General features: G+C 57.0%; 2 protein-coding genes across 5 annotated transcripts; one reads left to right on the forward strand and one right to left on the reverse strand.

The window, feature by feature from the left end:
* Window positions 1–6,371: 6,371 nt before the first annotated feature.
* Window positions 6,372–32,359, reverse strand: TMCC2 (transmembrane and coiled-coil domain family 2). 4 transcript variants are annotated; one of them, XM_080569500.1, is made up of 5 exons: window positions 32,090–32,359; window positions 25,101–25,607; window positions 8,526–9,460; window positions 8,221–8,356; window positions 6,372–7,657 (listed from the first exon to the last, which is right to left on the reverse strand). In XM_080569500.1, the coding sequence occupies exons 1-5, from the start codon at window positions 32,249–32,251 to the stop codon at window positions 7,346–7,348; spliced, it is 2,052 nt and encodes a 683-aa protein (XP_080425626.1). In that variant the 5' UTR covers window positions 32,252–32,359; the 3' UTR covers window positions 6,372–7,345. The 4 variants fall into 4 exon arrangements, with proteins under 4 accessions (XP_080425626.1, XP_080425628.1, XP_080425627.1 ...); XM_080569502.1 differs by lacking the exons at window positions 25,101–25,607; window positions 32,090–32,359 and adding exons at window positions 16,893–16,995; window positions 17,681–17,819; XM_080569501.1 differs by lacking the exons at window positions 25,101–25,607; window positions 32,090–32,359 and adding an exon at window positions 17,681–17,832.
* A 2,055-nt stretch (window positions 32,360–34,414) lies between these two features.
* Window positions 34,415–60,479, forward strand: DSTYK (dual serine/threonine and tyrosine protein kinase). Its single transcript, XM_080568810.1, has 13 exons — window positions 34,415–35,391; window positions 41,646–42,031; window positions 47,780–48,443; window positions 50,933–51,207; window positions 51,616–51,699; window positions 52,958–53,134; window positions 53,400–53,529; window positions 53,799–53,955; window positions 54,688–54,820; window positions 55,490–55,603; window positions 56,084–56,198; window positions 57,299–57,433; window positions 58,337–60,479. The coding sequence occupies exons 1-13, from the start codon at window positions 34,641–34,643 to the stop codon at window positions 58,522–58,524; spliced, it is 3,309 nt and encodes a 1,102-aa protein (XP_080424936.1). The 5' UTR covers window positions 34,415–34,640; the 3' UTR covers window positions 58,525–60,479.
* The last annotated feature ends 325 nt before the right edge of the window (window positions 60,480–60,804 follow it).

Genomic DNA, 60,804 nt, shown 5'->3' on the forward strand with positions numbered 1-60,804 from the left:
TGCTGCGGGGCGGTGAGCGCCGGGGCTCGGCGGGGCCGTGTCCCACCCCGGTGCTGTCTCGCTGCCAGGCTGCCACCCGAGCCGGCTGAGCCGCTTTTTCAGGGCGCAGCTCCGGCTCCTTGCAAAAGCGGGTGAGGTGAGGATGGAGCCCGTTTTTCCGGAGGCAGCGGCTGGGGGTTCGGGCTCAGCGCCGCTCACACGCAGGGCAGCGTTCCCAGCCGGGAGGGAAACCTGCTCCGGGTAACCTCTAACGTGGCAGGGGCGTCCCAACCCATGCAAAACGGCGTTCCAGCCTATGCAAAGAGCGTGAGCAAGAATCAGGGCTCCTGGCAGCTCCGCGGTGGGTCCTGCAGATGGGTATCAGCGGCCCCGTTTCACACCCGGAGAAATCGGAGTCCCACGGTTACTTGGGTGCCTGAAGATGCAAAGCGGTGCCTAGCTGGATCCGCCGAGCTGCCTTGCTTGGCTGGGCACCAACCTCCCAGATTTGGGACCCAGAGCTCCAGCCCTTCCCCAAAAACCTGTCTGGGTGCTTCTTTGCATGGGTAGGCAACCAGACGGGCTGGGAACCCCCCTCCCCTGCAGTTCCCGCAGCCCCGCTCTCCTTCCCCTCTGAGACAAGGGCTGAGCATGGCTCGGAGCAGGGGACAGAAGAGGCCACCGGGGGCTGGTGGCAGCTGATGGCCGATGGCCAGGACGTGCACCCCGTGGTGCTGGGGGGCAGCCTGGTCGTGATCTGCCTTCCCCCTGCACACTGGGGCCGTGCCCAGCCAGAGGGATGCTTGCCCGGGCTGCCCCAATGCTGCGGGGATGCCATCGCGGTGATGCGGCGGTGACAGAAGGTGTTGCACACCTCCGTGTCCCCAGGGCCACCTGAGTCACTGCTGTGTCACGGCTTCGCCCCAGATGTGCCCCGCGCTGTGCGAGATGCTCTGCGAGCAGCCGAGGGGCCGGAGGAGGGTGGCTGTGCTGGGGCAGGGTGCCCAGGGACATGGGCATGGGGATGGGGACGGCAGAGCTGCCGGCCACCGGAGAGCCTCCAGGGAGAAACGTGACCCTGAGCCTTCTGCCGTGCTGCAACAGCAAGGTGCAGAACCGCTCCTTGTAGTAATTGTGGCCTGTGAGAGCCACTTCTCCCACTTCTCTGTGTCCCACAGGCATCACGTCGGGCAGAGCTGCGATGAGGGGGGCACACCAGCTCTGCTTCCATCTGCAGAGCTCCTGCCTGGAGGATTTGCCAACCCCGAAGCCTGGGAAAGCTGTAGGCTTTGCATCGCAAACGAGAAGCGGAGCAGGCAGAGCTGGGCGCAGCGGTGCCGGTGAGGGCACGATGGCGGTGGGACGGCACCGGCGGCCCCAGTCCTCAGCTCCTTGCCCCTGTTCCTCCCCTCACCGGGCACGGGGCAGCACGGAGCCCCCTCTCCCACCTCCTAGGGATCAGCTCCAGCATGCCCCGGCCGACCTGTGGGTCCTGGTGGCCCCTGGGGATCTGCAGCATCAATTATTTTTCTAATCTTATCTAGCTGTCTCTCTTTTGCTTTCTCTTGTGTGCCTTTCTCTCCCTGCCTTCCCCTCCCTCCGCTGTACTTTGTACCCTCCCGACAGCACTGCTTCCCCCCCCTCCAGCCCTCTCTTTGATCCTAGGAAGAAGCAATTGATCCTTCTTATCTTTATTGTGGTAGAGACATTCCCAGCACTGCCCTTAATTAAATTCCTTTTCATTTTCTTCCCTAAGCCTTTCTTTCCCCCAACCCCAGAAATGTATTTATTATTAAACGCGCAATTAAATCGTTAGCTTGGCCATGAGCATAAGAGGGGCCGGATCCTGCGGGGCTCTGTTCTGTGCTGTGCCCAGCACCACGGCGCTCGCTGGGGCGCAGTCCCGGTGCTTTCCCCGTGCTCTCCATCCTCAGGCACGAGCTGCTGGGTCTACACGAGCTCCAGAGCCCAGCGTCACCAGGAGCTGCCCCGTGGCGAGGCCGACGGGTGCTGATGTGACTTTTGGGCAGCCCGCAGGTGATGTGCAGCCGGGCCCCAGCCTCCAGCCGAGGGCAGCAGCTCCGGGAGGGCGAAAAGTCGCAGCCGGCAGGGTGACGGCAGCGCCCGGAGGGGATTTGCTCACCCCTCTGAGGAGCAGAGCCGCCTGCCTTGCCCGAGAGCCCGAGGACAGATTGCAACAGCCTGGAAACCAGCCGGTTCCCGGCACCGCACCAGGGTTACGGCGTGGGCAGGCGGCTCCGGAGCTCGCCCGCGCCCTGCTGCCTGCCCCCGGCTCTGGCTCCCACTGGGGCCAGCGGCTGCATGAGCTCATGGTGAGATTTGGGGCTCACGGGTCGAGGTTTCAGCTGCGGTGACTCAGAGGAAATGGGGCTTTGCCGAGTGCTTTTGGCTCCCGGCGCCAGCAGCGGCTCCCTCCCCGCCGCTGCCCCATTCCCCTCGCTCCCTGCCCCAAAGCACAGCCCCACACAGGACGGGCACCCCGATGCACTGGGGACGCTTGAAAGAGAAAGCCCCGAGTGGGCGGCAGGGGAGGAATGCGGGCTCAGCGGCGAGCCCCCCGCAGCCCCCGGCCTTTGTGGCTTTTTTGATGTTTTGTCCCCTCGCAGCCTGCGCAGGTGTGAGCGATACATCAGGGCGGCGGAGAAGAAAGGGAGAGGAAGCCCGCACACTTCACAGGCTGGGAATTCAAAGCTTTTATGGTTATCGTCCCGTCTCCCCGGCTGCGGGAAAGCCGAGAGGGGCTGCAGGTGGGAGAAGGCAGAAATCCCCCAGCGAGGGCAGCAGGATGGGGGCGAGGGCGGCAGGACAGAGTCACAGGCAGCTGCGATCACCCATTCCTGGAGCCTTGGTGGGTGCTGGCCATGGTGGCGTTGTCACCAGCACGGTGGCATTGTCACCAGCCGTGGCTGCGCAGCCACCAGCCACCAACGCTCGCGCCAGGGTGAGACCCGCGCGCCCCAGACTGCCGGCGGTGGCTCCCCTCCGCCCTGCTTTAAGCCTTTCCGCTCGGAAATTTTTCCTCCAGACACTTTGACCTCGGGGGGAGCGAGTATTTTTCATGTAGATCAGGCGAAATTCCCCCGGAGACAGCGCAGGAATGCAAAGCATGTTATCCTTGGTACCAGCTCTTTCTTTTTACAGCCTAAGCTTGGCCAAGCCAGCGGGCAGGGGGAGGGGACGTCTGGGGTCCCGCCGTCTTTCCCACTGCTGATTGCCAGCTGCCCCCGCACCTCCTCCTCCTCCCCCTCGGGAGGAAGGCTGCTGAGCCAGGCAGAGCCACCGAGTCCCCCTGTGCCGGGGCTTTTGCAGCAGGGTGGCACAGATCGGGGCGAGGCAATGCCAGCGGCATCCCGAAACACAAGGCGAGCGCCTCGGGTGCTCGGCAGGTCCCAGCACGAGGGAGCAGCCTCCGGTGCGGTTTCGGGCACTCCTTGGGCACGCAGAGAGGCACCCGGATCAATGGGGATGCTGTGGGGACGTCTGGGAGCTCCACCAGCAAATACTTTATTTTATTGACCAAGCTTGTGCAGCTGGAAACCTGCTGGCATAACGCTGGCGAGATGAATCACCGCCTCATTCGTCTCCGTTAAGTGCAATTACCCCTTCGATCCCAAACAATTTATCGTTATTGCTTCTCGCCAGCTCGCCGTGCTGACCGGCGATCACACACGAGGCAGAGCACGGCAGAGGAGGGCACCCTGGCTCTGGTGCGGCGCTCGCCCCATGGGGGTCCCCATTTTTGGCGGCTCGGGCCCGGCTGGGCCCCCGCTGCCCCCTCACCCTGCCTCCTCCCACCCTCAGCGGCGGCCTGGGAGCCCAGCTGCAGCTATTACATAAAACGCAATTAGCGAGGCGGGCGAGGGAGGCCTGAATGGCATTAAGGAATTCCTCCCGGGCTGACGTCAAAGCTTCACCTCTCCTCCCGGCCGGCACAAAGGGGGCCGTTATGAGCCCGCCCGGCCCCGCTGCGCCGGTGCCCGCTCGGAGAATGCGAGTCCTCAGGGAGCTGCGGGCTGCACAACGCCATGCGGGAATTGTCCCTGTGACCGGCACCGATGTCACCGGCAGCGCCTGGCTCCCGGCGCAGCATTTCCTGGCTCCTGCCCCCCCCTTGCTGGGCAGGGGAAGGTGCCAGCAGGCCCCGGGTGCCGGCACGGCGGGGATTTGGCCAGCGCGCAGGGCTGGAGGACGGGGGGATGCTGCAGGGGCAGCGGGGATGTCACAGCCCATGGGTCCTGCCGCTCCCTGAATGGCACGGTGTGAAAGTGGGGAGCCCAGGCAGCTGGGACTGGGATGTCTCAGAGGTCCTCAAATACCCCCTGAGACAGTGGGGGCAGAAAACAGCAGGGAGGACCCCAGGGCTGGAGTTTGGGGACTGGGAGATGGTGGCCCTGAAGGGCATGTGGCTTTGCTCTGCGGCACTTTGGCAGGGCACATGGCCGGTGCCAGGCGGTGAGAGGCGATGGGAATGATGCTGGCTCTGCCCCGGTTCCCTGCTGGCCCCAGCAAGTCCCTGGAGATGGTTCCTAGAAGCCTCCAGCGCACCCCAAACCACACAGCAGCTTGCCGGGGGGGGGCTTTTCTCCAGGCCAGCGGCTGCACCCTCGGTGGTAGCACCCAGCGAGCGGGTGCCTTGCCCTCGGAGCTGTGGGCACACCCAGCTCGGACCCCGCTTCGCAGGCTGCAGAGCGTGGTTCAGCTGCTGCCGAGCTCTCAGGGGCTGGCCGCAGCCAGGACACAGCACCGCGATGCCCCAAGGTGTCTCAGGCTGCGCCGGTGCCAGCCGAGGCGAGGGTGACGGGGCTCCTACCCCTAAAACCGCATCCACTTGGCCCTGCTGCGGGCAGGAAGGGGTTAACGGGCTAATTGGGGTGAGGGGCCCCCACCCTGCCCCAGCACCCTTGGGTGGGTCCCCTCCCTATGCGCCGCCCCCCCCCGCCCCAGAGCCTCCGGTCGCTCGGCGGCTGCCGGGGGCCCCCTGTGGCCGCAGCCCCCAGAGCCTCCCCAGGGCCCTGAGCGGAGCCCCCGGGGGGGAGCGGGGAGGGCAGGGGGCAGCGAGCATCCTGCACCCCCTACAGGGGGCTGCGTCCCCCCGGGGGGCTGGGGCAGAGCCACGCAGCCCAGGGAGCTGGGTTTGGAGACCTCCGACCTGAAAAGTTTCAATTATTCACTTTTTTTGCCTTTTTTTTTTTTTTTTTTTTCTCCAGGTAATTAATTAGTGGCGCACTGGTGCCGATGCAAGCCCGTGCCTTGCTGGGATGCAGCCGGGCTGGGTGCTGGGTGTCGCTGCCCGTGTGTGACGGGATGTGCAGCCACGGGGCAGGAGGCAGGAAAACGCACCAGGTGAGCACGAGGCACCGGGAGAAACACGGTGCGGGAATGGGGAACGGGGGGCAAAAGTCTGGGGGCTGCTAAAATACCTGCAGATCACAAAGGGGGAGTGAACGGGGACAGCCTGAGCTGGTGGCAGATCAGGGATGTGATGCCCTTTTGCAGCGGGGTGCTTTTGGGAAGATAAATCCTTCTCCCCATCTCCAGCTCTCATTCACGCTGCTCCTCCCCCTGCCCTGGTCCCTGGTTGTATCACCAAGCCCGGGGCTGCAGGGACACTGAGGCACGGGTGGTGGCCTCCTGGGCTCCCTTCCAGCATTTACCCCGAGCGGACGGCTCGGCTGGACGTGGGGAAAGGGCAGGCTGCCCAGCTGGGTACCCTGAAAGAGCTCTGGCCAAGCCCAGGCTGCTCACACGAAGCCCGCGGCGATGTGACCGCTCCCTCCAGCGAGGATGTGCCCAGGGTGTCCCCCGCGGGAGGTGCCTGTGTGCTCTCTGGGTGTCCCCTGCCCGTGTGGGCTCCGCACCAAGCCCGTGTCACCCCCTGGGAGCCTTTCCAGCAGGCGCAGGGGATGCTGGCAGCGGGGTCTATCCACCGGCCACGGGCACCGTGGGACCCCCGGAGCCCCACCGCTGCCTCCTCCCTGCCGTGTTTGCTCAGCTGCAGCTCGGCTCCATTCGCCGTCTTCCCAGGTCAACAAAAGCAGCTGAAAGCCGACGCGCTGCTGGGTTCAGAAACAGAGCAGGCTTACCTCCCAGCACAGCTCTCCTCCGGCCGCGGTCCCCTCCACTTCTCTCCTTGCGGCCGCGCTGAGCCGGTGCCCACCTGGTGGCCCAAACGCTCCCAGGTGTGCCAGCGCGAGAGGGGATGCAGCCACCCCTGCCCCTTTTGGGGTGCCCCCCCAGCCCCCCGCACAGCAGGACAGAAATGCTAAAGGCCAAATTCTCAGCTGAGGCAAACCGGGTCAGTGCCTCCGGCGTCGGCGGAGTTGCGCCCATTTGCACCAGAGGAGGATCTGACTGTGCATGTATCTTATATATATATATATATATATATATTTATATACGTGTGTGTGTGGAGATATATTACATAAATATATATGTAGGAAATAATTTAAGAAACATCCGAGACAGCATGCTGTGCTCTTGTGTAGGGCTGGGAAGGCAGCTGCCCGCCTCCCCTGGCACTACCAGCTTTGATTCACAAATGGAAACAGAGTCTTGAATTAAATTAAAAACTGCACGCGCACGCACACGCACACACACACGACACGTTGCAGAGGCTGGAGGACTCAGAGGCGTGATGCTGGCAAGTCCAGGTGTCCCTGAAGAGATCAGATCGACTAAAGGCAAAGGGTGGGTGTAGGGGGGAAATAAATAAATGAAGGGAAACCAGCAGAGGGGGGGTCTCACTCGTGCCAGTGCTGGTGCTGTCTCTGGCGCTGGGGACAGCTGGTGGCGGGGTCGGCAGGAGCTGCTCAGCCGCGCACGTCCCGCTGCGAGCTCACCGGGCTCAGCGACACTTGCCTTGGACCCATTTTCTCCGTCACCACGTGCTTCGCTTTTGTTCCATCCCCGGACTTTTTACCACCTTGGTCTTTAAGGACGAAAGGAAAAACCCAGCCCTGAGTAACCCCCGGAGCCAGGTTTGGTCCAGCTCGATCCTTCCCGACAGCCCCGAAGCGGGCTCTGCAGACCTTCCCATGGACTTTCAGAACCGAGTGACCTTAAAAAACAGCCTAAAACCCCTAGAAAAACCCGCTGCCACGTAAACGACCAGTTTCTTCCCAAACTCCTCCTCGTTCTCCATTCCGCCCTCCCTGAGCATCCCGCGGGACCGACTCCGCCACGCTCCAAGCAACGGCAGCCAGGCGCAGCAGGGGCCGGCAAAGCGACCGAACCGCGTGCGAAGAAACGACCCGAAGGCTCCAGACTGCTGCGTCCCCCCCTCCCATCCCATCCCCTCCTCCATGGGATACGGAAAGCCCCCAGGCTGCAGCAGCGGGGCCGCGGATCAGCTGGGGAGCAGGACGTGCTCCAGAAAGTAGGTGATGGAGTCCCAGTGCTTCCAGAGGAAGAAGAGGAAGAGGACGAGCAGGGCGGTGCTGAGGATGCGCATGCGGGTCTTCATGAGCGGGGTGATGAAGTTGGCGATGGTGGAGACGAAGACGAGCAGCACGGCCATCAGGGCCAGGATGACGTTGATGAACTTGCCCAGCAGCGCCCGGGCGTTGGCGTTCTCCACCCCTTCCAGCTGCACCACCTGCTGCTGCTGCTGCTGCAGCTCCAGCTTGGTCACCCGCGTCAGGCAGGACTCCACCGCTTCCTGCGGGACGCAGCCGCGTTAGACCCGACCGGGGGCGACGAGGGATTTGGGGATTTGGGGATTTACCCCCACGCTCTGAGACTGCGAAGTTTTGCTTGCGCAGCTCCGACCTGGGCCCAACCTCACCGTGATGGTGGTGGTGGAAAGGGGTTTCCCTCTGCAAGTCCTCGCCCTGTCTGTGCTGCGTCTTTGTGCCACAGAGACCTGTTTGCGGTCTCTGTGCCACACGTTCCGACTGCAGCAGGGGACGTGACCCAGTCCGGGACAGCAGGGGCAATGCCTTGGCTCCTGCGTGGCTCCTAACTGCCCAGCCACCCACCCCGAGCCTCGCGCTGCTGTGAGCACCTCTGGATTTCAGCACAGCAGGGACATGCTGGGACACAGACAGGTGTTTTGGGGACATGGCTTAGGTACCCGCTTTTTGCTGTGATGCTGTCACAGCAAGGACCTCATCTGGAAGGTGCTGACACTGAAAAAGGGCTGCCCCTTGCCTGCGCCCTGTCCCTCCCTGGTGCTGCGGGTGGAGGGCGCAGCGTGGTGCTGAGCCCTGGCGCTCCCTTTACCTGGATGTCCCGCGCCCTCTCGTAGGACTGGTAGGCCACCTTCTCCTCCATGCTCGCCAGCTCCTGCTTCAGGTTGGTCATTTCGTTCTGGTGCAGCTCGGTGAGGTCGTTCAGCTGCTCCTCCAGGCGCTCGTACCTGGGCATGGGGACAGAGGGGCACTGGGGCAGGCAGGACCCCAAAAAGCCCCCACCCTCCTTCCCCCTAATGCTGGGAAAACCATCTGGTTTTCCAGGATGGGGTCTCGTGGTCCCCAAAGAGTCACCCCGGGTGATGCACATCGCCAGCCCGGCCCCCCTGGTCCTACCTGTACCGCTCCTCCTGCAGGCACTGCGTCATGTAGGTGTAATCCCGCTGCAGCTGCGCCTTGAGGTCCTCCATGGAGTCCTCCAGGTGCGACTGGCTGTCCTTGATCTCCCGGAGCTCCTCCAGGATGGTGTCGAAGTTGTTGTGGTGGCTGTCCAGCGTGTTGGACTTGGGGCTCCCCAAACCCCCGGGCCCTGCCCCGGAGTTGCTGCCGCCGGCCGAGCCCGAGGTGGCGCTGGAGCACTCGTCGTCGCTGCCGTACTTGGGGCTGGACACCAGCGTGGCGCTGCCGCTCAGCGCCCGCGACGCCTCCTCGGGGTGCCCGTCGTCCAGCGTGTCCTTCAGGTGGGCGATGTTGTCGGCGCTGCCGAATTTGTTCCGGATCAGGCTGGCGAACTCCCGGGGCTTGGAGACCACGGCGGTGTGGGTGGCCTGGGACAGCCCCGAGAGGCCTCCCTTGACGCCCTCCACCACGCCGCCGCCGAAGCCGCTGATGCTGGAGCGGACGTTGGCGCCCACGTCCTTGAGGCCTTGGTGCATGTCCCGGAAAACATCCTTGGGCTGCCGGGACGGGCCGTTCTGCTCGATCTCCTTCAGCTTCTTGTGGTAGTGCTCGAGCTTCTTGTGCAGCTGCGCGATCGTCTGCGCCGACTTCTGGTTCTTCTTCTCGAAAACCTGCTTGATGCGGGAGGCCTGCTGCTTGTCCGCGTTGTTGGCCAGCTTCAGGTACTCGGCCACGTTGTCGTCCCGCGCCTCCTGCTCGATCTTGATCTGCTCGGTGATCTTGAGGATCTTCTGGTGCAGGTGCTCGATGGCAGCTTTCGTCCGGTGGGGGTCGGGGGTGCCGTCGGGGACATCCAGGCAGATGGGGCCGTCGGCATCGCCGTGGCCGGCGGCGGCGGGCAGGCTGAGCGCGGTCACGTCCCCCTTGTCCAGCTGCGAGCAGAGACACGAGGGCAGAGCTCAGCAGGGGCTAAGCCTGAGCAGCCCTGGGGAGGGGGAGCCCCCAGCGCCACGGGGGTGCAGGGGGGGAACGGGAGCGGCGGGGTGGGGAGGAAAGAGCGGAAGAATGGTTAGCAGGGAATAGGTTTGGAGAAACTGGATTATTTTTTTTTTCTGGCTGCTCAAGCATTTTCCAGCCGTGCCGCTACTGCAGACATCCCAGGAATAAGCCAGCTGGAGGCTGCAGCACCAAATTAATTATCCTTAAAGGCTGGTTTGGGCTTTCAGCAAGGAAAATGCACCGCTGGGAGCTCAGCTCTGACTTTCTGTCCTCGCTCAAAGCAGAGACACCAGCAGCTGCCTCTGGGCTGCCTGCAGCGCCGGGCACCAGCGCCATGGGAGGGGCCGAAATGGAAACCCATCGTCCGATCTGCCATCAGAACGGCGGTGAGCAGGGACTGAGCCACCTGCAGGTAATTCAGTCGTGCCCTCGGTCCTTGGCTCTTAGCCTAGACACAGAGCGGAGTCTTCCAGGGAAGGAGCAGCTTTGCCCTAGCCCCGGTTTGGAAGCGACCCCGAACCCTCGGCAGCAGCAGGCGGGATGCTCAGAGCCACGAGCTGCTTTCTTTCCCTGGGGTTTCTCACCTGGCATCGCTGGACCCCTCTGCAAGCACATGCTGCCACCTACCAGCGCGTTTAGGGATGGAAAACTTTAACTGGGAGAGAAATCCACCTGCCCGAGGCCACTCTTCAAATCCCAAATCCTCCACGCCAACCTCCGGCCCCGCGCTCTCCAGCCCTCGCCGCCCGAAAATCGCAAATCTTCCCCGTCACTGGGTTTTACATGCGGATTCCTATGCAAATCTCCGCGGTTGTATAAATGGCTCCTGGCTTCTAATTAAGAGCTGCTTGAAAGTTAAATACTGTTGGCAGCCCTGAATAATTTCTCATTTCCATCACACTTTCCCCGAATGACCCTTTAATAGGGATAATGCTGCGAGATCATTACTTAGGGGTGTGTTATCACCAGGAAATGCTTTGTGCAGGAGGGAGGAATGTTCTCAAGGCGCTGCGTATCAACGGTCCCATCTGTGGCGAGTCCCAGGCAGGGCTCGGAGAAGCACTAAAAATGCTTCCCTCCCGTTGCTGCTGCGTTTCCTCCTCCCTCGCTGCTCAGCGGGTCTGCGAGGCGGCTCTGCCTGCCTTCGTGGCCCTGGGGTGTTTGTAGGGTGGAAATAAGGCAGGGCTTGTGCTCGCTGGGGACCACCGGGACGTTGGTGTTTCATGCAGGGGACATCTTGCGATGGTTTGAGACTCGCAGCTGGGCAGGGAGGGAGCTCAGGCACCCCCCAGCCCCTCTGCAAGGCTCCTCCTGTCTCTCCATTACTGCCCCGTAACCCGTGGCGGGGCTGCAGGATGTGAGCAAAGGGGAAGAACAAGCAGCCCCCAGCCTGCACAGAGCAACGGGGACAGAGCTGCAGGTGGCTTCATCCCTGATGGACCAGCATTTTTCAAAAAAACCCTCAAACCACCCACCCACCAAAGCCACAGGCTTTGCAGACTGCTCCAGGCTGTCCTCAGTCACCCCGCTCCAGCCCGCGGCCCACGGAAGGGTTTCGCTTTTGTTTCTTATCGAAGGGCAGAACTTGGAAGCGGCAGGAAATTGCTTTTCTCCCAGATGCACAAAGACCAAAACCGCCCTTAGAAAAGGAAGGCGGCCCTGGAGAAGCTGAAACGGGAAACCCAAAGTGGGCCAACGAAGCGAAGAAGACTTCGTCTCTACGAAACGCGGGGTTATCGCGGCGGAGCCTCCCGTTCCACTTATCCTGAAGCTGAATTCGTTACTTCCATGCAATTACGTGGCCGAGGCACGTCAGGTACAACCCCGCAGCACAAGCCCTGCTGGGGACCAGGTGCTGGAAGGAGCCGGGCGAGCAGAGCTTTCGGGAGATACCTGCGGGGATCCGAGCTGTGCATCAAAGCAGCGGTGACGGCAGGGAGGTGAAGGAGCCCTCGTTTGTGGGGAGCTCCTGGGGGATGCAAGGACCTTCAGAGCACTGCTGCCAGGCTCCCAGGGCTTCCTGCAAATCGCTTAATTAGGAAAATTGCTTAAAAGGCATGGCCGGAGAGAGGTGGGGAGACCCAGACGTTTCCCAGGGGCTTCAGAGAAACCGGGAAAGGTTTGGGAAGCACTGAGCCCCGTCTTCACAACTGCCCCGGCTGGGCCCGACCTCATGCAGCGCTGAGCTCCTGCAAATCCAATCTTTGGGATTTATTTGTGGGAGTTTATTTGGGAGCACGGGGGGAAGGGAGGGCAGGATGGCAGCGAGCGGCACGGCCCCGATGCCGCTCATCTGCGCTGACGTGGCCGGGGTGAAATCCCTTCCCCAGGCACCACAGAAAGCTCTGCCCTGTGTGAGGGCAAATCATCCGATAACCCCGGCAGGTTATTGCTTTGAAAGCAACAAAAACAAACAAAAAAAAGCCAATACAGACCTCTGCAGTGTTACCAGGCAGTGCCTGCTAAACCCCAGCAAGCCTAAATGACTGTGCAGCAGATTTACCAGGGGGATTAGCAAAAGCCACACTTTCCCTACATGCAGAAAACATTCTGGAGCCATTCAGCTCCCCCCGCTTGTTCTCCAGGCACGCTCGGAGGGGAGAGCAGGGGCTGATGTGGGATGCAGGAGGAATGCAGGACGCGGGAAGAAAAACGATTCTTATCACCAGAGTTCAGCCCAGGAGAGCTGAGATACGCAAAAGGCTCAAGCTAATAAGCTGAGCAAACAGGACTTGGAGGGCCACGGGCGGGCACAATTATGCAACGCTGCTTTATTTGCTGCTGCAGGTTTGGTGGAAGAGAGCCCAGGTGGCAGGTGAGGAGCTCGGGGCCAGGAGCTGCCCCGTGGGCTGGGGGGGGGCCGGGCTGCAGCCGCGTCCCCGCCGCAGGGCTTTGGGTCAGCCGGCACACCCGTGGGCTGGAAGGGATCGAAACCCGTTGTGAGAAATTGCACAATTATTCCAAAGTTGAGCACAGAGCTCTCGAGACGCTTACTCAAGCTCCCAACTATTCTGCTTTCCGTACGCTGCAGCCCCGCTGCGAAGCGCCGGGGATGAGCTAACGCCACGTGGCCGTGGGGAGGTCAGCCCTGGGGCACTCAGCAATGCGCCTGCCCCCGCGGCCCCTCTTCCTCGGGGCGCTCGAAGCGCTTTACCAGCACAATTCGGCATCCTCGCCGTGAGTCAGGCGCTGCACCCAGCCCAGCACTGCGCAGGGATGCTCGGGACGTCCCCAGCCTGTCCCATCCCCGTGTGCATCCCCAGCCCTGTGCCTCCCGGAGCGGAGCCGCTATTCCCACCACGCTACCCACCCCAGGAGCTGAAAATAGAAGCAGGAGCCCTGACTCACACTTCCCACTCTCCTTTCAAGCCCGCAGCACAGACCGAAGCGGGCAGCCCCGTACCCCCTGCGCCCTGCCCTGCCCTGCCCGGTGGCCAGCACCAACCCCGGTCGGACAAAGGGGAGGGCAGCAGCAGCCCCCGCTCATTTCCCTGCCTGAAAATATTTTTTTTTTCTTACAGGTAAGCAGCACGTTAAGGGTTTCGGCTGACAGCAGAGCTCCCCACCCTGCCCTCGCTGCTCCGGCACAGATCACGCCTTGGGCTCCATTCACCGAGGACGCGTCTCCGGGTCCTGCGGGCAGCACCGGCAAGGAGCTACCGAGAGCACCCGCATTTCTCTCTGCCCCCCTCCCCGCGATGCTATTCCAACCCCGAGGACCGCGGGACCTACCTCCATCGCGGGCAGGGTCGGGTCCCCCAGGACTACTTGGCGTGGGCTCTCCGGCCGCGTCCCCGCCGTGGCGCAGCGCCCGGCCGCGATGCGCGGGCTGCCATGGCAGGGAGCCTGGCCGGGAGCAGCAGCAGCCGCGGGGTTTAGGGGCAGCAGCGGGGACGAGGGGGCTGCAGCCCCCGTCGGAGCCCCCAACCCGATTTCAGGGCTGCAGCCCCCCCGGCAGAGCCATCCCCGCGGCCCCGCGAGCTTTCCAAGCGCGCGGGCAGCGAGCGCAGCATCGGGGCTGAGCTGACTGTGTGCCGCGGGCTTGCCGACTCAGTAAATCCGCCCGAGCTGTTTACAGCTCTCGCCGACTGTAGCTCTCAGGGCTGTAACGCAAGAAACACCCCTCATCCCCCCCCCCCCAGCGGGAGCTTCACACCGCCTCCAGCCCCGACACGCTGCCTGTGCCCTGCCACGGGGTGCTGTGCCGCTCCGCCACCGTCTGCGCCGTCACAGCCCGGGACACGAAGGCTGGGAAGAGCCCGGCTGAGGCGCACACAAAGCCAAATTCCGGGTGGGAGCCACGCGTGGAAGAAATACGGCAGCGAAGACAGGGAGCAGCCGCCGGCCGCATCCTGCAGCCCAGCACCGGCTGCGATCGAGGCCAAGCTGGTTGGATCCTCACCTCTCCGGGGTGAGCCCCGCTGCGGGGGGGTCCCCAGGGGGAACGGGGGCAGCGAAACCTCCGCGCTCTCTGCCTGCATGTTTAACGCCCACGGCTGCCTGCGAGCGCGGGGTTTGCTCTCCGCTCCCTTCCCGCTCTCCCGGGGGGCCCCGTCCCCAGCTGAGCGTGGGCACCCACCGCGCTCGGGGCTTGCCCTGCGCGGTGATGCAGGCTCGGGGCTGGGGGCTTACGCTGGCAAATATTTTGGAATGAAACCCACCACGGTTTGGAATCGCTGTAAACTTCCAGAGCCCCAGTTTTAGCGCGGCAGGAAAAAAAAAAACAAAAAACCAGCACTGCACATGGGGGAGCTCAGCCCCCCGCAGTCACTCCGGGGTTGTGGTGCTGGGGGCCCTGCGTCTGGGCCCCCCATTTTGGAGGTTTTTGCGGGAGCGAAGCAATGTCGCTGCCTGCCCACGCCAGCACGTGCTGGGGGTGCAGCGAAACAGGCGCCGTGCAGACACGGCGCAACCACAGCCCCCGGCACAGCGCCACCTCGCACTGTCCTAAAAGCCAGACAGCAGCCTGAGACGGTTCCTGTAGCCCTACCCAAAAAAACCACGGCCACCAAATGGGTTTGGGAGACAGAAGCCAGGAACCAGCCGCTCGTGGCAGCCTGCTCGGAGCGACGGGGAAGCTTGCACCGGCTGTGGGAGCCGCTGCCACGGGAGGGGGCAACGCCGAGAGCAGCCATTCTGCCCACTCGCCAGCTCCAGGTGCTTGATACTCGGCTTTCTCTTAGCCGTGATTCCCCCACGTGCAATTAAGGCGGTATTAAATGGCACATCTGAGAGGCAAGCAGGGCTGTGGCAGGCTCTGGTACTGCAGCAGCCCACAGCCACCCGTCAGTCACCGCTTTATGCCGGGGCCAGCGGAGCTTGTGATGGCCAAAGCCAAAGCCCTGGGCGAAGAAGGAGACCTGGAGCTGTGCATTTGTCTGCTCCCAGCTCCCAGGACCGAATACGAGCGGCTGAGCGAAGCAGAATTCGAGCCCAGAGCCTTACCCTGCGCCAGACCAAAGCCCCGAGGGCACCGCGGCGATGCTGGGGCTGTCTGAAACCTCAAACCACCTGCGACCACAAGCGGAGCATCTGCACGGCCGCAGCGCTAAGCGACGAGGATTCATCTGCGGTTCTCCGGCCAGGCTCTTTTTCAAAAAAGGCATAACGACAACAAGAGCTCGGGAAGTATTTTGAGCCACACATTTAATTGTACGGGCCAGAGCGATGAGCTGATCGTGACCCAGATCCATGTTTAATGGGGAAGGCCGTGCTGTTCCCGCAGCTGAGGCGAAGCAGACAGCCCGCAGCACGGCTCAGCCTCGCCTCCCGTCACCTCTCGGGCTGTCCCCGCGTCTGTCCCTGCCCTGGAAGCGCACGCTGCCGCCTCCGAGGCGCTCTGGGTGCAGACGTGGGCTCTGGCAGGCCTGGGACGAGGGCGGCTGCGGGCTGCCAGTGCTCCCGGGCTGCAGGACCGCGTGTGGCTGCAGATAAGGGAGCAGCACGACAGGAGGAAACGGGCACAGGGGCAGGGACACGTTTCCTGGAGCCGCCCTCAGCCTCCAGCCGGCACGGCTGGACCCGGCGCATCCTCCTGCACCAGCACCGTGCCTGTGCCCACAGCTCTCCGTGCTGTGAGGCTGCCAAAGCACAGTTCGACACCCCACTAAAACCCTTGGTCCCCCCGAGCGAGGGACCCGCTGCGACAGCGACGCGGTGCATGGCACCCAGGAACAGCCCCGGCAGGGCTGGCAGGCGATTTCGGGAACCAGTGCTCAAGGGTGAGGAACAGACGGGCTGAATCCAGCCCCCAGCAGCGCGGCTCGCCCGCCCTGTCTGCCCAAGCAGGTCGGGGCTGCTGGCCCGAGGTTGGGAAGTGGCCCTGGAGGGGACCGCTCGGTCCCCACGCCCCAGCCCCGGGACACGCAGCCCCATGCCAGCCTCAGCGCCTGGGGACACGGGGACCCTGCAGGCCACAAAACCCCTACGGGTGCTTCCTACACGCCGCACCCGCAGCAGCCCCCGTGTTTCTCAGGTCTGTCCCCTCGGATTTTGCAGGCAAAACCTTCCTCCCTGCGTCTCGCCGAGTCGGCACGAGCAAGCTGCGTGCCTGCCAGCGCCGTGCCCGAGGGGCAGCGGGCTCCGATGCAGCCCTACAAAGGGCACGGACCCCTCTGAGAAGCGCCGATTCCCCCCTACATTAAACCCCCCGGGAACAAAAACCAGCCGTGCCTACCACAGGGTGCTGAGCCCTCCTTCTGAGGAAGAATGTGCCCTCGCCAGGGCGGGTCCTGCAGCCCGGCCAAGCCCCGGGCAGCGGATGCCTACGGACGTGACACATCTCCTATTAGCGGGGGACGGTCATCTTCGGCTCTAACACCTCCTAACGCCGCTTCTCGTTTTAGCACAGCAGCCAGAGGTCACTTCCCATTACTCTTCCGCGGCCTCAGCAGGGCAGGAAAAATCCCCGGGCGCACGAGGAACTCTGGAAACCCCCTCGCTGCTCTGTGCTATTCCTTTACCTTTCCCTGGGTTAAAGCGCTCAGCAGCCCCCAAGCACGGAGCAGCCGCGCTGCGGTCGGGGAGGAGGGGGCTCCTCGGGGCTGTGCCCCCCCGGGGGCAGAGGAACCCACCCGTGTGCAGCTCCTCAGCGCATGGGGAAGGCCAGCAAATGATGGAAGCAGTGGCAATGCTGCCTGTTAGTGCCCCGCAAAGCGAGGGAGGGCTGCAGCACCTCCGTCCCCAAGGCACAGCTCCCTCCCGCACGGGTGAGAAGCCCACGGCACCCTCCAGCCCCGGGACGGCTCGGGCAGCCTGGCTGTCACCCACGGGGGTCTCGGCACAGCCGTGGCCCCAGCAGCCCGGCACAGCCCCGGCTCCCTCTGTGCCAGAAGGAAAAAGGGGGGGGATTTGCAAGGAAATTACCCGAGACGCCGGCGGCGGACTCCCCTTCATCCTTAGCACCGGTTCTGCTTAGGAGATTTGAGTCCGCTGCTTAGAAAGTGGGAGCTATGTTTTTCAGGCCTGCCTGTAAGAGGCAAATTTAGAAATCAATCAATCCCAGCTCCCGTGCGAAGGAAATCCCTGGATTGCCACAAAATCGCAGCACGTTCGGTGCGTGCTGGGGCTGAGCGGTGCAGGATCCAGCCCTGACTGCCTGCGACATCCCTGTCCGAGCACGTAAACCCACAGACAGGTCAGCCAGCAGTGCAGCACCAACACACGGCGAATCTGGGGCTCGGGCTCTGCCTTCGCTGGCTGTGCCGTGCCCCTGCCAGTGCCTGTAACCGGCTGACCCAGCCGGGCTTAGCAGGAGCACGCGGAGCCTCAGCTTAGCCGAGAAGCGTGGACAAAAGAAAAGGGGAAGGAGCAGCCAAGCTGTGCTGCGGGGTGTCCACGACGGGGCTGGGAAAGCTGCAGGCAGATTATCGGGAGCTGGGATGCTGATGGAGGCGAAGACCTGCGAACCGAACCGTTCCTAACCCCCGCTTCCCCCGATGCATTTGGAGTCCAAAGCGGGAGACCTGCTCCAAAGGAGACCTGAAACCTCGCGACCAGCGGCTGCACCGACCCTAAGAACCAGCCAGCCCCGCGCGCATCCTGACCCAGCACCCAGGCACCACCCCGCTCCTCGCCCCGTGCCCCTGCGCACCCCGAGGTCCTCGCCTCGCCAGCGCCTGGAGGCTGGAAGGAGAGCAGGGGGGGATACTTACAAAGACACCCAGCAGGGAATTTAAGAGCAGTATCCTCTTCCCAGGGCAGGAGTCGGGAGGGTGCGGTTCGGGCATGAGGGTGCCCTGGTCACTCCTGCAAAGCGCCGGGGCGGTGCCGCGCGGGGCGGCCGGCTCCTCTCCCTCTGCCATGGCTGTGGTTAAGGAGCGGAAAGGGGCAGGGGAAGGCGCAACGTGCGTTTGCAGAGGAGGCTCCGCGAGGCTGAGAAGCAGCCAAGAACAAGCAGCGCAAGGCTGGCGAGCGGGGAGGGAGCCCGGGGGAGAGGCAACAGGCTGGGAGCCGCAGGGGCCGGTCCCGGCGCCGAGAACAAACGGCACCGCCGTGGTGCCACACCGGGCTGCCCTCGGCACCCAGGGGACACCAGCTGAGCACGACGTGGGCTCGCAGGTCACCGCGAGGGGCTCCTCCGCAGGGACCATCCCTCACAAGCAGGGCCCTGCCTGCGCTGGGAGAATCTGGGGGAAAATTCTGCCTCTTCTTTTACCGGAGGGAGGGACCCCAGGAGCTCTAGGGGTGGTGCTGCCACTTCTCCTGCTGGGTCCCGTGGTACGAGAGGTGCCAGCAGCAGCCCCAGCCCGTGCTGCAGCTGGATGTCGGCGCTGCTAACAGCTGAGCCGGTGCTGGTGCTGCCGTGGGGGATCTGCAGCTGCTTGTATGGGAAGGGTTCGCGGGTGGAGGTAGGGAGAGGCGGACGCAGCAGGGCGAGGAGTCCCGAGGCAGGACCCTGCTCTGCTCATCCTGACTCAGCCTCCAGGAGCCCAGTTCTGCTCCCGGCCCCACCACAGCCCCCAGCTGCCGCCTGTGAGGGGCTGGGGGATGGACGCAAACCCTCGCCCACCACCCACAGCCTGCCCCATCCGCCCCACCGGGTCACCCCTCCCCACCCCAGCCCACGGCCGGACCCGCGCCTCCCGGGCCGGGCGGCAGCGTGCGTTTGGCATCCCCTGCTTGTCGGCGAGCAGGAGCCGGGGGTGGGCTGGAAACAACAGCCATATGTCAGAGAAGGCTGAGGAACACGATGTCTTTTGCTAGGGGGTGAATCAGTACGAGAGCCTGATATTCTTCTTCTCCTGAATTAATTAAGCAGCAATCCCGGGTGTCTTTGTCTTCGCAGCTATTATCTGCTCTTCCCCAACCGCTCCTCAAAGCGCCATCCCCATGGAGGGAGGCGACGAGTCCCCACCACCGCCACCACGCAGGGACCGTCGTTCCCTTGTGACACGCAGGGACAGAGACATGGGGACCGACCTGCACGCCAGCGCTTGCCCATGTCCACCTCCGCAGTGCCCGACTGGGGCTCGGTTTGCCGAGGAGCTCAGCAGCTCCTCCCGAGACCCGCGGCACTCGTGGGGCTGCACGGGGGCAGCGGGGCATCGCCGCTCCCACTTTTCCCACTGCAGTCACCGCTGGCCTCCTTCAGCTCCTTCCTCTGGGATTTTAGCACCACCAGAACCTGCCCGGGGTCTGGGTGGGAAAGGAGGACGCGCTTTGCCTTTGTCAGCAAATCCTCCTAAAGAGATGCAAGGAACTTCACCAACAGCATGGAAGCGTTGGCCCCGTTCCCAGCTGGGGAAACTGAGGCAGGGAACGAGGAGAAACCCTACCCAAAGCTCCCAGCAGCATCCCCCCGCCCGAGCCACACCACCCGTGCCACCCCCGCGTCCTCCTCCCCAGCAGGGACAAAGGATACTCCAGAAGCGCCGTGGAGCAAACCCGGCTTCCTACCGGCAAGCTCCTGGCACCGCGGCATCTCCTGCCGGAGCCGGGCTCGGGCTGCTCAGCGCCCCGAGGCGCCGTGCCCGGGCTGCGCAGGGTCCCCGCCGTCCCTCCGTCCCTCCGCCCGTCCCAGTTGTCGACTGAGACAAGTTGTGGGTAACCGGAGCCGTGGGAGGCGAGCGAGCCGTCCGTCCCCTCCCCGCCCTGAAACCCAAGGCGCTGGGATGCCAGCGGAGCCGAGCCGGGGCAGGCAGCGCCGAGCTGGACGCCAGGCAGCGAAGGGGAGCTGAACTTTGCCTGAGTGCCCCGAGCAGCGGGGCGAAGGCTGAGCCGTGCCGCGGCACCCGGCCGCTGCTCGCCTGCTGGGGCTGCCCGGAGCCCCCCCCCAAACCCCCCTCTGTGTCCCCAGGCCAGCGGCACCCCCGCAGTGGGTGCTCAGGGGACGCCGGTGTCTCCCCGCTGAGCACAGCCGGCCTCACCCTGATATGGCCGCGCACACGGTGGGCACCTAAATATAGCGGGGCGAACCCTGCCCTGTGACCGCAGGGCTGGTGCCTCCGAGGACACCGGGGATCGGGCTACAAGGACTGACCCCCCCCACCCCAAAGCAGCCACCCCGAGCGCAGGCTGCGAGCCTGTAAATTCGCGAGGCTCCATCCGCGGGCCTGAAGCTGGGACGCGCACGAGCCCCCCCCCCGCCGCCCCCGTCCCCCCGCCGTCCCACGGGGGAAGCACCCGCGCCGGGAGGGCCGTGGGAGGCGCGGGGCGGTGGCAGCCGGTGCTGTCACTTCCCAGGGGACGGCGAGGGCGGCGGGCAGGGAGCCCGGCGGCGGGCAGGCGGCCTCGCAGCACCTTCGCAGCGCCGGCTGCGGGGTGCGGCACGGGTCCGGCCGGCGAAGGCGAGCGGCGCTGAGCGCTGCCGCGCGTGGTACTTGGGAGCGGGTAAGTGGGGGAGGGCAGCGGGGCTGTGCGAGGCACGGCCGGACAGACGGACGGATGGACAGACGGACGGATGGACAGACGGACGGATGGACAGACGGACACGCGTGCCACCCGCAACCACGCATGCCGGTGCGGTAACGCTGCCATCTAACGGCAGGATCCAGCCCCCGGTTCCCCCCCCCGCCCCCCCAGCCCCGCCGCCCCTGGGTTTTGGGGGGGCTCACCCGGCCGTGCCCCATCCCGCAGGCCCCGCAGGCTTCCGCGCAGCTCCCCGGCAGCAGCATGCCCACGGCCCCTCCGCGGGGACGGGGACGAGGGTCCCCCCGGGGTGCTCGGTCCCCGCCAGCACCGGCTCTCGGCTGACCCCGCTGCCGAGGGGGGGCTTGGAGCCCAAGGTGGGGGACCCGCAGCCGCCGCTGCCAGCTCGGTGGCCGGGCCCGGCGGTAATCGCCTCCTGCCCGCCTGCCCCGCGCTGGCGGGTCACCAGGAGGAGATTAGCGAGACAAGGGGGCAGCTCTCCAGCACGCTCCCATTGCCATGCGTGCCCCGCTCTGCCCTGCTCCTGCCACCACCCCGCGTGCCCCCAGGTCCGCAAGTCAGCACGTCCTCGCGTGAAACACAAGCACACATGAAGCACATCCCGGCAGAGGCACAAAGGTGCGCCCCGAAAACACCACCTGGCTTTGGGCAGCAGGCAAGCGAGCCTGAGGGAGCAGAGGAGCTGGAAACCCAGCGCTGCTCCCTGCCGCCTCCACCCGCACCCCGGGAAGGGGCTCCCCCAGGACACCCGAGGGGCTCCTTGGGGAGCAAAATCTGGTTTAGGGCAATTTTTAGAGGTCAGGCAGATGGACTAGGTGACATATGAAGGTCTCTTCTGAGTGAACTGTTCTATCCTATCCTACCCTACCCTCCCCTCCCCTCCCCTCCCCTCCCCTCCCCTCCCCTCCCCTCCCCTCCCCTCCCCTCCCCTCCTCTATTCTGTTCCAAATCCCTGGGCACGCAGGGCACGGCTGCGATTCCCAAAGCAGCGTCAACCTACAGAACCGCAGGTCCCAAGCCATGTGCCATTGCCCGCAGGGGGCAGGGGACAGCTGTGCCACCTCCCTCTGATCCCACCCGCACCTCTGCTGCTTTTTGTGCCCAACGGGGGAGGCCGGGGGCAGCCACAAAGACGTGTGCTGCAGGTGGGGGCACCCCCGCAAAGCAGAGCCGTGTCCCCAGCCGCGTCCCCTGCCAGGCTGCGGCGCGCGGTGACGGTGCCAGCCCTTCTCTGGGGGGCCCGAGCGCGGCCCCACGCGGCTCCGGTTACCGCTCGGGCAGCTGTGCCGGGGCACGGGACGGCTCAGGCAGCGCGGCTGCGGCGTGGGGGCACACGGGACAGCTCTCCGGTTACACCGAGCCCCAGCCAGAACCAGCACCCGGTGCTGAGCGCCCAGACTGCCGCGGTCCTGTCCCCGTGCCTCCGGCCGCCCATCCCGGCCGCTCCCCGCCACGGCTCCCCCGGGCAAAGCCTCGTCCCCCAGTGGCTGCCTCCGGTGGGGAGGACACGGGGTGGCCCGGAGCTGGTGGGGACCATGGGGTCTCAGTGAGGAAGCAGCTCAAAAAGGTGGGGAGGGCAAACCGGCAGGAGCCTAGAGGAAAAAAATAAAACAAAAAGGCAAGAGCTGCTCAAAAACTGAGGCTGAGCAATTCCGCGAGGGATTAATCCAGCACGCGCGCTCGGGCTGTTACGCAACGAGTGGAAAATTCAGCATGAAGCTTCTGGGGAAAACGGTTTTTCTGCAAGGGCCCTCGCTCCCCTGGGGCTCCGGCTTCCAGTCCGAGGGTGACATGGGGAGACTAAAGGCCGTGGTGCCCTTGGTGCGTCCCGCCAGGCTGCCGGTTCGCCCCTCCAGGTGTCTGTGGGCACGCAGGGGCTGGTTTGCTTGTTCAGCTCTCTGCAGGACCCTGCCCGGAGCCTTGCACCCGGGGAGCGGCGCGGGCTGGGCTTTGCAGAGCCGAGGCTTCCTCCCAAGCCCCGGGAAGAAGGTTTTCCTCCCGCCCGCAGAGATTGATTTTCAATAGCGTGCAAGTGCCGAACGCTTTAATCATCCTGCAAGGCTCCTGCCTGCCCCGGGACCTCGGTGGCTGCTGGATTCGCAGCCGAAGGAAGGGGCAGCATTTCGGCCAAGGCCAGGTGAGGCCGATGGGCTCTGCAGGGCGGTGCCAAGCACCCACCCCCCTGGCACCCTCTCTGCCCACGGTACCCACGGAGGGATGGAGGAGGCAGACGGAGGAGGCGGCGGTGCCCAGCCCAGGCAGGATGGTGCTGCAGCCCCGGGACACGGCGGCACCGGCAGCCCCTGCAGAAGACGAGGCGGCTGCGGGCAGGAGGCCGGCCTTCCTTTGGGCCGTGGAAAAATAATATGGCATGAGAATATCACATAGCTCTTGTTTCTCTAAATAGCTCTTTTTCCACTGCTCCACAAAGGCGCCAGTATTGCCTCTCTTCTTACTACTCTTTGTGCCATATGCAGTTAATTATTCATCCCTTTATTGCGCTCTGTGCCGCTCCGTGAGCAGTCCCGGACCCGCTCTGCTCCCCCCTCGCTGCGGGTGCCAGTCCCGGTGCGAGCTCCTTTGGCTCAAAATTTTGTCTGCAACCACAGGGGAACCAGCAGGGCCGGGCTCCTTGCAGGGCAGAAGCCAGGGGCCAGCTGGAGGAAATTTGGGCTGCGGACGCTGAGGTTGGGCACCTGAACCGGGCCCTGTGCGGGCGCAGCTTGGAGGAGAGGGAGCGGGGAGGAGCGGGGCTGCCGGGGCAGGGGCAGCGGGTCTGGGTCTGTAAGTGAGGAGGAGGAGGACCTAAATAGCTGGTTCCTGCCAAGCTGCAGCCGCAGTGACGTGCGTCTCCTCTGGGGCCAGATTCCCACGTCCCGGAGGCGCCCCCGTCCCCACGCCGCTGTCGCAGGGACCGGCGCTGGCACCTGCCACGAGCCGCCAGCGCCAGCTGCAGCCCGAGGCGGCGGAGCAGGAAAAGCCGAGCAAAAAGAGAAAGAAAAAGTATCTCGTTAGCCTCTTTCCATTACCTCACAGGGCAACGGGAGCATCCGGGTCAGATTTCCCTCTCGGGCACTGAGCGCCAAGGGGAGAGAAGCAGCTTCGGGGGGCGCAGGGAAAGCATCGCCCCGAGCCCTGCTCCTCGGGACCTGACACCCCCTCTGCTAGCGCACCCCAAAGCTCTGCCCAGCCGCCTTCATCCTATTACTGAGCTATTCCTGGACACGCAAAGCATCTTAGCCATGTGCTGCCGCCTCCCTCCTGCGACCTGCCGCCGCTGCCCTTCCTCTTTTGGTGCCGCTGAGCCCCCCAAAACTCAGCAGCTCACCCGACAACGCAGGCAGGGGCTGCCTGAGCCCACCTGGCCACCTCCCTGCCCCAATCCTCAGCTTTGCCAACCCACTGCTGGGACTTAAATTATAAAAAGTGGGATGTTTCCAGCCCCCGGGGCTGCGGACGGCTGACACCCACAAGCTCCAGACACTAAGAAAAGAAGCCGACACGGAGAATCCTTGCAATCCTTTATTTCCGAGTGCTGGGCTAAGGATTCTGTGGCCAGAGCAGTGCCAAGCCCAGCGCATTTTGGCAGGGCTGAGAAGCAGCAGGGGACGCCACGGGGGCAGCCCAGCCCCTGGCAGCAGCCCCCTGCCCTCCCGGCACCGCTGTGTGCGCCGTTCGCCTCCCGCCACCCGCGCCTTGTCCTCAGCGTGCCGTGCGGCCGTGCTAATCTCAGCTGTTTCATAATTAACAGCGCTAAACGCGAGACGGAAACACCAGCCTCTCCGTTAGCTATGCACGGCGCGGTTTAAAAATCACAGCGGGGGGGGGTGGGCACCCATTCGCAGGCTCGGCCCGGCACAGAGCAATTCTCTGCTGGGCCAGGGCTGGGCACGAGCAGCCCCACCAGGCAATTTTGTCCACAAAGATCTCTCCTCCTTTCACCCTGCCTTCACCCATCCCTGCACCTTTAAAATAACCGGCTCTGAACGCAGCCTTGCTTATCCCCATCCCTTCTCGGCGAATAACCAAGCTGGCGTCCTTGATGTCTGTCCAAACTTGGATTCGTCCGGGCTGTGGCCTGAGGCTCTCTGGGTGTCCCGCTGTAACGGTTAGCAGCAGGGACTGGGTGCTGGGACTGCTTCCCAGCATGAATTTCATTCTCGAAATCCATCTGCAGGCCGGGACGCGGGGCTGAGCACCAGCGCCCCTCAGCAGTTTCTGCACAGTAACCCCCCTCTGGGTTATCAGCAGATCCAACAATTGTTTGACAGTCAACAGGACAGCAGTTACCTCCTCAAAGAAACAGATAATCAGCTCGGATGGGAAATATTTGTTCACAGCAAAGTGAAAAATCAGTGTTTTCAGTCCCTGCACCCTTCCTGCCCCAGCTCTTCCAGGAGAAAACCTGAGCCCAGCTGCACGTGTGGAGGAACGGGAGCAGTGGTGCAGGTGGCTTCAGTGCTGTGCTAAAGACCTCAGGTGGGATTCCTAATAGGATCCCTCTCTTACCAGGCCTCCTCCATCCCTCAAACCTCACTCTGGGCCTGGGCATCAGCACGTCCCTGCTTTCCCCTCCCCTAGGAGAGGCACAAACCCCGGCAGCCTTCACCCGGGGGAGGAGAGGAGCCGTCCTCTGCAAGCCCCCTGCACCCCGAGGGAACGTCTGGCCCCGTGCCCCCCGCCGACCCCCCGTGGCAGCCCTACCTTATCGGCCAGGCTCTCGGTGTCCTCGGTGAGCAGGTAGACGGCCCCGCTCTCCGCCAGGAGGATGGCAGTGTCGGTGGTGGAGGAGGACCTGGGCCGGCCCTGGTGCTGATGCAGGATGGCGGTGAGGCTGCTGTCCTGGGGGGCTTTTCGGACGAGGTGGGGGCTGCCCTTTTGGGGCTCCAAGGAGCCGCTTTTGGCCCGCCGGCTGCCGCTGTGCAGGCTGGTGCCGCGCTTGATGGAGGGGCGCGAGCGGATCTGCTGCAGCACCCGGTTGAAGGCGGTGGGGCGCGCCGGGAGGTCGTGCAGGGAGACGGCGTAGGAGACGCGGTGCATCTCGGGGGAGCGCTCCTTCTCGTCGGGGGAGTCGTGGTCCGACAGCCCATAGTGCGGCGGCAGCGAGTCCTGCGAGTTCTGGTGCTCCCGCTCGCGCGACCGCCGCCGGCTGTGGAAGAGGTGCTTCAAGCCGTGGCCGAACATGGAGCCTTCGGACAGCTGCTGGATTTTCTGCAGGGGAAGAGAGGAAACGATGCCCCGTTACTTTTCCGAAAGGCTGGCGTCACCTCGCGCCCAGGGCTGTTAGATGTTGCAGCAGTTGGATGTCACAGGTGCCCTGGCAAGTGACAAATGTCCCCCCGGGACGTCCCTGGCACGGCTCGCGCCACAGCTGTGCGCCGCAGCCCACCGCGCGGCTCTGCTGGACGGTGCCCGTGCCAGCACCGCACCGAAATGGGATGCTAAGGGGCTAAAGAGCTTCGGGAGGGTGCTGGGGACCCTCGCACCAGCCCAAAGGGACCCGCCGGGGGAGGCAGCCCTGCTGCGGCACGGCTGCTCCTACCCGTGGCTGTCCAACGTCAGCGCCCAGCTGGCGGCACGGAGGGCTGAGGACAGGCGAGGTGGCTCGGGATGGCTCAGGGCTACGGCTCCAGCAGCACCACCCACACCAGGGGAAGGTCTCTGACGGGTGCTGGCAGCCCCAGGAGCTGCAGGAAGCCCCGTACAAAGCCACACATCCCTCTGAGACACCTCGACCCGAGGGGCAGCAGGGGCAGAGCGGCATTTTCTTCAGCAAGAAAACCCACGGTCACCCCCTGCCTCGGAGCCTCGGCCGCCAATGCGCTGCCAAGAGCCAGCTCCTCTCCAAAACGGGATTTTCCACAGCCCCCTAGCCCAGCACGGACCAGGCTGGCCCCGTTAACGGTGACACCGCGGCTCATGGCCAGGGCAGCCTCACCCCCCCCAGGAACCAGCAGACAACGCGGCACGAGCCTGCTCCGCTGCTCTCGGCACCGTCTCTGTTTCAGAGCTAAGCGAAGCACCCGAGCCTTGAGGCCGGCGATCGCGACCCTGCTGCGGTGCGGGGACATTTCACCCCTGACTCGGTGCGGCTGGGACCTCCCCCTGGGGGTGCCGATTCCGGCAATCGCAGCGCCGTCATTTACTCGTGCCTGAAAACAAGCGAGCGGCAGGCTCCGAGCAGGGAGCTAAGAACAGCCCCAGCAGGCACGTGGCAAAATCCCGCTTTTTCAAGGAGGGGTCAGGTCTGGGACCGGCTCCGGGAGCTGCGGGTGGCCACGGGACTTCGCGCCTGTACGGAAAGGACCCCACCTCCTAAAACCCCAGGCACGAAAACCCCAATGTCCCAGCCCGTAAGGGCCTAATTCGCATCACACCCGCAGTATTCCCGAAGAATCGGGGTGTTACGGACAGCAAGGAGCTCCCGTGTCGCTAAACGCTGCAGGGAAAGCCCTTAATCCTTCCGTTATCCGCCCGTAATGAAAACCTATATCCTTGTGGTTTTTCCCCAGAAGTATAGAATAAATCCACGGTGCCGAACTGCTACTCGGGGAAATTGTGATTTAAATTTTCTTCTATTTATAGAGTCTCTATGGAAACAAGAGAGAGCATTAGGTAGGTAGTAACGCCAAACCCCCAGCTTCCCACCACCGAGGGTACGGCGCAGCCCCGGGCGTGCAGTTAGCCCCTGGGAAGGTGCGGGTGGGAACAAGGACGCTGCCCTGCCTCGGGGAAAAGGGGGAGGAAACCAAAGCGAAGCCTGCCATGAAGGCACTCCTACAGCAGCGGCACGGCAGGGGGAAGGCGGCTGCTCTCGGAGCCCGGCAGCTCCATCCGATAGAAATTCACCTTTTTGGAAAAACCAACACAAAACCAACACCTCTCCTTGGGCCCCCTCCAGCTTCTCCCGAGAGAACCCTTCAGGGGCTCCGCCGGGACTGGGGAGATCTGCGGGGAGGGAAGGGAAAGAAAGGGAAGGGAAGAGCAACAAGGAGAGGTAGAACCGCGCGATGGTTATTGCAGAACATTTCCCGCTGTAAAAGCTCCGCTTCCTGACGTTACTCCGGGGTCTGACTGCGCTCCCAAAGCAGAGGCATTTTTCTGGCACGCGGCCCCCAGTGGCTCGGAACAGAGCGTCTGCACGGGCTATTTTGGAACGGCCGTTGCTTAATAACTGATGCAACGGACACGGCGGTTAATCCGGCTGCGTGGCCAGCTGTACGGCGCTAGGGTTATTACCGAAATACATCTTTTTGGGGTCTGTTATTAACGCGGGCAGGGGCTCCTGCTGACGCCAGGGCCTGGTTTCCACGGACTTCGAGGAGCTGCTCCCGGTTGGCGTCCCTCCGCGAGCGGACCCGACCTCGGTTCGGGCTGCACAAAATCCCCCGTTTCCAGCCCACCGCTCTGCCTGGCCCCATGGGGACACTGGGGCTGGAAAGGACCCCAGAGCCCCCCTTGATCCCGAACCCATGGATCTTGCAGGAAAGCACGGATCCCGATGACCGTCCCAGGATGCTGCTCCCCTGCACCGCGCTGGGGGACCGCTGGGTTCTGCCCTTGATGCCCCCCCTGTGCCGAAACCTCCCGGTTCCTCCCTAAATGTTTTTTTCTGCTCTCTGCTGGGCCCTGCCCCAGTACCCAAACCTCCGTTCTTGGGTTTCAGATGCGCAGGGAGGGGATCTTGTTGCCATAACCTCCCAGCACAGCCCCACGCTGCGCAGTCCCGCTCAACTCTTCTTCTTATTAATAATTATTTATAGCCCTGGCCCACCCAGGGGCTCCAGCCAACACTCGGCAGCCCGCTGGAAGCACTGCAAAGAGACTGGAAAACCCCCCCAAAGCACCCCAAAGCATCCATCCCGTCCGACACCCAGCGTTTTAGGGCACGGGGGGAGCCGCTCCTACCAGCACCCCGCAGCCAGGCTGGGGACCAGGGCAGGGTCCCCCCCCCGTGGGGCAGCACCGAGAGCTTTCACTCCGCCGCCGCGCCTGGAATGAGCCCTGGGAACGCGCTGGGGTCCCAGGAACATCTCCTGCCCAGGAGGGTGCTCTTCTCGGGGGCTGGGGGCTCAGCGTGAAGCCCCCAGGTGGAACAGGGGGGGACCCGCTGGGGTCCCTGCCGGCACCCCGAGAGCTCTGGGGGAGGCGGTGACGGATGAAGCTGCTCCGGTGACCACGCTGCTGCTGCTGCTCGAGCTGCTTGACAGCAGCTCTGCTCCGCCAGCCCCAGGGGACCCAGCTCACCTTGGCAGTGTCCTTTTCAGACCAAAATACGCTCGGAAAATTGTTCGTGCGAGGGATTAAATATAAATGTACCTCGGCGTTCAGAATAGGGACCAGCGACCTTTACGGAGAAGTGTCGTCCTCTACATCCTGCCCCGGGAAGGGGCAAAAAAAATGAACCCAGGCAGCGGGACGGGGCTGCCACGAGGGAATGGGGGGGTTCACGTTTCCCCCCGACCCCCCAGCCACCCCCCTCCCGGCCCCACTGCTCGGGGCAGGGCACCAACTGCACCCACAGCAGGGGCTGCGCGCCCCATGGTGGGACCTCCCCGTGTCCTTCATGCCCCGTGCCCCACGAGAGGCTCCAGGAAGCCCCCGGGAAGCTGATTTTCCTTTTGCGTGGGTTTGGATCAGGCCCGGGGAAGGGGAAGGGCTCAGGACGGCGCCCTGGAGTCGCTGCTGCTCTTTTGGGTTCTGGGTGCGAAGGAGGGAGTGGCCAGAGCCGTGAAGATCGAGACGGTGGAACTAGAGAAAGGATGTCAGGCTTCGACTTCCAGCCCTCCGTCAGAGCAGCCCCTCTGGGAAAATAGAAGGAAACCCAGGGGAAGCGCTCAGATGAGAGATGCTCAGGGGAAGCGGGAGTGGGGCCGAGCAGGGAACGGCTCCGGGGAGGCACCGCGGGACCCCGGCAGCCTCCAGCCGGAGAGGCCCGGCTGCTTCCCTCTGCAGTGTTTTGTATGGATCCAGTCACTCTGCTGCAGAGCACAGAAATCGCTGCCACCCAACATATTTTTAAGCAGAACTATGTGTCATGCATCTGCTTTTGCCAGAAGTTTTTTTTTTTTTTTTTTTTTTTCCCCTAATGGAGCCCTCGCTCTCGGCAAAGGAGCTGGATGTGGGGCTGGGGAAAGCGAAGCGGCCGTGGGTTTGCTGGGGTTTAGGGGACGGAGACAACACAAAGCAGCCTTTTGTTTCCAGGTCACCAGCTCAAAAGCGTCTTAAGCGTTAAAAAAAAATAAATAGTTGACATCTGACGCTCGCTGGCCGCCTGCTGGGAGCTGAGCTTGCGGGTCTCGGTGCGGGGCACGAGGCCGGCCCGCGGGGGCCGGGCACCCCCAGGCACGGCGGACGCGGCACGGGAAGAGCAGCTCCAGCGGGTTTGGGGCAGGAAATCCTTCCGATTACGGTTTGCTTCTTAAAGCTGCCACCGATCGCAGCGACAGGAGGCGAAGCGGCCGAATTCGCGGTGGCGGTGGCGGGGCCAGGAGCGAGCAGCCGGCTCCCCCGCGGAGGCTGCGGGCAGCACCGGGCCGCAATTCATCCCGCGCTGCGCCTGGCGAAGCAACTTGGAGGGTTCAGGCAATTAATTGCCGAGCTGCAAACGCGTTAAAGGCGGGCATCAAGAGGCGAACCCGCACCAGGGCACCGTCCCCACGTCAATAAAATCAATGGCACTTTGGCTGCCGGTGTCGCCGCGAGCTGGACCAGGCCGAGCTCCAGCCGGGGCTGGACGCGCCATCCGAGGGACGTGGGCGGCTTCCCGGTGACAGCCCCGCTGCCACCTCCTCTTCACAGCAGGGCCACGCCGGGCAGCTTGGAGCTCCTTCAGCCCCTGTCCCCCCCCCCCCCAGCTCTTTTTGGTTTTGCACAGGTGAAAACGGACGCAGGCGGTGGGACGGAGCCCGGGGACCACGCGGATGGGAGGCAGCCCTTGGCCAAGCCCAGGTGGCACCTGAGCCCCCTCGAGGTAAGGGAATCCCACCCCAAAAAGCCCCGGGTGACCCCAGGCACCCCTGGACGTGCCGTCCCCTGGCGCAGGGCTGTCCCGTCCAGCTGTTAGGGCAGCGGCTGCGCCCCACGCCAGCAAAGCCAAGGCCACCTCGCAGGAAAGGCACCACCCGGGCGAGGAAAAGGCACGGCGCGTCGGCGCGGGAGGCAGCCCGCACCCACGGGGCTGGTCGTGCTCAGAGCAGCGGGGCTGAGCACGGGGACGGGGGTTTTGTTTCAAGGCTGCCGCTCAGGAGGAGGGGACGCGGCCCGGCAGTCCTGGCGTCCCCCCCCCACGGTCCCCTTCCTGGGTGCCAGGCTCCCTCTGGGCGGCCAGGGCCGTTTCCCAACTTTTGTCCCGGTCTTTCTGAAGCCCCAACCTGGAAGTGCCGCCGAGCCGCCGCCACCCCGCGAGCACGCCCCACGCTGCGGCGCCTGCAACCCCCCCCGAGGTCCGAGCAGGGAATTCAGCTCTGCGGGAAAACCCACCCCACGCCACAGGGACCTTTTTTCGAAGGGCGGGGGACCCGAGCTGCTCCCTTCCCAAACCCCCCCGGGAAATTTCTGCCCAAACTTCAGCCGGGACCGGCTGCCCGTACCCGTGCCGGCGGTGCCGGCAGTGCCTCCCGCAGCGCCGTGCTTGTTTTCCTCATTAACCGGACCCAGCCCGGAGGCACGCAGGGAGCAGCCCCGGGGCTGCAGCCCTAACCCTGTGCCCTCCCGCACAGTAACCCCAGGGGTTATTTATTAGGGTCTGCTCAGCCCCCCTGCATGGGGACGGTGCTGTGACCCTCCTGGATCCCAGGGAAGCCCGCTGGGGTGATGCAGCCCCCCCAGGAACACCCCACAGCGCGACCCCCCTGCCCGCAGCCCCCTTGCCCAGGGCTGGTGGTGACACCGGGGTCCCCCCAGCTCTCCCACCCTGCCCTATTGTTATCGCTGCTTTTGGGGGCCGGGGTGATGGCCTCGGTGGTGCTGAGCCCTGTGTGTGTGCTAACGGGCCGCAAGGCATCCCCAGCTTGGGGGGTGAGCACTGCCGGGGGGCACCCGCAGCCCGGGGCATGTCCATCCCCGGCAGCGCCCCGCTGCGGGAGCGTCCCTGTCCTGGAAGCGTCCCAGCTGGGACCTGCTGGGGCCGGGAGCATCCCAGAGCATCGTCACTGCAGGACCGTCCCCGCCCTGCGACCGTTGTGGGACCGTCCTCATCCCGGGAGCATCCCCCAGCCGAAGAAATCCCCAAACCAAGAGCATCCCAAGAGCACCCCCAAGCCAAGATCACCCCCAAATCACGAGTGTCCCCATCCCATGAGCGACCCCAAACCAAGAGCATCTCCATCCCGGGTGCGTCCTCACCCAAGGTGCACCCCCAAACCAAGAGCACCCCCGTCCCAAGAGCACCCCCATCATGGGACCACCCCCACCCCAGCAGCCTCCCCATCCTGGCAGCCTCCTCACCCCGAGAGCATCTTCACCCCAAAGGCGTTCCCCTCGCGGGATCCGCCCCCCCCCCCCCCGGTGGGAGCACCGCGCGCCCCAAGGTGACACCAGCAGCGCCGCGGGGGTGCTGGGACCCCTCCGACCCCCCCAACCCCAGCGGCTGCCCGCCGCACCGGTAACCCCGAGGGGACCCCCGGAACCACCCAGGGGCCCTCACCCCCCGGTCCCCCCCCGGTCCCCCCGGTGCCCCCCCGGCGCCTCACCTTGAGGTCGGGGGGCTTGGCTCTGGGCGCAGGCCCGCCGCCCACCTCGGGGGCCGCCGCCTCCCCTCCCTTGGCCTCCATAGCGGCGGCACCGAGCGGCTCCCCGGCGCCTCCGGGCTCCTCCTCGGGCTCCCGCAGCTCGTCCGACCGGCACCGCTTCATGCCGCCGCTCCGCGCCCCCGACCGCCGCGACCGGCGGCGCCTACGGCCGCAGCACCGGAGGCGGCGGCGGCGGGGGGCGGCGGCAGCCGGGCGGCCGCTGCGGGGCCCGAGGGCTGCGCGCCCCCGGCCCGGCCGCTGCTGCTGCTGCCGCCGCCGCCGCCCCGCCGGGCCCGGCCCGGCCGCCGGCCCCGCGCCGCGGCGGCCCCGCGCCCCCCGGCATCGCCGCCGCCGGCCGCCGGCACCGGGCGCGGGAGCGGGAGCGGCGGGCGGCGCGGCCAATGGCGAGGCGGGGAGGGCGGGGCGGGGGGACGCGATTGGCTGAGGCGGGGCGGGGCTGGAGAGGGGACGGGGGCTGGGGGGGAGCGGGGGGTAACGGGGGGTAACGGGGGGTAAGGGGGGGGTAACGGGGGGTAACGGGGGGGTAACGGGGGGTAACGGGGGGTAACGGGGGGTAAGGGGGGGGGTAACGGGGGGTAACGGGGGGTAAGGGGGGGGGTAACGGGGGGGGTAACGGGGGGTAACGGGGGGGTAACGGGGGGGGTAACGGGGGGTAACGGGGGGGTAAGGGGGGGGGTAACGGGGGGGGTAACGGGGGGTAACGGGGGGGTAACGGGGGGGGTAACGGGGGGTAAGGGGGGGGTAACGGGGGGCAAGGGGCACCGGGGGGCGGCCTGTTGGTAGCTCCGGTCGCGTACCTTGTGGCCGTTCGTTGCCCTTTAATTAATTCATTCACGTTTGGGTAATTTAGTCTTTTTCTTTTCTGGCGGATTTTTTTTTTTTTTAATTTAAATTAAGCAATTGAATTTTTGCATTTAGTATTTTGGTTTTCTGGACTTTTTTTTTTTTTCGTTTTTAAGCCATTCATTTATTATTTTTAATTTGGCATTTTTATTTTCTGGCGAGTTTTAGTTTTAAAATTATTATTTTTTAAGTTAGTTTTTTATTTTCTGGTGTTTTTTATTTTTAATTATTTTTTCAACTTCATATTTTCATTTCTGGCCGGTTTTAATCTTTAAATTATTCTTATTATTTTTTAATTGGGTAACGTAGGGGCAGTTTTTATTTCAAAACGAATTTATTTTAATCTGCCACCTTTATTTTCTGGCGTTTAAACGTTTTTTAAAATTATTTTTTAATTTATTTTTTTTTTATTTTCTGGCGGATTTTTATTTTGGAACTAATTAATGAATTTTATTTTCATATTTTTGTTTCTTCCCCCGTCCTTCCGCACTGAAGCGCGCTGTGGCCCCATGCAGGGAGCTGCTGGCCGCGGCTGCCCTGCCCGCGGTGCTTCTTTGCCCCTGTCCCGGTGCAGCCCCGAGGCCGGGGCCCTGCTGCTGCCACCCGTGTCCCCAGCCGCGTCCCCACCCATGTCCCCACCCGCGTCCCCAGCCGTGTCCCCAGCCGTGTCCCCACCCGCGTGTGCCCCATCCGGGGTGAGCAGCGAGCGGCGCTGCCAGCTGCGGAGCTCCGCGACGGGCCTGGCCGGGCGGCGGCTCCCAGCTCCGCCATCCCACGGCACGACGTTTTCGCCAGGCTCTCTTCGCGCCAACAAGAAATAAAGGGCCTGGGAGCAGCGCGGGGGGGGGGGGTCTGCAAACAAGCGGCCGTGCCAGGAGTCTGGGATTGTGTGGTTCTCTAAAGCCGTGGTCCTGTGGTGCTGGGAATCTGTGATTCTGCGCTTCTCTGGTTCTCTGATGCCGTGGGTCTGTGATGCTGTGGTTCTGTGATGCTGTGGTTCTGTGCTGCTATGGTTCTGTGCTGCTGTGCCTCTGTGGTTCCGTGATGCTGTGGTTCTGTGGTTCTACCGTTCTATGGTTCTGTGGTTCTATGGTTGTACGATTCCATGGTTCTAAGGTTCTGTGGTTTTATGGGTCTGTGGTTGTGTTTCCATGACGCTATGGTTCTACGCTTCTCTGTGATTCTGGTTCTGTGTTTCTCCGTTTCTGTGTTTCTCCGTTTCTGTGTTTCTCTGTTTCGGTGGTTCTCTGTTTCTGTGGTTCTCCGTTTCTCTGGCTCTGTGTTCCCGTCCCGCCGCACCTCTCCCCACCCCGCACCCCGATGACCCGCAGCACCCCACCTGCCCGCCCTGCGGCCGCCCAGCACCGGGAGCCGCCCGTCAGGTGCCGCGGGCGCCAGCCCCGGGCCGTGCAGCCCCGGCCGCCCTCGGAGCCCCAACACCGCCACGCCGGGCCTGGAAGGAGGCCGAGGCATCGCCCCAGGCCCCTGCAGCCCCCCGAGAGGGCCCGGGCCTCGTGGGGCGACCCAGCTCAGGCGGCGAGGCAGGAGCTGGGGACCGAGGACCTCCACCCGGTGTCGCTGCCCGGTTGGGAATAAAAATGAGGGTTTTGCTCTGGTTTAACTGGGGAGTGGCACCGGGGCAACAGGGATGGCGTTAAGGGGAGCCCCCGCTTCACTGTGGGGGTCCGCAGCCCTCACAGCGCCTCCCCGCCGGCCCCCTGCGACGGGGTCAGCACCGTGGGGAGGCCTCAAGCAGGCCGCCATGACCACCCGGGGGGCCTCACGGAACTACACTTCCCACAACCCCCCCAAAACCCCGCGGCGCGGCGGGCCTACAACTCCCGGCGCTCCCCGCGCGGCGCGGGGCCTCCCCGCGCCGCCGAACTACGACTCCCGGCGTGCCTTGCGCGCTCGGCGTCCGCCCGCCCTCCTCCCCCCCTTTGCCCCGCGGCGCCCCGATAAAGGTTCCGCGCCGCTCGCCGCGCGCCTCGCTCAGGCGCTGCCCCGGCAGAGGAAGGGCGGCGGCGGCGGCGGCGGGGGTCGGGGAGGCGGGAGGGGTGGGGGGGGGGGGCGGCGGTGGCGAGGCCGGAGGAGAGGCGGCAGCGTGGCGGGGGCCGAGCGCGGCCCGTGGTGGGGAGGGGATAGCGGGGCGGACCCGCAGGACATGGAGGGCGAAGGCGCCCCTTCATGGCGGGGGCCCGGCGGGGCGCTCCGCGAGCTGTGCCGCTCCTTCGGCCACTACAACCGGCACCTGGCGCGGCTGCAGCACAACCTGCGCGAGACCAAGAAGTTCTTCCGCGACGTCAAGTACTCGCAGGGGCACCCCTTCGCCTCCGCGACGCCCGCAGAAGGATCCCCCCCCGCCGCCGGCTGTGGGGACGGCTCCCCCCGGGATGGCGGTGAGGGGGGGGCCGGGGGCGGCGGGCGGGGCCGGGCTGGGTCGGGGGGGCCGGGCTGGGGGCGCCCTGAGGGGCTGGGGGGGTGCAGCTGGGTCTGGGGGGGGCGAGGGGTGTGTGGGGTGAGGGGCTGGGGGGGGAGAGGGGGGCTCTGAGGGATGCAGCTGGGTCTGGGGGTGAGGGGTCTGTGGGGTGGGGGGTGACTGGGTGTGTTATGGGGGTGCAGGTGGGCTTTGAGGGGTGCAGTTGGGTCTGGGGGCACGGGGAATGTGGGGTGAGGGGCATCTGGGTGTGTTGTGGGGTCCGGGTAGGCTCTGAGGGGTGCAGCTGGATGCGGGGGTTCGGGGTCTGTGGGGTTCGGGGGTTGTGAGGGGTGCAGCTGGGTCTGGGGTCTTGGGGCCTGTGGGGTGGGGAGTAAGGGGCAAGTCGGGGGTGGTTGGCTGTGTTGTGGGGGTGCAGGTGGCGTGGAGGGGTGCAGTTGGGTCTGGGGGCACGGGGACTGTGGGTTTGTGGGCGTCTGGGTGTGTTGTGGGGGCGCAGGTAGGCTCTGAGGGGTGCAGCCCCATGACAGGGTGCTGTTGAGGGGCTGCGGGCTGTGCTCTGAGGTTCAGAGGGGCTGTGGGGTTGGCGTGCACGTAGGGAAGTGGGGTGACTCGGGGTGGAGGTGAGAGGGGCTGTGGGGGCAGGTCAGAGCGTGGGTGAGGACTGGGGGGGGCTGGATCCTGCACGGGGGTGCGGGGAGGAAGGGTAGGCACCCCCGGCACGGAGTGGGCCTCGCAGCGTGGTTGTGAAGCTTCGCCGGGGGTGCTCCTTCATCCGCTTGGTCTTTGTCTGTGGCTGTTGACAAACATTGCTGCGGGTTGGAGACCTCCTGCCCTGTGCAGGTCCTCCTATTCCATAAGACTGTCTTGTGAGGAGAGCTTAGCGTGACATTAAATATATATAAAGATCTTCTTTATTCGCTTCCAAATGGTTCATGAGTCATCTCCGTTGGCTACTTGTCCATGCTTGTCTTATGCTTATAATTCTGGTTTGGAAATTGGAGGGTTGTTGAGCTCTCCTGTCAGCCTGTGTCAAAAAGGAGTGAAGTGTTCCACGTGAACTTTCGGAACAGAAGTGGATAGCTGTCTAAAAATCTGCTCTGTTTGTTTACATCTTTCTGTGACTTCAAAGAAGCAGGAACTGGTTGGTTTCACTTGCTTTCTATTAGTCTAAAGGCTGTTTGGGTGGCAGCACCCAGCTGGAGGTGTTCTTCTGTTTGGGTACTCCTCGTACAGCATCGCCAGCCACGTATCAACTGCGCCCCGAAAGGCTGCTTATGGGGCTTTGTGGGTGTGGAGGCAGCGTTCGTTAAATATTCCTGACATAGGTACGTATTTCACCAAGCATCCTGCCTGCTCTTCCTACCACAGAGTGCTCAAGACTTTCTAGCTGTCAAATACTCACCTTGACCTGGTTTGAGTTTACACTGAATGTGGTGCCAGTTGGCCCTTAAGTATCAGGACTTCGGGAAACGCAGAGTGCTTTAGATCTTGTTCGTGCGAACAGTAATAACAGCGTAGGCTCTTGGTTCGGGCTTTCAGACAGAAGAAGTTGTATAACATTCACTGTTCTGAAGAATAAAACTTAAATCGGTTGTTTTCGAGCTGTTATTAAAGCGGCAAGGTGCTCCAGGTGGGTATGGAGCAAGGTAACAAACCTGCTCCGGGTTAGGCGAGGAGCTGAGGTGGCAGCCTTGAGGGGAGTGTGGAAGGAGGGGGAGGATGAAGAGCAGGGCTTGGTGAAGGATGGAGGCTGGCTGTCTTCAGTGAGTCACCGGCGAAATAACTGGGAACCAATGTGGTTATATATATGAGTGTGTGTGTGTGTGTGCGTGTTGTAAAAGCATGAAAAGACACAAGCCTTTGAAATCCAGAGCACTGATATAGCTCATTGCCTGTGTGCCTGAATAACCACCTCTGCATGGAGCTTCTTGTTTCTCGGCAGTTTCAGTTGATTATGTATTTCCAGTGCTCTCTGAAGCTTAGCGGATACTTTCTCTGTTAACAAACATTTTTTCCCCTTTCTAACGTGGGGAAGTTATTTGAAATGCCAGAGTTGAAGAGGCACGTTTTGTACTGGCTCCGGAACCATTTTTCCTAGGCTCTGCCCTACCAGTGGTTTCCCATTAAGAGGCGTTTTGATAAATCAGTTCCAAAGGCTGCTCGCAGCGCTCTGCGGAGCGTGGAGGTGTGGGTGCCAATGGTTTGTGAAACGGGTAGGGAGCGGGAAGGGAAATGGACAGGGCGCTTACTGCCTGCAGTTGAAGTGGAAAAATAAACTGCAGAAGTAAATCTAGATGTCTTGGAAACAAAACAAATGTGCGGATTTTGCTTTTGGGACACCTGCGAAGCTGTTGCAAGAGCGTAGAAGCGTAACTGCCCTTTGAATCAACAGAGACCGAGCAGCCTAAATGCAGCCTGGGCTGCTCCGTCTGAGAACAGCCCCGGGAACCTGCCAAGCTGGGCGATTAAAGGAGGAAATGTGGCCCACCTTCCTCTGCCGAGGAGGATGTCGAGCAATGTTTGGCAACAGTGGGGCGTCACTTACCGGGTGTTTCCTCTGTGGCCTTAGCACCAGGACGTATTCCGTATGGTAAGAGAGGGAAAATAACTTCAAGGGTGCAAAGAGTTGTGAAAATGGAAGCACCGAACCAAACCCTGCCTGCTTTGTCGTGAATAGTTTTTTTACAGTGACTTGTTACAGGGCTGGGCCAACCCCGCAGCTTCAGCCTGGGCAGATCTGACAGCTGCTCGGTGAGTTTCCACTTGGTTTCCTTCTTGGTGCTGTTAGCGAACGTGATTTTTACAGAGTCAGTATGAAACAAATCTTAATTAGGGATTCAGTAAAGTTTTTTTCTACTATATGTAAAGGTACTAAGGGAAAAAAAACAGCAACTGTGCTTTGTGCTAGCTGTGTTTTTCTTTGTCCTGTGCTTGAAGCAGTTGAAACTCTTTGACCTAGGAACTGGAGGTGGTTTTCGCTGTTCATTTCTTGCTTTCCTTCGGGAAGTAAACTGAGCTGCACCTTTTGCCCGGGTAACCGCGGCATCTCCGGAGTGCCGGTTAGTAGCTGTGGCATTATTTTAATGGGTGTGTGCTGGGAGAGAAGCCCTGGGCCTGGTAACCTGATGGTGCCGTACGTAGGTGTGTTTTGGGGGGGGTGTATTAACCAACGGGCTTGGGGGAGTTCTTGTCCTGGTGCTGTGCTGACCAAGGGTATGAGTCTGGGTTAAAATGTGGCGGTTCTGCCTGAGAACCCCCAAAGGCCGGGTAGAATTCCCGTTGTGCTGGCAGGTACATGGACATGAGACGAGCTTTAGGACTAGGTACTGCGCAGAGAGGTGGTGGTGGGGGTTCTCATGAAGAAACTCCTGAAATAAAGACGGTAGAGAGAGGAGATGGGAAACGCAGCCAGCCTTCCTTAAAAAGGGGGCGAGCGAAGCACTAAGGGCATCTGCAGGTTCGGCAGATTCAACCTAAGGTTGTTTTGCTGAGACTTGGGCTGAATTCTGGGATGAGTCTTGGTGAGAGACTTCCTTGTTCTCGCACAGGCTGCCTTTCATCCCAAGGGGTTTAATCGGATGCACGCGCTTAAGGACTCCCCTGCGGCCAGTTGTCTGAAGTGGTTATCACATGTCTCCGGCTGGTACGGTGCGCGGGTGCCGTGCAGCGCCAGGGGAAGTCTTTGGTAAAGTCCTGCCGCGGGCAGGAGGTGCTCGCGTGGCTGGGAACCTCGCCGCATCTCCGCAGCGAGCGGGTTGCGAATCTGCTCTTTGTTAGGTCAGCGCTGCGGGGGGCTGCGTTCGCCCCGGCTTGTCTCGTGCCTTCCTTGCCGAAACCGACTGCAGGAAACTCGTTCCGTCAATGCCATCCCGGGGAGGTTGCGCGCGAGGAAGGTGTCTGAAAGATGGGGTATTTATACGGCCCTCCTGTGCTTCAGTAACTGCAGCTGAGCTGCTGGACTTCAATCATCTTGTGTTGGCATTAACATGCAAATGCAGAAAGTGCCCAGAACAAGTAGAGGGTGAAATCTGCTTGTTCCTTTCTTGTTAAAAGCCCGTGTAAAGGGGACTTCGTGGCCTGTACAGCTCCTTCCAGAGCTGTTTATTTTGTGCTTGATATCTGAAGAGCGAGCTTGAATTCCAGCTGGAATTCAACAGATGTAACTGGATCAAAGAGATCTCGTAGACGAAGATCTACATGCGCCATGTCTGGGTTTTTGCTGATTCCTTTGTGCACTGCTGGGCAGATCCTGCCCTTCAGCCACTTGATGTGGCCACTGCTGTGGCTGCACGGGCTGAGAGGCTTGTCTGAGGTCACCTCCAAGAAGCGATGTCTCCCGTAACCATTTGCAGGGGTTCCTTGGTGTGCCAGAGGGACGCGAGCTCCCCAGGCAGGGCTCGGGGGTCTCCAGGCTGTTGGTTTACGGGGGTCGGGTTGTGGGATTGAGGAGTGCTGTCAGGAGGAGGTGTGGAATGACTGGTGTCTGCCCTTCGGTTGGCAGAGGTGCGAGTATCCCGGTGTGTCGGAGTATCTTGTTTTCTTGGGCCTCGAGATGCTGAAACGATTTTGGATGCCAGAATGTGACTCATTAAAGGAATTTTAATAACCGTGGTGAAGCGGGACCTTCCCCTACAAATCCCTGCTGGTGCTGCTCAGCTGGGCTGCGTCCGACACTAACTCGGCGCTGTTCTTGCTGCCTTGCCTGACGCCGGGCACTTGGCCGGGTAGGCAGCGTTCAGGCCTGCCAGTCGGTTTTAGCAGCGGCGTCTCGATTTGGCGTTTCGTTCCCGGGTGCCATCTGCCTTCAGATCTGGAAACATGGGCCAGCTCTCTGGCTGCGGTGGAACACTGGCTGGTTTGTGCTCGGGAATCGTGCTGAAGGGCAGCAGATGGGGAATTTGTTTGTATCTCTTCTTTTTTTTTTTCCTTGTACTACCAGAATTATTCTGTTGCCATGTGTAAGGTGACGCAAAGCTCCTTAGGCTTCAGCCGAGATGACTGAGCGTGGGAAAAGCTGTATTTAGGACTTCTAAAAGAACTCAGAAGCTAAATTCAATACCGAGACTGTTTTTTCCAGCCTTACTCTAGTAAGGCAAATGCAGGGAGCTGCAGCACCGTGGACTAAATTGAAGCAGCCCGGTTAGTGGGATGTTGTAGCTGATGCTTCCCGTGGCAGATGGGTGAGGAGAGTGACTGCGGGGAGTTCTGGCTCCTCTGCAGGAGGCGGAGATGCTCAGTAGTTTCCTTCAGCAGACTAAATGTTTGTGAAGTTGATAATATCTGGCAAACGGTGCTGATTTAGATCAGCTCTATAGATCACATCCTCTGGGATGGAAAGGAGAGATACATTGGCAGTGCAGCCAGGGGGAGGAACCTGTTGCTTAATGCGTTACGGACCGCACCGAGAGCCTGCTGGCTGCTAGCAGAGCATCCTCCCTTGGGCTCGGCGCTGCCCGGGCTGGGGAAGGCACGGCAGCTTCTTCCGATGCCGTGGCTGTGTTTCCATCACGGGGGATTGCTGGCAGAAGCTGTTAGTTCTGCTGCCGTTTGCGAGAATGCCTCTTTTTGAGTCTGGAGGGGGGGGGTTGCTGCTTTAATGCTGGTGTTCTTAGTCTTTGTTCCATGAGTTTGTCCAAGGATGCTCTCGGGAACCGGTAGATGTAAAGTATTTACCTCTTGTAAGTGTGTGGGTGGGGCTGTCCCCCATTCATAGCTGGTGCATTTATTTCTATGTGATGGGAGCGTTGTGGACCGGCAAGGCATCAAAACTTGGGGAGAGGCCGCTGTAGGGACCCGTTAGGCTTCCCTGAACTCTGGAGCAAGGTGAAACGCTGTTCCACCCCACAGGTGAAAGCAGTCCTTTGGTTTCAGCCGTGACAATTGTTTCCTCTTTGCTTTTAGGGCCGACGGTTAATCTTCCACTAACCTGCTTAAGACAGCACTGTGTAAACACTTTCTAGTGGAATAACTGGGGAGAGCTGTAGCAAACTTGCCTGGTGACTTGGTGCGAATCGAACTGCCGTGGACGGCTGTGTCGATGCAGTGAGAGCACTTAAATTGCTGACGTGAGCTCCAGGATGCTTAAGCAAATTCTTGGTGCTGTGTGGCCTGCCGTGGGGCAGCGGTGTCTGTACTGTAGCATCCAGCTGGCTTAGAGATACGAGAATTATTGTTCAGCCCACCTGTTCTCACGCAGTCTGTCCTCAATTTCAGGGCAGAACTTCATTTCCTTCCCTCGCCACGAGGAAGAGCACCTCCAGCGGACTGTGAGCTGGCACCCTTGCCTTCTGATTCTCGGCCAGAACTGTAATGCCAAGTGCCAGTTACTCAACATACTGTTGGGGGAGAAGCTGCTGCCTACCACCAAGATCAGCAGCGAGGAGAACTGTAAGAGGCGCCGGATCCGTTTCACGCATGGGACGCAAACACGGGTCAGTCTGGCACTTCCTGAGCAGTACGAACTGGTCCATATGATGGCAGCCCACCGGGGGCAGTGGGACACGATACCAGAGGAGGACTTAGAAATTCGTGGGGACAGCGAAGATCCTGCTCACCGGATAGCAGAGCTGGAGGTCATGCTGCCGTACTCGCTGCTAAAGGTAACTGGGTGTCTCTGTACCATTGCAGTAATGAATTCATTAAGGCATAGCAAAATTACGTCCGCAATAAGCACAGGAATATTCCTAGTTAATGGAAGAGAAACCGGAAGCCTGATGTCTTTTTAATCTCCACCCTAAAAGGCTTGTAAGAATAAAGCTTCTTAATTCCAACTTCTGATAGAATGAGCTGACTTCATGAGAGTGGCTCTTACGCTTCTGTGATGTCAGTGGAGGTTGAAGGCGTTAGGAAGGAGAAGGTGGGAGTCTGTTCTCAGGGCTGTGTGCGATCTTGCTGGTACGTTGCTTTGTCAGCCACCTTTCACTTACTTGTGAACCACGTTCCTGTCCTGGAAGTGTTGTGGTTTGGTGCTTAGCAAATATCTTTAAAGATGAGTGTTGAATTTCATTGGTTTTTATAGCTTTGATAAGCTTTCTTTGCATTTCAGATCTTACATTGAGATCTTGTTGCAGTGTAACACAACCTAGAGCATTGTACTTTGGCAATCAAACATCCACAATAACTTATTCTTACCTGCAAGTTGCTTATGTGCAAGGAATCTGATCTGTGCTCACACAAATAAGAGTATGAACTTTCTAGCTGGAGAGTGAACTGTCAAGGTAACGCTTTTCTTGGGCATCTGAATTGAGACGTGATTGTAATTAGGCACGAAATGGAGACGCGGTCCATCTTCCTCAGGTTGAAAAGCTTTACAAACCCCAACTGCAGCTGAAGTTGGCAGCAGCCAAGTCAATGCTACGTTGTAGGGTGTTTGTGGCTTTCCGTACCCACTGAAAGAACAGAAACACGGTGTTTATAGGCTGTACGCAGCGTCCACCACCTTCCTGAAGAGCACCAGATCTGCTGCTGGTGCTGCAATGTAAATGCCTGTTCTGGCTCTGCGTGTAAAATCCTGCCGTGCTCTTGCGTAAGAGTATTACCTTTACATTAATTTTACTGAGATGGTTTTATATGGGTCAGTTTAACAACACTGCAGTTTACAGCCCTCCTTACATCTATATTTCTCACGGGCGACAAAGATCTCTCTGTCTGGCCTTGGTTATATTTAGGACGTTTAGATGAAAACATCTACTCAGATTAATTTGAAAAGGGTTGGTGAAATAAAAAGCTCTTCCACTAGAAGGACAGGGAGGGTGAATCACAGCTAGCCTCAGATTGAGTCAAAGGATTCCTTACATAAATTTTAGGGGCTAAAAAGGAATAACAAAACTATATTTTTAATGCTGATAGGAGGGCTTAGGCATTTTAGCAGCTCATCGGGGTAGGGATAGCTTCTTGTTAAATTACTGGAGTCCGGTGTCCTGCTGAGGGCCTTGTCTCTTTCACCCTTCTGGCTGATGTGTGTTTTCTAGCTCTGCCTAGCATGCACCAAGAAAACAAAGTTAAAAATACCAGCTAGTCATGGACACAGCTTCTGTAATTAATGGAATATATATCTGGAACGGTCATGGATGAGGTTTGTTGGACATTAACCAAAACTGTGTCTGCAGAACTACTCCGAGAGAACTTCTGCTTTTTATTAACTTGTGTACCAGAGCTGGTAGTCTAATAACAGTTGCGTGCTTGACAATAACGTGATAGTCAGTGCAGATCTCAAGGATTTAGCTTTGCCCAGAAGCCAGATAGCTTGGAGGAGCTCAGCACCTTTTGGGCAGAGAGGGAGGGAAACCACTCTGAATTTTACCCCACCTGATACCCAGAGTTCCTAGTTTAACTGTTTTTTTTCTTCCCAATAGCAGATCGCTTACAGTATAGTACTGCTTCATGGTAACTTTGTTCTAGGTGTTGGGAGGGCAAGGAGACCTAGCAGTCTTGCTGGTGTTTAAAATCTTTCCAGGTCCTTCACTGTGGATAGTTTGAGGAGATGAGGATGCTTTTTGTTTACTGCCTTTGATTTTGACGTTTGAAATCGCGTTCATTCTGCATGATGGGAACACTTATCTACCAGTGGGATACCATTAAAGGGCCCTCAGTGGCTGCAGGATCTGGGGAATGCTCTGCAGCCCTTCGGGCCTAAACATCTCGTACCAAAAGCCTTAATTGCCCAGGCCGGCTTGGCCACCTGGGTTGCACGCTGTGGTTTTGTGCAGACACTCTGTGCTGACTCACGCTTCTTGGGGCAGGTACTCGCTTGCTAAATCTAAACTCCTTAGCCACTGCTCCAGCGAGGAAAGGTTAACAGGACTGAAATAGATATGAATTCAATCACAGAAGAAGTCTATAACGTGATGTGAACTGCTTTTTACGTTGAACCCCAAGTGTAGCGCCCTGGGTTTGGTCTGATAACCTCTCGATACCTGGGCTGGGCCCGTGCTTGTTTTGTGTTACTGAGGGATGTCTTAATCACAACTTGTTTCGCAGAAAAGGGGTGAGGAGGAGGGAGCCAAAAAATTCATTTGCTTGGGTTGTTCCCTGGGAGAACACCAGCTCGTGCTACGAGGTATGTGAACTTAGGGGTTTTTTGGTAAACGACCAGGGAAGAAAAACACTGGCAAAGCTGCTCTGTTCCTTGGGGATCGCTGTGCGCAGGAATGCATCTAGGTCATGGGGAATAATCCATCAAGCCAGACAGATTATTAGATTTGCAGTGGAAGTAAACAGTTGGTTCTTTCCCTAAATCTTATCAGTTGAGCCTGGATGCCCAAACAGACTTCTGCGAGGTAGTGCTTTCCATCTGGATGGCACAGCTGAATCAGAGGAGGGTAGCCAAGCAGAAGGCTTCCTTTCTCATGCCTTCATTTTGCTGTGTGCTTCGTTCTACTTTGAGCCTTGGACTCAAGGTTTTAGCCAGGGCTTTGAGGGAAAGAAGAAATTTCAGCTGCTCTGGCAGAGCTGGAAAATGCGTGAAGAAATGCAAGCTGGCTATGTGAGCTGCAACAGAAAAAATAAATCGGAGTTTATTGTTGCGTTTCTTAAGGTACTGTAGCGATGATTCAGGTCATATTAATTAGTAGTTATTACAAGCAGCAAGAAATGTGGCTACATACCTGTGGAGTTATTTTAAAGTACATCCTGCTTAAAATCTCCTCCTTGAGAGTATTTTTGACATGTTTGGCAGAGGCAGTAATACAGAAACAGGAAAGGTTTCTGTTCTGGCTGAGATGCTCTTCCCTCCACGCAGCACTGCTTTACTTTGGGGTATGCCGAGATGCTGCTGCCGGGTACCAGCACCCAGAACCTGAGGTTGTCCCTCCTCTGTCCATTTACGCGGGAATAGCCGAGGACAGAAGATACTGAAAGCACCAGCAGCATGAAATTTCTGCCTTCTTTGTGAGACCTGTTCTCTGCTTCTGGTTTCGCTGGCTTAGCGGTGTCTTACAGGGGAAGATTTCATGGTCAGAAAAAGAACATTGCTTCTCAGAGTGTTGGCTGAGGGTGTACCCCTTCCAGCAGAGGTAAAACAAAATTCCCTGATCTAGTGGGCTTCAGAGTCACTGCACAAAACCAAAACAAAAGCTTTGTAGGTCTGTGAAGGACAGCAGTACCTGCTGGAGGCCAGAGGTATCGCTCAGCTTACCTGCGATTCTCTAGGTTGGTTACCTGGCCTCTGACCGGAATCCCCATGGAAACAGAATAAGCTGGCAAGATCTCAATAAATAAGTAAAAAGAAATAAAATCAGCTGAGGGACGGGCTTAAAAATTTCTAAATATATACTTTTATATACCCCTGGAATCTCAGATTAAAAGGGAGGCTGTGAGATTACCTCTCGATGTAACAGAGGCAGAGTACCTGTCTGGCTTCAGTGATTCACAGCCTGTCCTTGGAAGGCAGGGTCTTCAACCTGGCTTGGAATAAAACTGAGCTGGGCCTTCAGTCATGATCCGCTTGGTATGTGTTTGGGTAGAAATCTGACTCAATTGGGTTAGCTTCTCGGCACCTCGGTTAACTAAACAGTGATTGAACTGCCCAAAGCTGAGCGAAATAGGACAAGATCCTGCTGGGATGTAGCAAACAATTCCTCATTTCCAAACGAGTTAAAAAGAACTTAGCTGCTGACTCAAGCTTAGTAAAATGGCACACCTCAGTGGTCCCGGGACGCCTTCAGTGGGACTCGGCTTGTTGTGTTGTAGCTCGAGACCTGCTTCATCCTGGATTTTAATTTTTTTGGTTGGGGTATGGGAGGCAGCAGTCATCCTGGCCTTGCAAGTCCGAGCCCGTGGATGTATATGTGGGGTATGTGCATGGTGCCCTTCTTGAACCTGTCGTTGACAGCCGCTGTACAGCTGCGGAGCAGTGCATCATGCTTGTAGTGGAAGAGCTGTGACTTTGTGTACCTGGAGCTCAGATTGCTGGGTAGAAAGCTGTGATATTTATATAAAAACTAAGGACCTTTTAGTTAAAGAAACTACGAATGAGGTTACTTCACAGTGATTTCATGCGTACAGCCATGTCAGAAGTGTTGAAGTGTGTTTATAGTGTGTGACCTTGCGAGAACCAGCTGGGGAATTTCAGGAATCCGGCGTGATTCACAGGTAGTCCCCGGACGGGAGGAAGCGATCCCTGATAGCCGCATGGACAGCGTCAGAACTTCCGCAGGACATCAACTGAAAAAATAAAGGCGGCGTAGAAGTGCTGCTAACGTCCCCTGGAAAAGCCGGAGAGGCCTCTATGGCAACAGAAGGACCAGTTGCTCGCTGCACTCTGTTCCCCGTGTGGGTTTTCTCCCTGTCTCCTAGAGACAGCGCTGGCTTCCTCCTTTGTTTACAGGCGCTGGCGTGAGTCACCCGTCCCGGGGAGCCCTGCGGGCTGCGCATCCCCTGCTGCGCCGGCTCCTGCGCCTGCGGCAGGTCCGCTTCAGCGCCTGGCAGTCCTGAGATAGCAGGAAGTCGTTACTGCCCCGGGGAGCAGCTCGTACACGTGGTCAAGGCATTTAAGTAACTCTAGGGAAAAATGATTGAAGAAGGCTTAATTATAGCCCCTCGTTGGGAGCTGGGAGCTTCGGTTCGTCTTCGGTTCCAAGCCTTCAACACTTGCTTTCGTTATTTTAGTGAAGTGATGCATGAAATGCCAACGCTGTTCTCACATATCCAAGGGTGATTACCGTCTCCTTGCTTGTAAGAGAGAGGAGCGGTCTTAAAAGTGCACTTTTTTAGTAGGATCACTAAGAATTAGTGTCAGCAGGAAAGCGAAACTCTGGGTAGTAAGAGAACAAATGAATAAAATCTCCTAGGTTTGGCTGGATTTGCAGGATGTTACAGATAAGCTTCTCACAACCATGTGTTTCTCCTCCCAGTCTTCTGGCTGGGAGCTCTTTGGAAGAGGGTGGTGGTGGCAGCGGTGGGTAGTGTAGTGCTATCTGCTACGCTGAAAACTGACAGCACGAACATCTCAACAAGCTGCAGACCAGGTAAACATCAATGGGAGGTCGAGAGTATTTACTGGGAGAGGTTGTTGCAAAATGGGGCAGGCGTAAACCAAAGAACAACAACTATTCTGTGACAGCACTCCCCTGGGAAACCTTTTCTAAGTTTTGTTCTCAACGAGGCCAAACCTTAAAGGCACTTGGTGCAAAATAAGAGTTTTGGAGTCAGTGGGTACTGATTAATTCCTGGCTGCATCTCTGCCACTGGCTATGTACTAAGGTATGCTGCTGTGTGTGAGACTCCGTAACTGTTGTAAAGGGTGCGGACGTATTTTGCGCTTTGTGAATGAATTGCAGTGTGTTCTTGCCTCTGTTAGTGTTGAGAAGGATCTGTACAAAACTATTTTTTACCTTCTTGCTTGTTAGGAAGTGGACGTTGTGGTAGCACCGTGTCGTGGATTCCAGTCTGCTGAAGCCACCCTGGGAGAGTACATGAACCAGGTCTTGCTCGTTGTCATCTTTGCCATCAGTGAGGCTGAACTTTCGTCTTCAGACGAGAACGAACTGCGCGAGATCAAAGAGAAATTCTCTTTGCCCATTTTCTTCTTCAAGGTGCCAGAGTCAGGGGTGGAGCTGATCTCTCCCAGAAAAACTGATAATGAAAAGTCCTCCCTCTACTGCCAGCTGATGGACCTGGAGTACCTGAGCACCAACCACTGCAGCTGCGGGGCGCCCAGTCCTGACGCCGATGCCCAGAGCATGTTGGTGGAGCAGTTTGAGAAGCTCCGTCTCCTAAGCACTTTTTCCAGGCAGGTGCTTCAGAAGCATCTTGTGGAAGCAGCCACCAGCTTGAACGAGGTGCACTGCCGCTGCCTGAACATCTTCATCAATCAGGCTTTCGACATGCAGCGAGACCTGCAAATCACTCCCAAGAGGTTGGAGTACACCCGCAAGAAGGAGAACGAGCTCTATGAATCTCTGATGAACATTGCCAACCGCAAACAAGAGGAGATGAAGGACATGATCATAGAGACTCTTAGTAATATGAAAGAGGAGCTCTTGGAAGATGCTGCTAATATGGAATTCAAAGGTAACTACTGGCAGGAGAGTGATTGGAACAAATTGGTCGGGGCTTTAAAGGAGAGCGATGGGTGATGGTTGTAGTCTGCTAAGGGATGGTTGAGTGGCAGTCCAGACAGGTGACTCTGCAAGCCAGCTCTGAACTGATACACAAAGGTATTAGTTCTGTAGTACCTACTGGGTAGAAAGCACTGTCCTTAAATCTGAGATCTCAAAATATATGAAGTCTTGTTTTCTTATAAATCAGATGGTTTTCCCCCTTCTAGCTTGCTGCATGGTTTTGGGCAGGGTATTTTACTTCTCTGTTTTAATTCCCTGTTCTGCAGAAGAAGAAAATAAGTCTCAACTTTACCTCAGCCAGCATGTTGGGACGTGGGAATAATAAATCCATCCTAAGGAAAAAAAGTTTAGTTTTAGCAGTGAAGACTTGATTTGTGCTTTTTGCTTGCTTTCTTTGAGAGAGATTTGCATTAGACTTCTGAGTATAGAACCTGCTAAGATGAAACCCTTTTGGGTAGGTGAAAGTTTCTTTTAAAAAAAAAAAAAAAAATTCAGCATAGTGTGCTCCTGAGGCCTGTGCTTGGCGTTCGGTGTGTGGTTCTGGGAAATGCGGGGATTCTCACTGCATCTTACAAGTACCAGTATTTCTAGGAACACAAAAGGTGGAAGAATACGTGAGGGTGTTAGGTGTGTGAAGGGTGACGTGCCATCTAAATCCTGTCTGCAGGAATACGTGGCGTGTCATAAACATCAAAGTGACAGTTTGAAGGTTGGTACTCTACAGCTCTCCTGCTTGCGAAGCCGAGGTTTACTCTAACAATTGTTTCTCTTCAAAGGAAACGTGCTTCTGTGGGCTGGTAGGGAAAGACTTTTCTACTTAAAATCAAAAAATAACTGTAACCTATTGACTTAGTACATAAATTATTCTCTGTGGTGTGAGAGGCCAAAATTGTAGATATTTTTGTCTTGCCCTATTTTCCCTGAATTTCAAACTAATGCTATGTCCTGGGAGGGAGAGGAGAGAGAAATGGTGAATTATGATTAATCCTGCAGGTTAGCATCTGGATCTTTTTGCTTCTGCAGGTGGGAAACGGATGAGATCTTCTCTGTTTCTTGAAATGTTTTTTTGTAGTGCCCTTGGAAAATGAATTGCTCATAAAGAGCTTGTTTCAATTCTAACACCAATCTGTGTGCTAGGAGAAACAAACCAAAAAAAACTAGCACATGTTAAGGGCGCAGTCAGTGTGTGTTAATTCTACCTGTTTAGGGCTGCTGTTACTCCATTTTCAGAGGGGTAATAATCATTCCTGATGCTTTGTCTGTCTCACTAGAAGGGATACTCACCTGTACAGAGCTGGGGCACTGCTGTGCCGGAGTTCAGGATTCTGTATTTGCAGGAGAGTGTTTAGGGACAGCACAGGCCAAAACACCTGCGTACATATTTGTTTATACACAAATGAAACAAGAAAAATCACTTACTGAGAGCCAACAAGATGCTGCGCTCTATTTGAAGTAATATCCTAAAAGGAGGAAGGTGTTATTTTGAGGAGCTAATGCCATCTGCCGATCACTGCTTTTGTTTGAAGTAGGCTAGAACTGCTGTTGGTCAAAATCCAAAGACAAGATCTGCAGCTCCTCGTAGTAATCTGGTACTGTTCAGACTGGTTGCAGGGCACGATCAGCTATTTGCTCTGTTTGTTTAAAAATACCGAGTGATAATCAACCTCCTCAAGGTTCCAGGAAAAAAGAAATCGGGTAACCAGCCTGGCTGGTGTATCACTCGTCATAACATCCAGCGGTTGCTTATGGATTGCGGTGTGGCTTGGAAAAAATTCCTGACCTGTAATTTTTTAGATAGAAAACCAGCATTGTGCTTCTGTAACTACTCTCTAATTTTCAGGGCGATGGTTGCCTTGTCCTCACTGTACCACCGTAAACCTGGAGTGGCTGCAGATTGCTCGCATGGAGTCCATCGGGCGTTGCAGCATCCTGCAGGTTCAAACATCAATGAATGGAGGCAAACATCAGAATACTTTCCATCTTGGTCAGATGTGATCTTTAGCTTCCTTGAAAATGGAGTAACCGTATGTGCATTCTTGAAGTTACTCTAATGCTTTTGTGTGTTCTAGCACAGCGTGGGAAACTTAATCAAGGTCTGTAGGATTGGTTTGGGGACCGCGTGTAAAACTGGCGTTGTGGCACTAGACAGGCAGACTGACAAAAACTTTAATCCTTTGTGAACAGCCACTCCGTGGGTTCTTCTGTCGCTCATAGGTTTCTTTGTGTGAGTTAAATGCTGCTTGCTTCAGGTTATATCTGGGTTTAAAGCAAACAATGAGCCTCTGAAGGATCAAAACAGTGAAAAGGCCTTTGGAGCAGCTGCCTGGAGTGGTGCTGTGCTGTAGCTCTTCTGCAAAACGTTCACAGCAGCTTTCAGTAGCCGGTGTTGTAATGGCAATGTGCTGAGTACAAAAGATTTCTTTCTTTTCTTCTGTGCAGATATCATAATTCCTGAGAATGGGGAACCTGTGAGTTCCAAGGACATAAAGTGTTGTATTAAGCAAATTCAGGAACTGATTATTTCTCGATTAAACCAAGCAGTTGCCAACAAGTTAATTAGCTCAGTGGACTATCTCCGAGAGAGCTTTGTAGGGACTCTGGAGAGATGTCTGAAGAGCCTGGAGGAGTCTTGGGAGGTTTCAGTGCATCCTGCAAGGAATTTGGAGAAGTCGAAGGATGTTTCTGTACACATTACAAGCAATTATCTCAAACAGGTATGGTGGCTCAGATGGCTATCTGGAATACTAGAGTAGCCTTTTTTTTTTTAATCCTGATGTAGCAAGGGTGGGAGGAAATGGAGGTGCTGAGTGACATTAGAGAAACACAGCTTTGTGGTGTGTGTGGGGGACTGGTGTCATTAAGGGAGGTGCTAAAACATGGGAACAGTTTTATTCTTAAATTTTCACGTGCAGGCCTAGCACTTACCCTTCCTAAATCTGTGTAAAGTGAACAAATCACAGCCTAGAAACTCCCGTGAGCTTAATAAAAATAAATGAATTGAACTAAGTGAATTGTGGAGTGTTCCATGTAGTATCTTTTTTCATTTTTGGAGGGTGTAGCAAATATTATAGTGAGTGTAGCTTCCAAATTTCCCGTACTTTCATCTTTCCCCTGCTTTCCAGATACTGAATGCTGCCTATCATGTTGAAGTCACATTCCACTCCGGCTCAACAGTAACCAGGATGCTGTGGGAACAGATCAAACAGGTAAGGGCATTTTATTACTTTTAGTAGGTGTCAGTGTAGTGAATTTCTTGGTGCAAAAAATATTTGAATACTCATGGCTCTCCTCTAAACTTAGCCTTTGGGCACATGCATTGCAAAGCTGTTGCTTTCTTGCTTTGCACAAAGGCTGTGCATATAGTTTATTCCTGCGAATGCTAATATTAAATTTAAAGCAAATACCCCTTTAATGTTTCTTCCTTCTGTTCTGAAACAGCAAAGGAATGATGAAGAGTATTTTGAAACTTTCTGCTGTTTACATTTCAGATAATTGCTTGGGTTTGAGGGTTTCTTGCATTTTTCATTTGTTTTGTAATGCTTCTTGATTCAGTTCAATTCACGGTTCTCCCTCCAGAGCAGACCAGACTTCTCAGGTCTTTGTTTTAAAGTTGTCTGTTAAAACACACATCTTTCTGAAGTTTACTCTAAGAGCTGTTGATGACCTTCCCCCTCCTGAGTTTTTTGTATGGATAGCTGAGAGGAATGTGGGTTTTTCACAGATAGGTGCAGTGTGGACTGAGTGGTAACAAACCTTCGGAGTCCTTCATCGGCATGGGGAAGGATCCAGACTGGGTGTGAAGCAGCTGGATTTTTGTGGCTTCTAATATAGGGCGGAGAAGGGCAGCTTAATCACCCAGCAATTTAAGGGAAGTGGTGCATACCAGCACCTAGGACTTCCACACCAGGGTGTCCATCCGCAAAGAGCTGCGTCACTGCAGCTTCCTCCATTTGAGGAACATCTGTCTTCCCGAGGCTCTGGCTTACTGCGTATGCTTACAAGCTGAAAGCAGTCTGTTCTGCTGTGAGCTGTGAAGCAGTTCAGAACTGTCTTCCTTAAGATCCCCTTGTTCAGGGGCACTTATTCCATTATGGCTCCAGATGTTTCTGCAGCCTGATCAAGTAGCAGCCCCTTGCTGGGGACTGAGCCAGCCCTTGTCCTGTACCACAGCTGAGGTTGTCCAGGTGGTGGCTGTGTAACTACATGCCTCCTTGGTCAGATTTGAAAGGGTGATTGGCTTGTAAGAATGGGCAGAGGGGATATTCAGAAAGATCAGATCTCTTATTGTGTGTATGTGTGCAACTCTGATCAGTATCTCTAAATCAGTCACTGTAAGGTAACTATTTAACCTAATTCTGTGTGCTAATGATGGTATTGTTACAGGGTGTCTGAGGACTCTGGGTAAATTGACTGGCCTTTTGCTTTTCTGTAGTAGTGCCTTAATTCTGTTTCCTTTTTTACTAGATAATCCAGCGGATTACATGGGTGAGCCCACCTGCCATCACCAGCGACTGGAAGAGGAAAGTTGCCCAGGATGCTATCGAGAGCCTCAGCGCATCCAAGTTAGCCAAGAGCATTTGCAGCCAGTTTCGAACCAGGCTGAACAGTTCCCATGAGGCTTTCGCCGCTTCCCTGCGACAGGTGAGTAAGGGGCTGTTAAGGTGGAAATCTTGTTTTGTACGTTGATGCTCTTAGAGGATTTTTAATGGCTAAAAGAGCAGTTTGTGCAGTTAACAGCACGGTAGAGGTGGTGGAGTTGATGCGAGTGTCCTAATACAAGATTCCATTTTTAAACTAGGGATGCTGTAAGTAGGATCCTCTACTCAGTTGTGCAAGGACCCTCAACCCTCTTATACTAGGGTTTTGGACCAGGCAGGATGACAGCTATGTGTGATACCTCTTACAGCTAGAAGATGGCCATTCTGGCAGGCTGGAGAAAACAGAAGACCTGTGGCTGAAGGTGCGGAAAGATCACGCTCCTCGGCTAGCACGACTCTCGCTGGAGAGCAGGTCCCTTCAGGATGTGCTGTTACATGGTGAGCGCTGTGCTTGATGTTCTCAGTGTTCTCTTCTTTACCCTCCTATTTCTGAAGCAGTCAGTGGGTGTAAGCGGGTGGGAGGGATGTTTTGCTTTGCACTAAACCACTTCAGCGAGCTTCCATCTGACACATGCTGAGTACCTTGAGTTGTGCAGCTGCTAGCCTGTGAAAAGCTCCAGGCTGCCAGCCTGACAGCGTACCTCTCATATAACATGAAGGAATAAACACATTTTAATTTCTGATTACATGGATGTTGTGCCTTACAGGCAAACCAAAGCTGGGCCGTGAGCTGGGCCGAGGACAGTATGGCGTGGTCTATCTGTGTGACAGCTGGGGAGGGCATTTCCCTTGTGCACTGAAATCTGTTGTTCCTCCAGATGAGAAGCACTGGAATGACCTTGCACTTGAGTTTCACTATATGAGGTGCGTGTTGTAAGTGCTTTCCTCATTCTGTACGGATGTCCTTAAATTCACTGCTGCAAACAAACATTATTTGCGTAGGCAGAGCCTTGCTGGCTGTATTTCTACTTTGCACTCAGTGAGTTGACCTCGTGAAATGCCAAGCTGCAGTTTCTAGCAGAGGCAGGACAGTTTGCTGGTGTCACTGCAAAACGTAACAGGCACAGAACGGTGGGCAGGGAAGCTCTTTCCTGTCCTAATCTGATTCTCTGGTATCTATACTGTTCAAATGCTTGCTGGTTTTCAGATTAAATTAGAATTAGTGGAGTATGATAGCAAACAGTTCTTTCTCCCTGGATTTCTGGTGTTCTTTTTCCAATCTTCGTCTTCTCTAAAGTCACAAAATAAAATGTTGGGTCTACACTACAGAAACTGACTTGGTCTTCAGTTAAATGGTTGCAGGCAAGTGCTGCCGTAGAGGCAGCTGAAATAATAGTGTTTCTTTGGTACTGTAAGCTTTAATAGGCTTTCTTGAATCTGATTAGATCAGATGGTACTAAACTGTTATGGTCATCAGAACTGTGGGTGCTGTGATTATTTACACACGTGGCACGTGGATAGCATCGCTATAGGTGGATCTTACTCCTGTTGTACTGAAGTTGCAGCTACTGGGCATTTTTCCTTTAGAAGGTGAGGCTTGGGGGGTGGAGAGAAGGAGATAAAAACGCCCACCTTTCTGTGCTGAACTTGTTACAGGTCTCTACAGTCACACGAGCGGCTCGTACATCTCCATGGTTCTGTGATAGATTATGGCTATGGAGGAGGTTCCAGCATTGCCGTCCTATTGATAATGGAACGGCTGCACAGAGACCTCTATACAGGACTGAAGGTAACAGCAGTCTGTGTGTATGTACAGTTTAATGTATGCATTTAAAAAAAGCCTAAATATCTGTTCATCTGCGAAACAGGCAGTGTTGAAGTGAGGAAGCGTGAGGTGTGGTTCTGTCTGCCACGTCCCTCTTCTGAAGGGGAAAATTCCATATGCTAAATGCAGGGTTGTGGATTTTTTTATTATGCAGATAATTTTTTTTTTCTGGGGTGTTCTGGGGCTGTACATAGCATCAGAACTAGACTTCATTGGTGCAGTGGTGCATATTCCTTGGTCTCAGTCCGTGTGCTGGAACATCTCGTATCGCTGCAATGTCAGAAATCATGTGGCTTTGTTCTTGGCCTTCCTGTCTGCCTGTTCCTTGGGCTTTCACCAAGCTCTTATGTCTGTTTCTTTAAAGTTTGTAAACTCCTCAAGTGTGCTGAGGCTACAGCAGCGTGGTTACTGTTGTTGAAAGGTAATAAGCAAGACTACCATCTCTCAACCGGTAAAACCAGTGCATAGGGAAAATAGGAGCAGCTCCCCTTGCTTCTGTTGCCTGGTGAATTTTTTGGGAGGATGGTCTTGCAAGAGCTAAAAGAATTGGATTTTGATGTTTTCTTGGTAAATAAGAGTAAGCAAAAGTAACTTCCACTTGTAGGAATTAAGTCTGCGTGTTTATTTTTTCAGGCTGGGCTAGAATTAGAAACACGATTACAGATTGCCTTGGATGTGGTTGAAGGAATCCGTTATCTTCACAGTCAGGGACTTGTGCACCGGGATATCAAACTTAAAAATGTCTTGGTAAGGAAAACTTTTGATCTGACTAATCCTGAAGTCTTACGAGGCCCTTTAAGTGGGAGGGAGGAGCGTGCTATAAATGAAGTAATAGCATTATTCATATATCACGAATTGAAAGATTTTATCGTTAGCAACAACTGGTCTTGCAGTAGGGTTTTGTAGCTCAATTTCAGTCAGAGCCTAGGGGAAAAGGAACAGTAGAGTCTCTTCTCTTGAAGGTAGAAAGCTTGAGCTACAAGTAAGACTTCTAGTTCCTAGCCTTATTAAACCCAAACCACACCCTCTTTAGAAGACGAGTGAAGACGTGTTTTGTTGCTGAGCTTAGCTAGGTAAGTGTCAATGAGCAGCCAAGCAATCAGAGAAGCTTACCTGAGAACAAATGCTCAACCCTTCGAACAGACACAGCTTAAAACTGTAATACTAAAAAGCAGTAATACAACTGGGAAGCATGATTATCAGCTGCCTGTGTGAATTCTTCTACAGCTTGACAAGAAGAATCGAGCCAAAATCACTGACTTGGGGTTCTGCAAACCAGAAGCTATGATGTCTGGCAGTATTGTAGGCACACCTATTCATATGGCTCCTGAACTTTTTACAGGTATGCATGTGGATTGGATCCACTACTGTCTCACTCTGGCTTGTATTTTGCAGGCCATTACTTTAAACTAATACATCAACTTGCTTATGAAGGGAAAAATAATTAAAAAATGGGTCAGAAGACTATGCTTACAATGCATAATATGTATTGTCTTTCCGTATTTTAAGTCTTAAATCCTTGCTTACTTGAAAGAGGTGAGAACTGTTGGATTCAGAAGCTTTGGTGAAGTGATCAAAACTCCTATAACTATTAGTTTTGCAATTGTTAGGTGGAAATATTTGTCTTTCACAAGTTAATACCTCAGAAAGGGTCCTCTGGTTTTTGTGTAGCTGCTGAGTAAAGAATTTCTGAGCTGTTGCGAACATGCAGCCTATGCTCACATTCACTGTGCTTCTGGCAGGCACTTGATCTAAAATTGAAAGTTTCCTATTCAAGCATCCTGCAGTAGCACTTAAAGGTCCACATCAGGTTCAACAGAGTCCTTCTGGCCTGAGACGGTTTCCCTGCTTTGACAAGATTGCAACCAAACTGAAGCAATCCTATTTGTGTTAATTTAGAAACTATTATTCAAGTGGTTCTCAGTACTAACAATGAAATACTTGTGACTAGCAGGCCAGATCTTGATCTTACAAAGACGTGAGTATTGGCTTAGCCCTTACGCACTTACTGTGCTCAATCTTTTCTTATTCAGTGGGTGAACCTGCTATAAACCAGTAGTTGCCAAGCTTCTGCATTGAGAGGCTGCTGTTAGCTCTGTGGACTCCTGGGCTAGCAGCAGAGCTGAACAGAACTGAGGGTCTTGCAAACGTTTGTGTGTGATTCTCTAGAATACACCTGACCTGCAGTGGTCTACGGGCCTCGGTTTGGGAGCTGCTGGTACAAGTTAAGGGTGCAAATTCTCTGAGAAGGGAAGATCTTCAGCTTATCCCTTCACTTTTAGCAGTAACGCCTGTTACGCTGCTAGGCTTCATACAAGTCCTACCTCCTGGCAATGAAGTTATGGCTTTAATCTGAGGATGTGGAACACTGAAATTAGTTTTGCTCGGTTTCCAGTGACTTTTCTTTTTGCCCTGCTGATCAGATATATGTATTTGTCACAGGAAAATACGATAACTCAGTGGATGTTTATGCATTTGGCATTCTGTTTTGGTACATTTGTTCGGGACATGTGAAGTTACCAGAAGCTTTTGAGAGATGTGCAAGCAAAGATCACCTTTGGAACAACGTTAGAAGAGGTATAAATGGCTTATGTTGAACTCTATTGGGTGACACTGTGCTTGTGTAAAACTTGAGAGGAGGTGAGGAAATAGATTTTTATCCTCTTGTAACTGAAAGGTAAAAATACAAGTTGTATTCTTTCATTGACTGTCTAAAAATTAAAATTTATTTATATCTTGGAAATGTTCTACTGAAGTCTAGCTAAAATTAGCAGGGATGAAAGGAGCAGGCTTTCCGTTAGCTACCTTCTTGCCATAGTGTCACAGGAGCTGTGCTAACACACCACCTAAGCATTGTACTGCTGCGCGGGGTTTATGATGTAAACCGGATCCCAGAATCAGCCAACCATGGCCTGATCCCCTCAAGAATGCTTAATCCCTCGCAGCTCCTGGAGGCCGTGGTGATCTGTACATTCAAGTGCTTCATGTGTGGCATGGAGGGGAAGCTGTCAGTGGTGGGCTGCATGTTGAGTAAAAGGCTGATGGCTGTTCCCCGAAATATAAACTTACTTTCACATCAGGCCGCTGTAGGGTTAGCTTAGTACTGTGTTTTGAGGTAGCTTAATCCTTCATGCTGCAAGGTGATGTCAGAATGCTTTACTGCTTTGTGCCTTTAGTTGCTGTCCATATAATCTCTCCCCTTCTCATGTGAGAAAGATTAACTCAGATGAGTGAATCTTGTGTTTGGTCAGAAGGCCACGTACACTACACTCATTGCCTGTTCCCATCGTGAACTTGCTCCCAAAGGTACTACTACAGTGCTTGAGGGGGAATGCCTTTTTTTTTTTTAACTGGGGAGAGTACTCATTTTGTTTCCAAATCCCTCATGAAGAGGGGGGTTTTCAACCTGCACCAAAGTAATGAACATCAGACAGTTTTCTATCCTGGTTGACGGTAACTGGGTTCCTCTCCCTTTTCCAGGAGTTCGCCCAGAGCGCCTTCCCGTGTTCGATGAGGAGTGCTGGCAGCTGATGGAAGCCTGTTGGGATGGAGATTCCTCCCAGCGCCCTCTCTTGGGGATTGTTCAACCTATGCTGCAGGGGATCATGGACAGGCTCTGCAAGTCAAGCTCTGAGCACCCAAATAAAGGGTTGGATGACTCTACTTGAAGAGGAAGCACGGAAGAATTCTTGATTATGGGAGAATTCTGAACCCCTAACTCTGCAGATGGCTTCTTCAGATGCAGTTTTTTGTGGCTAACATGAGTGGGACAGGTAATAGCAACCAAAAGGTTGCTTGTAGAGGTGCGACTCTGGGCATGTTTCATCTTGAACAGAGGCCAGAGAAATCTCCCTGGGACACCCTATTGATGCTAGTTACCCCGCTGCAGCTTTTATTACGGAGTGGCACAAGTAAAATAGAAAATCCACTCCCTTGAACTGAAAGGGGTTTTTGCCAATCCCACACAAACACCAATCAAAGAAAAACATCTTGTGTGTTTGGGTGGCATCTGTGTTGCTAGGAGCTGATCATGACAGTCTTTACTCAGTAAAGTAAAAGCTCTCTTCCCATTAACTGACGGCCCTAGGTGGCCTTCAGTCAACACGTCACTATCCCAATCACTTAGATTGGCACCAATTACAGTGCAGTCAGAGTGGAAAAAAAAAAAGAGGCTTTAGGCTTGAAGGCGTTTAGAAGCTAAGAGTGTCTATCTGTATTAGCTTCTTGCAACACTCCAAATGTTTACATTGACAGGAGCAAAGCTTCCATGTTTTACCTAAGGGGGATTATCTACTGTTCCACTGCAGTTAAAATACCCCAAGTTATAAGCTATTTATCTCTTATGTACCCTTCACCCCTTATTTCTGTAAACAAGCTCTTTTCTGGTAGTTTTGCTTCATAACAGTTATTTAAATATCTGAAGAAACCTGACCTTTCTTTTTTACAGTCTTCTGGTAAAATGGAAGACTGCTCAGAGATTCTATATTGTAATAGAGAAACATAAAGTCATTACATCTAATGACTGTCCATGGGGGAAATGCCAATTCATTTTAATTAAATTTGGGCTTTGAATTCGTTGTGAAGGCAGTAACAGTTTTAAATTGTGCTAACTATGACAGATGTATTTTTAAAATAAGGTTTCTTCAGCTTTTTTAAATTCACGTGCTTGGTGAGAGCATAGTCGAGGGAAAACAGGTCATTCATTCTTCAGTAGCTGTGTATTGTTGCCGTGTCCATTCATCTGATTGCTTCACTCTGGGATCTCTAATTTGGCTGTATTGAAAAGAATAAAAAATGGGGGGAGGGAAATCCTTGCAAGGAAGGTATGGGTTGGGATGGTCCTGGCGCCCTTATGAAGAGGGCTGCTCTTGAAAATATCCTTGCCCCTTGTCTTTTGCATTTCTAGGGCAACATACCTGTGGGGTGGAGGCTGAAATAGAAACTGCACCTTGTTTACTATGTGAGGAAATAGTGAGTTGGCAAGTTCTCCCTAAGCTTACTGTTTTTCCCAGCTGCAGGGGATGGTCACCAGTGGCTTTGTTTCCCAGGAAAGCTAACATGCTGCATCCAGAATAGTGTAGGCATGTGGAATTCCTGCACCCCGTTGCTGGAATTTATTGTCTAGTACACAGCAAAAACACAACTGATAATCTGCCTGTTAAACAGCTTGAGCAAAGGAAAGGGATACTTAACCCTGCAGTATTAGTTTAGTTTAAATCTTCCCTTCTTTGTGCAATAAACAGAATTAATGCTTTTTTTATATAAACTTTTTTTACTTACTTGCATGTGTGGGCATTTTTCTGGTCTGTGATGGCATTACCAGTGCGGTTCTATACAGATACAGCTGCTCCAGCTGCCCCAGCCCAAGGTGCAGCGACCAAGAACCACATGCGCAGAAGAACGAATACTTTTCCGAAGTAGAATTGCTAGGCATTTCACTGCCTTGGTGCACGTCCATGCCACCAATGACACTAATAGTATTAACTCTTTTACTGTGTGCGGTGGTTAGTAACCTTACCTACAGCTAGGAGAGTCGATGTCAGTCTCTTGCGGTTAATAGAGATAGCTTATGTAAATAATAAATGTATGAATAAAATTTAAACCTCTGTATATGCAATTCCAGAAATGGCTTGTATAGCTCTTCCTATGTACTATCTCCAGGCACTTATCTGATGCATTTTTTTGTGTTGTTTGTAGCTACGTTGATGTCTTGTTTCCATTTGGTTTGTCTTCTTGCATGTACAGCATCACAGATCAGCAGGTTTTCTCAGGCTTAGCACTGCTACTTCTCTGCACCTTTTTTTTTTCCATTGGGTATAAAGTTCTTCCTGGCTGAACATGTTTTGAGAGGCTTCACACATTCTGTTTATCCTTTAAATCAGTATTTTTTTCCCCCTGCCCTCACTTAGAACAAGGAAAAAGCTATACTGAGAACTTGAACATTCCTC

The sequence above is a fragment of the Anser brachyrhynchus genome (assembly GCF_964034855.1).
Source record: "Anser brachyrhynchus genome assembly, chromosome: 27".
Lineage (NCBI taxonomy): Eukaryota > Metazoa > Chordata > Aves > Anseriformes > Anatidae > Anser > Anser brachyrhynchus.

Coding starts and splice junctions, on each gene's coding strand:
- DSTYK (XM_080568810.1), top strand. CDS start 34,641: ATGGCGTTAAGGGGAGCCCCCGCTTCACTGTGGGGGTCCGCAGCCCTC. Junction 53,135..53,399: donor TCGCCGCTTCCCTGCGACAG/GTGAGTAAGGGG, acceptor TACCTCTTACAG/CTAGAAGATGGCCATTCTGG. Junction 55,604..56,083: donor TCAAACTTAAAAATGTCTTG/GTAAGGAAAACT, acceptor ATTCTTCTACAG/CTTGACAAGAAGAATCGAGC.
- TMCC2 (XM_080569500.1), bottom strand. CDS start 32,251: ATGAAGCGGTGCCGGTCGGACGAGCTGCGGGAGCCCGAGGAGGAGCCC. Junction 25,608..32,089: donor CCAAGCCCCCCGACCTCAAG/GTGAGGCGCCGG, acceptor CTTCCCCTGCAG/AAAATCCAGCAGCTGTCCGA. Junction 7,658..8,220: donor AGAGGGCGCGGGACATCCAG/GTAAAGGGAGCG, acceptor TGCGTCCCGCAG/GAAGCGGTGGAGTCCTGCCT.